The sequence below is a fragment of the Myotis daubentonii genome, chromosome X (genome assembly GCF_963259705.1).
Source record: "Myotis daubentonii chromosome X, mMyoDau2.1, whole genome shotgun sequence".
Classification (NCBI taxonomy): Eukaryota; Metazoa; Chordata; class Mammalia; order Chiroptera; family Vespertilionidae; genus Myotis; species Myotis daubentonii.
The window spans coordinates 118,747,669-118,819,312 of record NC_081861.1 but is presented as its reverse complement, the minus strand read 5'-3'; the positions used below and the strand labels follow the sequence as shown (position 1 = coordinate 118,819,312).

General features: G+C 46.6%; 5 protein-coding genes across 5 annotated transcripts; all 5 read left to right on the top strand.

Moving 5' to 3' along the window:
- Positions 1 to 14,558: 14,558 nt before the first annotated feature.
- Positions 14,559 to 15,587, top strand: LOC132223688 (melanoma-associated antigen B2-like). Its single transcript, XM_059678745.1, has one exon. The coding sequence runs from the start codon at positions 14,559 to 14,561 to the stop codon at positions 15,585 to 15,587; it is 1,029 nt and encodes a 342-aa protein (XP_059534728.1).
- A 26,371-nt stretch (positions 15,588 to 41,958) lies between these two features.
- On the top strand, positions 41,959 to 42,960 carry LOC132223687 (melanoma-associated antigen B4-like). The gene has a single exon (XM_059678744.1). It carries the CDS (start codon positions 41,959 to 41,961, stop codon positions 42,958 to 42,960), a length of 1,002 nt encoding a protein of 333 aa, XP_059534727.1.
- Positions 42,961 to 50,747: 7,787 nt separating this feature from the next.
- On the top strand, positions 50,748 to 51,776 carry LOC132223686 (melanoma-associated antigen B2-like). The gene has a single exon (XM_059678743.1). It carries the CDS (start codon positions 50,748 to 50,750, stop codon positions 51,774 to 51,776), a length of 1,029 nt encoding a protein of 342 aa, XP_059534726.1.
- Positions 51,777 to 60,792: 9,016 nt separating this feature from the next.
- LOC132223685 (melanoma-associated antigen B4-like) lies at positions 60,793 to 61,794 on the top strand. Its single transcript, XM_059678742.1, has one exon. The coding sequence runs from the start codon at positions 60,793 to 60,795 to the stop codon at positions 61,792 to 61,794; it is 1,002 nt and encodes a 333-aa protein (XP_059534725.1).
- Positions 61,795 to 69,584: 7,790 nt separating this feature from the next.
- Positions 69,585 to 70,613, top strand: LOC132223683 (melanoma-associated antigen B2-like). Its single transcript, XM_059678741.1, has one exon. It carries the CDS (start codon positions 69,585 to 69,587, stop codon positions 70,611 to 70,613), a length of 1,029 nt encoding a protein of 342 aa, XP_059534724.1.
- The last annotated feature ends 1,031 nt before the right edge of the window (positions 70,614 to 71,644 follow it).

Sequence of the window (71,644 nt, the reverse complement as noted above, 5' to 3'; positions counted from 1 at the left end):
AACAAAAACCAAAAACAATAAGCTGGTGGAGAAACCAAGAGGGCAGCATAGGTAAACACCTGAAATTGCTGCCTCGCACAACAACCTCAAAAATACAACTAAAAGACAAAACGGACATCATCCAGAAACACAGGAAGACGGGCTGAGTGGAATTTCTACAACTAGAAGGAAAGAGAAAAGCACACTGAGACTCAGAGGAGGTGCGGAAGTAAAGTGCAGAGGTATGGAGGTACAAGTGGAAAGGGCTGGCAACTGAGGACACGGTTGTCGTTCTTAATAAGGAGGGAGTCTCAAGCTCCCAACTGCTCAGAACTCCAGTTGTGGGCGAGTCTCTGGGGACCTAGAATCATATGGGGAGAAACTGGACTGTCTGTCATATCGGGCGGAACTCCAGGGCAGCTTTCTCTCAGAGGTGCTTGCAGCAATTACCAGGACACTGAGACATGGGGCCTCTTAGGGTAGGACTGAGGATCAGCCATAGCTGTTTGCTCTGCCCTGTTGATTCCCTGAGACCCCGCCCCACAGAAGCTGTGTGCAGAGGTTTTTGCATATGAAAGGCCTGGCCCTTTGCAATCTCACAATTACCTAACAAACTGCAGCTGGGTCAGAGAGACCCAGAACTTCCAAAAGAAGGCCCAAGGCCCCACAGCAGCTTGCATTGCTTCACAGCTGGGCCTCATCTGGGAACCTCCAAATCCCAAACAAAGAAGAGGAATCTGCAGATCTCTCCATAGCTTCTGCTGGGTAGCCTCAGGCAGAGGCTAAATTAGCACCTCCTTAGAGATCCAAGAGCCAGTGTACCCAGTGGTCAGAGTGGGACCATCCAAATTACAACTCCTCAGATCCATAAGGGACACACTCATGGGGCAGACTCAGTGAGCACCAAAGCCCCACTGAAGCAAGTCTTGCCCCAAAAGGTTATCTCCAGCACAGAAGGTCTCCCATTGCAGAGTCAGCCAATTCTCACAGCCAATTGGCCTGGATGTCAATTCCTCCCAGTGATACCTACAACAATCAAGGCTTAACTACTACAAGACTGTGCACAAAGCCCACAAAGGGGTGCACGAAGGGTGTCCACCTCAGGTAATTGGGAAGGCTGAGCCACTGGGCCCTATAGGACATCTAGCACGGAAAGCCACTCTATCAACACAGGGAAGCATAAAAAATGCGGAGATAAAGAAACAGATCACAAATGACAGAAATGGAGGAAAGGAAACTATTGGATATCGAGTTCAAAACCACGGTTATAAGGTTTTCCAAAAATTTTCTAGAAACCGCCGATAAATTTAGTAAGACCCTCAATAAGTCTAGAGAGACCACCGATAAATTTAGTGAGACCCTCAAGAAATCTATTGAGACCCTCAAGGATATGAAAAAGGACCAACTAGAAATTAAGCATGCACTGACTGAAAGAAAGAATATTATACAGAGTTCCAACAACAGACTAGATGATCTCAAGAATCGAGTCAAAGATTTGAAATACAAAGAAGCAAAAAACACCCAACTGGAAAAACAAACAGAAAAAAGAATCCAAAAATAGGAAGATAGTGTAAGGAACCTCTGGGATAACTTCAAGCTTCCCAACATCTGAATTATGGGGGTGCCAGAAGAAGAGAGAGAGCAAGATATTGAAAACCTATTTGAAGAAATGATGACAGAAAACTTCCCCTCCATGATGAACAAAATAGACTTACAAGTACCAGTAGCACAGAGAACCCCAAACAAAAGGAATCCAAAGAGGACCATACCAAGACACATCATAATTAAAATGCCAAGAGCAAAAGACAAAGAGAGAATCTTAAAAGCATCAAGAGAAAAACAGTTAGTTACCTACAAGGGAGTACCCATACGACTGTCAGCTGATTTATCAACAGACACTATGCAGGTCAGAAAAGAGTAGCAAGAAATATTCAAAGCAATGAATAGCAAGAACCTACAACCTATATTACTTTACCCAGCAAAGCTATCATTCAGAATTGAAGGTCAGATAAAGAGCTTCAAAGATAAGAAAAAGCTAAAGGAGTTCATCACCACCAAACCAGTATTATATGAAATGCTGAAAGGTATCGAAGAAGAAGAAGAAGAAGAAGAAGAAGAAGAAGAAGAAGAAGAAGAAGAAGAAGAAGAAGAAGAAGGAGGAGGAGGAGGAGGAGGAGGAGGAGGAGGAGAAGGAGAAGGAGAAGGAGAAGGAGAAGGAGAAGGAGAAGGAGAAGGAGAAGGAGAAGGAGAAGGAGAAGGAGAAGGAGAAGGAGAAGGAGAAGGAGAAGGAGAAGGAGGAGGAGGAGGAGGAGGAGGAGGAGGAGGAGGAGGAGGAGGAGAAGGAGAAGGAGTAGGAGAAGGAGAAGGAGAAGGAGAAGGAGAAGGAGGAGGAGGAGGAGGAGGAGGAGGAGGAGAAGGAGAAGGATGAGGAGGAGGAGGAGGAGGAGGAGGAGGGGGAGGGGGAGGAGGAGGAGAAGAAGAAGAAGAAGAAGAAGAAGAAGAAGAAGAAGAAGAAGAAGAAGAAGAAGAAGAAGAAGAAGAAGGTAAAGATACAAATTATGAACAACAAATACACACATATTAACAAGTGAATCTAAAAATCAAGTGGATAAATAATCTGATGAACAGAATAAACTGATGAATTTAATAGAATCAGGGGCATAGAAAGGGAATGGACTGACTATTCTCAGGGGGGAAAGGGGTGTGGGGTGCAGGAAGAGACTGAACAAAAATCATACACTTATGGATGAGGACAGTGGGGGTTGGGGGTAAGGGCAGAGGGTGGGGTGGGAACCGGGTGGAGGGGAGCTATGGGGGGAAAATGAGGAACAACGGTAATAATCTGAATAATAAAGATTTAATTTTAAAAAATAAGCTATTTAACCCAACAACTTAAAGAGCTAGAAAGAGAATAACAAGAAAATACCAGAGTAAGTAGAAGGAAGGAAATAATAAAGATTAGAGTAGAAATAATAAATACAAAGGTTAAAAAAAATTAATGAACCAAGAGCTGGTTCTTTTGAAAGAATAAACAAAATTGATGAACCATTAGCCAGATTCATCAAGAAACAAAGAGAACCCTAACTGGTTTGGCTCAGTGGATAGAGCGTCTCCCTGAGGACTCAAGGATCCCAGGTTTGATTCCAGTCAGGGGCATGTACCTTGGTCATGGGCACATCCCCAGTAGGGAGTGTGCAGGAGGCAGGTGATTGATGTTTCTCTCTCATCGATGTTTCTAACTCTCTATCCCTCTCCCTACCTCCCTGTAAAAAATCAATAAAATATATTTTTTAAGAAACAAAGAGAGAGGATGCAAGTAAATAAAATCAGAAATGAAAGTGGAGAAGTAACCACTGACACCACAGAAATAGAAAGGATTCCAAGAAAAATGCTCTGATCAACTATATGTCAACAAGCCAGACAATTTAGATGAAGTGGACAAATTCCTAGAAAAATACAGTTTTCCAAAACTGACTCAGGAGGATTCAGAAAGCATGAATAGGCCAATAACAACTGTTGAAATAGAAGCAGTAATAATAATAATAATAATAATAATAATAATAACTCCTAGCAAACAAAAGCCCGGGTCTGGACAGTTTCAGAGGAAAGTTGCACCAAACATACAAAGTAGAACTAACACCTATACTCCTCAAACTATTTTTAAAAATCCAAGAGGAAGGAACACTTCCAAACTTTTTCTATGAGGCCAGCATTATCCTAATTCCAAAACCAGATAAAGACACTACAGAGAAAGAGAATTGTAATCCAATATTCCTGATGAACATAGATGTTAAAATCCTCAACAAAATATTATCAAATTGGATCCAGCAATATATTAAAAAGATCAGACACCACAACCAAGTGGAATTTTTTCCACGGATGTAAGACTGGTACAATACTCACAAATCAATAAACATGATCACATAAACAAATTGAAAGACAAAAATCACAGGACCATATCAGCAGACATAGAAAAATCAACAAATTCTGACACCCATTTTTGATTAAAAAAAAAAAACAACTCTCAGCAAAGTGAGAATAGAGGGAGCATATCTCAATATGATAAAGACCATGTATGACAAACCTACAGCAAACATCATACTGAATGGGCAAAAACTAAAAATATTTCCCCTTGCCAAAACCGGTTTGGCTCAGTGGATAGAGCGTCAGCCTGCAGACTGAAAGGTCACAGGTTCGATTCTGGTCAAGGGCATGTACCCTGGTTGCGGGCACATCCCCAGTGGGAGATGTGCAAGGGGCAGCTGATCGACGTTTCTCCCTCATCGACGTGTCTAACTCTCTATCTCTCTCCCTTCCTCTCTGTGAAAAATCAATAAAACATATTTTAAAAAAATAAAAATGAAAATATTTCCCCTAAGAACAACACCAAGACAGGGATGTCCACTTTCACCACTCTTATTCAACATAGTACTGGGAGTCCTAGCCACAGCGATCAGACAAGAAGAAGAAATAAAAGGCATGCAAACTGGAAAGGAGAACATAAAACTCTCATTATTTGCAGATGACATTATATTCTACCTAGAAAACTCTAAAGGCTCTAAAAAAAAAAAACCCTACTAGAACTAATATTTGAATTTGGCAATGTAGCAGGATACAAAATCAACACCCAAAAATCAATGGCTTTTTTTAAAAATATATTTTATTGATTTTTTACAGAGAGGAAGGGAGAGAGATAGAGTGCTAGAAACATCGATGAGAGAGAAACATCGATCAGCTGCCTCCTGCACATCTCCCACTGGGGATATGCCCGCAACCCAGGTACATGCCCTTGACCGGAATCGAACCCGGGACCTTTCAGTCCGCAGGCCGACGCTCTATCCACTGAGCCAAACCCGCCTCGGCATCAATGGCTTTTTTATACACCAATAATAAATTCTCAGAGAGAGAAACTAAGTAAACAATCCCATTTATCATTGCAACAAAAAATTAAGATACTTAGTAATAGCCTTAACCAAGGAGGCAAAATATCTGTATTCCAAAAACTATAGCATGTTGAAAAAAGAGAAAGAGGAAGATAAGAACAAGTAGAAGAATATACTCTGCTCAGTGATTGGTAGAATCAACATCATTAAAATATCTACCAGGTTTTACCAGTTAATGATGCGGATTGTTTCAATAGATGGATTTTCACATATGTTGCTATGTCTGTGATTCGATATGTATGCTATTTTGTTCTATTGACAACAAGTTTCAAAACTTCATGTGTCAAATTTGCTGAAGGTGTTAACATCATAGATATTTTTACATTTAAAAATGTTGAATTTCGTGCCACAAAAAGAGAGCATTTGCTGGAAGTTTTCATTCATTACTTTATTTTGAAGAAAAGTGCTGCTGAATACTTTGGGAAGCTTATGGTGAACATGTTCCCTCTCAAGATATTTGTGAGCACCGGTTTAAATGCTTTAAAAGTGATGATTTTGATGTGAAGGACAAAGAACGTCCACATCAACTGAAAAAGTTTGAAGACCAACAATTACAAGCATTATTGCATGAAGTTGCATGCCAAACTCAAAAACAACTTGCAGAAAGATTAAATGTTGCTCACCGAACAATTTCCGATCATTTACAAGAAATGGGAAAGATTTTAAAGGAAGGAAAATGGGTGCCACATCAACTGAACGAAAGACAAATGGAAAACCGAAAAGTCATCAGTAAAATGTTGCTTCAATGGCATGAAAGAAAGTCTTTTTTGCATCGAATTGTGACTGGCGATGAAAAGTGGATTTATTTTGAGAATCCCAAATGCACAGTATCATGGGTTGATCCAGGTCAACCTTCAATATCAGCTGCAAGGCCAAATCACTTCAGAAAGAAGACAATGCTCTGCACTTGGTGGGATCAGGAAGGTGTGGTGTATTATGAGCTTCTAAAGACAGGTGAAACCATTAATACTGATCGCTACTGACAACAAATAATCAATTTGAACCATGCTTTGAACATGAAACGACCAGAATGTTCCAAAAAACACAGCAAAGTGATTTTGCTTCATGCTGTCGCACCATCACACACGTCAAAACCCGTTAAAGACACGTTAAAAGACCTTGTATGGGAAGTATTAACCCACCTGCTGTATTCAACAGACCTTGTTCCTTCAGATTACCACTTGTTCCAATCGATGGCACATGCACTTTCTGAGCAGCACTTCAAAACATATCAAGAAGTGGAAAATTGGGTCTCTGAATGATTTGCCTGAAAACAAGAAAAGTTCTTTTGGGATGGTATCCACAAGTTACCTGAAAGATGGGGAAATGTGTAGCTAGCGATGGGCATTACTTTGAATAAAGCGCTTTTGATGTTTCTCTTGAAATTATCATGTTTTCTTTAATTATAACACCCAAATTATTAAGCAGTACACCGGTACACTACCCAAGGCAATCTCTCAGATTCAGTGCAATCCCTATTAAAAGCAAGGGCATATTTCACGGAGCTGGAACAAATACTCCAAAAATTTAGATGGGATCAAAAAGACCCTGAATAGCCGCAGCAATCTTGAGAAAGAAAAGCAAAGTTGGAGGAATCACATCCCAGATTTCAAGTTATACCACAAAGGCACTGTAATCAAAACAGCCTCTTACTAGCACAAAAGCAGGCATATAGACCAATGGAACAGAACAGAAAACCCAGAAATCAACCCAAGCCATTGTGCTCAATTAATATTTGACAAAGGAGGAAAGAGCATACAATGGAGTCAAGACAGTCTCTTCAATAAATGGTGTTGGGAAAATTGGACGGAAACATGCAAAAGAATGAAACTAGACCACCAACTTACACCATACACAAGAATACACTCAAAATAGATAAAAAGACTTACATGTAAGTTGTGAAACCATGAAAATCCCAGAAGAAGCCATTAGCAGCAGAATCTCAGACATCTCTGATAGTAATATGTGTACAGATACATCTGATAAAGGGTTAATATCCAAAATATATAAGGAAAACATACAAGTTAACAAAAGGAAGACAAATAATCCACTTTAAAAATGGGCAAATGACCTAAATAGACACTTCTCCAAAGTAGACCAAGAGACATATGAGAAAATGCTCAAAGTCACTAATTTTCAGGGAGATGCAAATTCAAATGACAGTGAGCTATCACCTCACACCTGTCAGAATGGCTACCATCAACAAATCAACAAATGACAAGTGCTGGTGAGGATGTGGAGAAAAGGGAACTCTTGAGCACTGCTGGTGGGAATGCAGACTGGTGCAGCCACTGTGGAGAACACTATGGAGGTTCCTCAAAAAATCAATTATGAAACTGCCCTTTGACGCAGTGATCCCACTTCTAGGAATATATCCCAAGAAACCAGAAACACCAATCAGAAAGAATGTATGCACCCCTATTTTCATAGCAGCACAATTTACCATGGCTAAGATCTGGAAACAGCCCAAGCGCCCATCAGTAGATGAGTGGATAAAAATAACTGTGGTGCATTTATACCATGTAGCAGTAAAAAAGAATACTATGCAGCAGCAAAAACGAAGAATCCTTACCCTTTGAGACAGCCTGGAGGGACCTGGAGAGTATTATGCTAAGTGAAACAAGTCAGTCAGAGAAAGACAAGTATCACATGATCTCATTTATATGTGGAATCTAAGTAACAAAATTAGCTAGTGAATGGATTGGATCCAGAGACATGGAAGCATGGAACAGTGTTCAATCTCAGAGGGAAGGCAGGGGAGGGTGAGTGGGTGGGAGGTAATCAAGCAAAGACCTTGTATGCATATATGCACAACCCATGGACACAGATTTTAGGGTGCTGAAGGCCTGGGGTGGGGTGGGGCCAGCCGGAGGGGGTTAATGGAGAGAAAGGGGAACATATGTACAGTAATACTGTCAACGATAAAGAATACTATAAATAAATAAATAAAACCAATAAAAACATTCTTGAAAATAATAATAAAATAAACTCTAAAGAAAATACTCTGGAGGCTGAGGTTGTATATACGTGACACAGGATTGGCCATGTGTTAGCTGTAGCTCGGAAATGAGTAACTGGAGCATGGGTTACATTACTCTCTATAGTCTTGCAAAATGTACAAATTTCATCACACAAGTCATTCCAGAGTATGGAAAATTGAGCAAAACTTCCAAAAGTTATTTAGGAAGCAAGTATAACTTCTTTATTTAGACCAGGTAAAGGTATCTCAAAATTCTTTCTTTCTTATTATATTACTTGAGAATATTATTTAATGGCAATATTATTTAGAACGGGGATGCAAAAATTCTCCAAACGTTACCATACAGAATTTGACAATATATACCAAAACTAAATGTGCATTTACCTGTGACCTAGTATTCCACATTTTAAGGCTTACCCTGAAGACACACCCACAGCGATAGGAAGACACATAAATGCTAATCAATGTATCGATTGAAAAAACATGGGATAACCACACTGTATTATGTAGCTATAAGAAAGAATGAGTATGACCTTTGTACATGGATAGAGGGTGCTTTCCTATGAGTACATATGATGTGAGGGGGTTTGGCTAAGGCAGTGGTTCTCAACCTGTGGGTCGCGACCCCTTTGGTGGTCAAAAAAACCTTTCACAGGGGTCGCCTAAGACCATACTGCATAGCAGATATTTACATTACAATTCATAACAGTCGTAACATTACAGTTATGAAGTAGCAACGAAAATAATATTATGGTTGGGTCACAACATGAGGAACTGTATTTAAAGGGCCAGAGGTTGAGAACCACTGGGCTAAGGTCTATGATACCATGGCCAGTGCCTTCCCATTTCATCATCAGGAGGCTTTTCGGGGTAAGAAAGAGAGGGCCTGAGGCAGAGCAGCAGCAGGGCTCCCCTATTGCTGCCCTGGCCAATTTGCAGTCCAAGGCATGTCCTGAAACTCCTCGCATCCTAGTGAGGTCTGAGGCAGAGTCTTCACTTTCTGCTTGAAGAAAGCAGCCAACCTTGTAACTAGTCAGGAGCCAAGGTGGGGCTCCTGAGAGCACAGTGCATATTAGTAACATGTTTGTGTGCCTGTACAACATAGGGAAATTGGAGATTTAACCTTTTCCTTTTTCTATTTTCAAGATTGTTCCGTTCACGTAGACTTTTATTTTGCTCCAGAACCCAAGTGTATGAGTGACATGGATCACACATTTACTGGAGTTTATCGGGTAGAAAAAATTGGGAATTTTGCCTTAATGGAACAAATTGAAAATCCTTGGGCCATTCCTTGTCATTTGGAACAAGATAGATAGCATGATATGGAAATATGGATTTTTGTGTAAAAGGAAATTACCCCAGAGTAAAGTCTGTGTGATCATGAGATGTGAAGAACAATGGAAAATATGGCCAATTGCTAGTTTCAGTTTCTTTGTAAAATTGCACATATGTACCTGGATTGACTTAGCTTCTTCAAGAATGTAGGAGAAATGAAATCCTAATAAGTTTGCCTTCCTGTACACTGGCTCTTTCCACGTCCAAATATGAACTTGGCATCTGCTCTTTGGAATGAATGCTCTTGGTATGTACTGGGGATGCTAAGAAAACTAGACCCTACCTGCGCTGCCCATAGAATTTTAGAGTCTAAGTGCAGCTTTCTTAGAATGTAAGTGGTGAGATACTCCTAATGTACACAGACCAGTGAAATTAAGGGGTCCGAATGGGGCGGGAGGCTCCAGATGAGGAGTCTAGTGTAGAATCTGTGAGGTGAGGTTAGGGAGGCAGTTAGAGACTTGGGAAAGTGAAAGTCATGTGGTGGGCGGGAACCTTAAGGTCACAGCATGTATGGCACATCGAGGCTGGGATAATGGTGGGCAGGGACCACACCCTCAGACTGTGGGTCTCAGAGCTGAGAGACTTGCACCTGGACTGGAAGATTACTGTTACAGTTACTTTGGAATGATGAGTAACCCAGAGAGAATGTCCACCTGGGACAGCGTTGGGATGCATCCCGTGCTCCTGTCCCAGTGCAGGTGAGCAAAGTGCACAGGGTGGGTGTTTGATGCACATCATCTTCAGGGCATTTCTCAGGGGGAAAAAACACACATGATAATCCCTGACTGGAAACCTGGCAGCCATTGGGCTGTTGCTCTTTGTGTGGGTTAGGGAATCAGAGCCCATTCTATTGAAATGGCATTTAACATCTTTAGGTGCAGACTTGCAGTGATGGTGCAATGAATGAAGATAGGGGAGGTTTTCATTAATGGTCAGCTAGGTCAGAAGAAAGTGTTAGTCTTTGAACCACTTCTAGAAAACTTGTGGTGTATTCAGCTGGGAAAATACACACAGACTTGAAATATAATTTAATGGGGGGAAATGTACTTTAAGTTTCTTTTTACATAGCTTTTTGTACAGAGTTTTGGTTACATGTCCTAGAGTGACACGTGTTCTCTAAATATAGACTTCAGAGAGAAAGGGAGGGATAGAAACATCAATGATGACAGAGTACGATTGATTGCCTGCCTCCTGAACCCCCCCATTCTGGGGATCAAGCCCACAACCCAGGCATGTGCCCTGACCAAGAATCGCATTGTGACCTCCTTGTTCATGGGTTTTGATGCTCAACCACTGAGACACACTGACTGGGAGAAATATATATATATATATTTAAATGCTTTAAGGTGAGTGGTATTTTCTGGCGGTGAAATCATCCTAATCAGAAACATATCAGACATTTTGAAAAATCTCAATGCATTCCAGGCACTGTGCAGGCGCTATACATACATTCCCCCCAATCCACCAGCCCTACAAGACAGGGCTTAGCAAAGCCCCTTCATAAATGCAGAACCGGAGGCTCACGGAGTTCGCTAATGTACCTGAGTTCACACAGCTAGTAGGTGACAGAGCTGGGACCAGAACCCCTGGCCTGGATTTGTCCAAAGGTCACAGGGGCCCGATCCTTGCAGCTGGCCATGAGTCAGCTAATCCACTTTTGTCTACTGCTCCAAAATGTATGTCAAGTGACCAAAAGAAGGACCCGGGGACCAAAAGAGTTGATTGAGTGACATAACCAGAAAAATGAAAATCAGAACTGAGTAAGACTTGAGTAAAAGCGATGAGATCATAGCGAGTGACAATATGATCATTGACCTATGTGAAGCCAGATGCCCTCAGAAGCCCAGTCAGGACTCACAAACATCTGGCTCTATCCCCCGACATAGAACGTGAATCCTTTGCAAATTCCCTAAGTCTGGCTGCTGAAGAGAAAGAATGTATCAGCTCTCTTGCCCCTGACAACCATGGCCTAGTCTTACATCAGCCACAAAACGGGAGCCATTTTCTGCAAGATGTGCAACAGGGAAATAGCTCACGGGTTTGCAGGGAGGTGACATTTCCCAGGAGGCCTCTAACCAAGAGACAGAAGCCAAGACCAGGACTCCCGTGAAAGAGGGCTGAGGAACCAATGACGCCACAGTGTAGGGGCCAAGCAAAAACCCAGGAGGGTGACCTCCGTGCAGTAGGAGTCCGAGGCTCTGACAGACATGGTGCAGGCTGCCAGTGAGGAGCAGCAGCAGGATTCAGCCAGGACAGTAAGGTCCTGGAGACGCGTCCCTGTTGGCTCTTGCTGGAGGCCCGAAGGGCCATGATCACGTGGTAAACGCTGAGTCCAATGGGGAATTCTCGGCGAGAGGCACTGTGGTGTAAGACAAGCAGTGTCAGGAAGCGGAGGGCGGAGTGACCGGACCGGCCAACTCTCAAAGTGAGGGCCCTGGTGTGGACTGACGGTAGCCCCACAGCGTAGAGGAGGTCTCACAAAATCTCCTCTGCTGTCCTCCCAGCGGAGCCCCTGGCGCGCATGTCAGGCTGATTAGAGGCTGGGAGGCCTCAGGGACGTCAGGGCCTCTGACTAACAGGGACGTTTTCCACTTGGCAGAGGGAGGGAATGTGGCTTTTAGAAGAATGCAACTATGAGAAGGTCCTGAGTGGTGTGGGGGCACCCCCAAACTAGAAGGGGCCAGAGAGTCGAGCACTGAGCTTAGCCCTGGAAAACACAGAAGAGCAGGAATCCACGCATTCCACCCGAGTATTCTAGGGGGGGACCCAAGGCCAGGTGTGCAGAGACAGGAAGCTTGTTCGTCACACAACATCCCCACGCGAGAACACGCAGTGCTAAGCGAGAGCATGTCTCTCTCAACGGGAGGCTCCCGCAGCACCGCCCCCTTCCTGCCTGGGAGACCCAGACCCCGCTTCAGAAGGAGGGCGTCCTCACTGCCCGCCTCACTGGGTCTCAGGGGAGGGCAGACTTTGTGGACGCCAGACCCACTTGTGTCAGTAGAGGGAGGCGTCCAAGCTCTGCAGACATAAAAGTGGGGATTCTGAGTGACGACCTGGGGCCCACGGACCCTAATCCTTCAGGCATCCGGCATCAGGCGCGCCCTGGACAGCCCCGCGGCAAAGGACCCACCAACTTCTCCTTGGGTTGGGGACCTTCCAGCCATTACTCCTGCCTAGAGGTTGGCTGAGGACGGCTTTGAAGGACTGGCCTGGCGTCAAGGTGGGAACCGCGGACGCCACACAACCCCAAAACAAAGGCAGGCCCCCCAACCCTCCCCTGCCGTGATCCCGACAGGCCCCAGCACAGCCCTGAGACTGCGGCCTGGAAAGTTTTGGGGGGAAGGCCTTGCGAGGGAGTAGGCCCGACCCTACTGACCGAGGACCCCTGGGCCCCAAAGGGATTCAAGATGGAGGCCGGGCGCTTCCAAGCAGCCCTCTCGGGGTGAAAGGGCCGCGCAGGGCAGCAGCCCCCGTACTCAGCTCTAGGGACCGCCCCGCCAAGGAAATAGATAAAGAGCCACCCAGCCTGCTCTCTGGCGGTCACCCCGCCAAACTCAGCAAAGGCTGCCGGGAGCAGAGTGGGCAGGCTGCGTGCGGTGACCCTTACTGCTCAGGTGGTGTCTCAGAGAGGCCAGGGCCTTGGGGTAATGGAGGAGGGTACAAAGAGAGCCCCGGTCTCTACCAGGGTCCAGGGCTATTACACTGAGGGAGGCTGTGGGACTCCTCCCAAAAAGGAGGGGGCCAAATAAAGTCCCAGCCCAGTGTTCCCCCTGGGAGGCTAGGGCTCTTCGCCATGATGAGTTGCACTAGCTTCCTCCAAGGTCATCTCGGGGAGGTGACAGATCCGGTCAAAGGGGGCAACCGCAGGTCAGCGGAGGGAGGATTTCCTGTTAAATTCGTGTTGTGCAGGTTTCAGGGACAGACCGTTGAGGACTGTGGGCATGTGCCACCCTGTGCCAGTGGGGCCACAAGGAATCCTCCCTGCCTTAGCCAGTGTGCCTCCGGGTTGGATGGTCGGCCTACACCAAAGGCTCCTGGAGTTGGTCATCTGTCAATGGGCAGGTACCTAGGTGGAAGGTGGATCCCTTGCCCGGTTTGGTTCATGAGGGAGCAACCAATCGATGTGTTGCTCCCACATCAATATTTCCTCCCTCCCCCTCTCCCTCCCCCTCCCCCTCCCCCTCCCGTTTCCCCTCTCTAAAAAAATCCACAGAAAAAATGTCCTCCTGTGAGGATTAACAACACCAATGAACAAAACAAGAATCCTGTCCATTTTCAGCAATACATTATCACACCTCAAGGATAGATGTCAGGCAGGGGTGCCCATCAGCCCTCACTCAGGGTTACCGGGGAAGTTAGTGCCTTGGTCTGAGGGGAGTGGTACCAGGCCAGCAGAAGGAGAAATAATGACCTCAGCATGCGTCCATTTGAGACCTCAGAATTGGATCCTGTGTGGAACCACCTACCACAGGACCTCAAGCTGCTTGCCACAGCCTCCATACTTGAGAGACCATGTTCAGTCACATAAGATCCACTTCATTTCCTTTTTTTAGAGCTCAGGTAGTTTGGCTCTTACTATGAGGTGAAATCTAGCAATGGAGAAGCCAACCAAACATAAACAAAGGGGCCATCATAGTATTCTTTGAAACCCTTTGCTATCAGCTCAGGGAATCTCAGGGAAAGGCTGTCAGCTTGAGCATCCCTCCTCACTTCTTTATATCAAGTTTAAGGGAGGTGAGATGCTCAGTCTGAAGTTCCATTCAGGAGTCAACCAAAGGGGAGCAGTGTCAAGCCTTACAAGGAGCCAGGGTGAGGAGCTTGAGTGACAACTGTGGATCCAAAGGACCCCCTTAAACTCTCAGCACTGGGTGGCTCCTGATAGGGAGGAGGACTCCCCTCCAGTTCCTTTTCATGGGTCCCAGGGAGTTGCAGGAGGGAAGATTACCAGGCTCTTCCCAGAGTGGACATGATAATACTGAAAATTAACCAAGAGGACCCACACATTCCAGATCCAAGGGTGTCACACTGGTATTACCTACTGTCACCTGAGTAATTTCCATGTAGGGCTGGTATGATGTAGCACGCCACTCTCTCTAAAGTCTCTCTGGTTGTTCTGTAGGATTCTTACGGCACAGGGGAACAGGAGCCTAGTTGGATCCTAGAGTAGTGCCTTCAAGGAAGCCTGCAGAGGCAGCCTTCAATAAAGCCAAGGGGGAAGCTACCTGTTGAAGGTGCTCACATAACTCTGTCTCCATCCCTCAGGTACCCTAAGCCGCTGTCCATTGGCTCACTACTGTCTGCTGTCCTGAACAACAGCCATCATGCCTCGTGGTCATAAGAGAAAGCTCTGTGCTAAGGAGAAACGCCGCCAAAACAAAGCTGAGAACCAAGATGTTAAGGATGCTCAGGCCCCTGCAGGAGAGGAAGGAGAGGCTGCTTGCTCCTCTTCCATTTTGGGGGAAGGTCCCTCAACCTCCACTGGTGCTGGCACTCTCCAGGCACCTCAGGGTGCCCCAGCCACCACCAGTGCCGCTGCAGGTGCTTCCTGTGAAAGATCTGCTGTAAAAGCTAAATGCCATGTTAGGAAAAGTAAAAATTCCTCCCAGATCTCAACTTCCACTGAGATCTGTGGCCTAGATCTTATAAGTAAGAAGGTGAAACTGTTGGTAAAGTACCTGCTGTATCAATATACAGCGAATGAGCCCATTAAAAAGGGAGACATGCTGAAGATCATCCACAAATGGAACAGAAAGGACTTCCCTGAGATCCTCAAGAAACTCTCTGAGCACATGGATATGGTCCATGGCCTAGAATTGAAAGAAGTCAAGCCCAACGGTAACTACTACACTCTTGTGGATAGTCAAGATGACACCAGCAACGGGAACCTGGGCAGCGGCTTCAGATTTCCTAAGAAAGGGATCCTGATGCCTATCCTGGCTGTGATCTTCTTTAATGGCAACCGCACCTCTGAGGAGGAGATCTGGGAATTCCTGAATATGATGAGCGTCTATGATGGAAAGAGTCACTTCATTTTTGGGGAGCCCAGGAAGCTTATCACCCAAGATTTGGTGCAGGAAGGATACCTGCTGTACCAGCCATTGCCCAACAGTGATCCTCCACGCTATGAGTTTCTATGGGGTCCAAGAGCCTATGCTGAAACCACCAAGATGAAAGTCCTCGAGTTTTTGGCCAAGTTTAATGATACCGTGCCCAGTGCCTTCATAACCCAATATGAAGAAGCTGTGAAAGATGAGGAAGAGAGGGCCCGTGCTGCACTCAAGGCTGCCGCTCCTTCCAAAGACAGTAGGTGCTCCAGGGACATGTCCAAGCGCTACCCACAGCCTGAGTGAACTCTAAGTGGGGTCTTCAGTTTTTGGATGGAAAAGCCTGTGAAGCAGTTTCCTAATGTGCAAAATATATTGTTGGCTTACCTTTGTGTTTGTTGCTTTTATTTTTGCATTTTCAATTGGTGTTCTTTTAGACAGAATCTTTATTTAGATCCAGAATATTAGTATATAAGTCTATGAATAACATAGATTGCAAATTTATTACCATTTTACAGGTTGGTAGTAAGAGTTCTGTTTTTGAAATAGAAATTGAAAATCCTTCAAACCTTGTTGTGATCCAGAACAGGTTAACATGGCTTTAGGATAGGAATATCTTTTGATATATGCAGGGACTTTACATCACAGTAGGTGGGAACAATAGATAGATAGATAGATAGATAGATAGATAGATTGATAGATAGATAGATAGATTGATAGATAGATATATGATTGATAGAAGTATAAAATGAAAATTGGGCACTTCTGTTTTAATTTTTTGTTCAATTACGCTTGACAACAATATTCTATTAGTGTCAGATGTTACAACATAGTGATCAGACATTTATATAACTTACCATGTGCCCACTCCCATAAGTTGAATACCCATCTGAACCATAAGAAGTTATTACAATGTTATTGACTATGTCCCCTATCCTGTATTCAGCATTACCTGTTTCAGCCAAGACATAGAAGCAAACTAAGTGTCCATCTGTCAACCAAGGAATAAAGAAAATGTGGTTTATCTATGGAACAAGTCACTTCTTATTTTCCTTACTACATTTCGTGCTGTGTTTTGTAAATGTCTAAGATATATAACCTGGATTTGCTTGTGCTTTTCAAGAATGTTTGAGAATATAAATCTTAGTGAAGTGAATCAGACCTCTTCATTCATGGCTTTTATTTTACACAACCATTGAGCTTCAGCTCTTTGGAAGTCTTCGTGCTCACATGGGGGAATGTTTACGCAAAGAAGACCCTGCCCCTGCCCATGGAAATTTGGAGTGTACGAGAAGGTATCACTATAAAAGAGGGTGAGGTACGCGCCAGTTCATAAGGAACAACTTAATAAGAGGGTAAAGAACAGGTGGAGGTAGCACATTACATAAATTTCAGTGCTAAGCAGAATTTAGTCCTGCGGCCCCACCCCCAGCCGGCCCTGCCCCCGGGCGCCCCCCTCCACTCCTATCAGGGGCAGGGCTGGCCAACCTCCCACATCCCCTCACCTTTCCCACCCGGCCTGATGGGCTCCCATTGGGGCAGGCTGACGGAACCCCACCCATGCATGAATTGGTGCACAAGGTCTCGAGTATTAGGTAAATTTAATTGCTAAGCAGAATTTAGTCCCATTGGACAGTTAGTGGGTGATCCAAGGCCACATCTGGTTTCTTCTCTCAACCCAAGTGAGGTCTGAGATGGATAATTCACATTGTGGTAGGAAAAGCCTATTGACCAGTATTCCTGGTATATACAAATAACTTGACCTACTTTGTGAGGTAATTTTCAAGTGGTGGTATTTCAACATAAAGCTTATTTAGATTCAGAATATACGTGTATGAATGGCATGGATCACACACTTAATTGTTGTTTCTCAGGTTCAGGAATAAGTATTTTGTTTCTTGAAATACACATTGAAAATTCTTAAATCACTTTTGTGATGCTCAATAAGATTGCATGTCATTAGAATGGGGATACATTTGGTAATGGGAAAAGAAAACCCATACTAAAATAGGTGGGATCAGAACATAGAGAGGAGGAAAAAGTTCTGGGTTTGCCTTATTCCATTCAGTCTCTCTTTTCCTAAATTTAAAAGTTATATACCTGATTGTCCTTAGACTTTTTCAACAGTGGATGAGTTTCGGAGAGTATAAATTAGTGCAACCACTATGGAGGACAGTATAATATTTCAAAATATTAAAAATAAAATGACAGTATTATTAGCAATTCCACTACTGGGTAATTATCTAAAGAAAATAAAACCACTAACCTGAAGAAGGGCATTAGGCTAAATTAAGTAAGTGGCCATTTTCAAGCACTGGTCTTGCCGCAAAGTTTTCAACACATGGAGAAAGATAAATGCTGCATAGCATCACATGTGGAAGCTTTAAAAGAAAAAAATACATACAAAAATGAATGCATACCAAGAATAGACAGCTGTGTACCAGAGGCAAGTTCTGCAAAATTTTTGAAGGTGGCCAAAAGGTACAAACTTTCAGTTATAAAATAAGTAAACCCTGGAAATGTAATGTACAAAATGAACATGAATAGTTGATAATACTGTATTAGATAAATGAAAGTAGCCAAGAGAGTAGGTTTTAAATGACTAATTACAGGAACAAAACAACGAAAAGGCAGAATCTGCAGATAAAAACTTTTCAGTGTGTATATTCGTTTAATATATATATATATATATATATATATATATATATATATATATATATATATATATGTATATCTCCACAAATTGAACAACTTCAAACTACAAACAGTATCTCAAAGTTCTGTAGGTCAGAAGTCTGAGCAGGGAGTAGCTGGACTCCTGGGTCAGAAATCTCAAAGCTGCAAACAATGTATCAGGTAGCTGTATTCTCACATGGAGCTCAGGAGGTCCTTCCACGGCCATGCAGAATGCAGTTAACAGAATGCAGTTACCAGAAACTGAAAGACTGAGGTGCCTATTTTCTTGCTAGCTGTTGGCTAGGGGTCATTCTCAAATTGCTATTAACTCCTTGGTATGCTATGTGGCTCCCTCCATCTTCAAAGCCAGCAAAGGAGAACCTCCCTCTCACTCTTTGAATTTCTCTCAGTAGGAAATGCCCATCCCATTTAAGGATTCACCTGATTAGGCTTGACCTACGGGGGATAATCTCTCTATTTGCAGAACAACTGATTTGTGACCTGAATTACATTTGCAAAATTCCTCAAAGCAGCACCTAAATAAATATTTGATTTATTAACAGGTGGAAGATGTGTGTATACAGGGAGTCCGAAACCTGGTAGGTCATCTTGGAATTCTGCCAACCAGTGTCCCTGGGGTAGGGTGATTATGTCTGTAATTAAGACCTTCACCCTTTAAAATTACACGATAAGGTAACTACTGTTATAGATGATTATCTCAAAAGACTCCTGGGGGGGGGGATTTAAAATGGCGGTAGAGTAAGTGGATCCTGCATGGACATGCTCCCAGGGACAAACTTGGATTACAACTAAAATACAGGAAAACTTCCTGAATAATCAATGGAAGACTCATTTGAGAGAATCTTGATATCCAAGGACTGAAAGTGGAAGCCACACAGAAACTGGTAGAAGGGTTGGAAGCAGGAAAGGGCTGTCTAGGCACACACAGACAGCAACTTAAGTTCCAGAGAGATATCTCAGCTGTGGGGGTGTTGCCACTGAGAACTCTGGTCTAATCCCCAAGATGCCCCTCCCCCCCCCACCCACCCTCTGTCCGCCAAGCAGAGACCACCAAACTGAGAAGGGTACCCACATAATATCTGGTGCAAAAAGCAGTGGGGTTGCTGCCTGCCAGAGAATGATGGCTGGAAATTCAGGCACCCTCTTAAAGGGCCAATGCACAAAATTCCCCGTGGAGCCACCCACCTTGTGCTTTGGCAGAGGGAGGGCAGAGTGGACTGAAGCTGTGTGAGCAGAAGCCAGGATTGGGGACTCAGGGGCTAGAGCTCAAAAGGTAGACACCTTGGTTGCCTGTGCTGAGTCATTCCCTCATGAAGAGTAGGACATCTCTCCCACACAGATATTTGCCTTCCCCTGGGGGAAGACAGTTGACCCACCCTAATGGAAAACCCTGAGGCCACTTAAACGACTATAAATAACAGCCTCCAGGCAGAAGAAACTGCTCCACCCTGCTGAAAAAACTCTAGCCACACCTGAGGGTTATGACCTAGGGGCAATTCAAGAGGAATCCTATCAGTCTGTAGGCAGAGGCCATCTCTGGAGGCTTTGAGTCCTTCTCTGAAACAGCATTTGACATGGTCCTGCGCTACAGATTGAGAGGCATAGAGGATCTACCTAATATATAGTAACAAACCCAAACCGGCAGCCAAAATGAGAAGACAAAGAAACAACTTCCAAATGAAAGAATAAGGGAATTCTCCAGGAGAAGAGATAAATGAAGCTAAGATAAGAAATTTATCTGGAACAGAGGTCAGATATGAGAAAAAATATATATATACCTATGAAAACAGAAATTTAAAATGACATAGCACAAATAAAGCACACATTGGAAGGAATACACAGCAGGGTAGGGGAAGCTGAGGATTGAATCAGTGAATTAGAAGACAGGGTTGAAAAAATCACTCAATCAGAGAACCAAAAAGAAAAAAAAATAATTAAAAAACAGGAGGGCCGAAACCGGTTTGGCTCAGTGGATAGAGCGTCAGCTTGCGGACTGAAAGGTCCTGGGTTCGATTCCGGTCAAGGGCATGTACCTGGGTTGCAGGCACATCCCCAGTAGGAGATGTGCTGGAGGCAGCTGATCGATGTTTCTCTCTCATCGATATTTCTAACTCTCTATCTCCCTCCCTTCCTCTCTGTAAAAAAAGTCAATAAAATATATTTAAAAAACAAAACGAAACAAAACAAAAACAGGAGGACAGCTTAAGGGAGCTGTGGGACAACAAGAAACATAATATTAGAACAGTAGGCATGCCAGAAGAGGCAGAAAGGGAGAAGGGAATAGAGAACATATTTGAAGAAATAATAGCAGAAAACTTCCCTAACCCGGTAAAGGAAAAAGTCACACAAGTTCAGGAGGTACAGAGAACCCCAATCAAGAAGAACCCAAATAGGTCCACACCAAGACACATCATAATTAAAATGCCAAAAAATTAAAGACAAAAAGAGAATCTTAAAGGCAGCAAGAGAAAAGAAAACTGTTACCTACAAAGGAGCTCCGCCAAGGCTAACACCTGATTTTCTCATCACAAGCTCTACAGGCCAGAAGGGAATGGCATGAAGTGTTCAAGGTAATGGAAAGCAAGGATCTGAGACCGGGATTACTATATCCAGCAAGGCTATCTATTCAAAATAGATGGTCAAATAAAGAGCTTCCAGACCAAAAAAAAAAAAAATGTCTAAAAGAGTACATCACCACCAAGCTAGCATTACAAGAAATCCTAAAAGGACTGCTATAATGAGAAGACGACACACAGAGAGAAAACTAGGCATACAAAATCAAAATGGCAATAAATTAATACCTATCAATAATAACCCTAAATGTAAATGGATTAAATGCGCCAATCAAAACGCATAGGGTAGCTGAATGAATACAAAAACATGACCCAACTATATGCTGTCTACCAGAGACCCAGCTCAGAACAAAAGAGATACACAGGATGAGAGTGAAGGGATGGGAGAAAATTTTCCGTTCAAATGGAAAAAAATGCTAGAGTAGCAATACTCATATTTCACAAAATAGACTTCCAAATGAAGGCCATCACAAGACACAATCGAGGTCACTACATAATACTAAAAGGACTAGTCTAACAAGAGGATATAACCCCATAAACATATATGCACCCAATACAGGAATATATATATATATATATATATATATATATATATATATATATATATATACACATACATACATACATACATAAATATATATACATAAATATATACAAATAAATGTATATATAAATATATAAATATATAAATATATAAATATATAGAGAGAATAATCTATATTATTGAAATATTTTTTTCAGGCCTGGTGCACAAAAATTTGTGCACTTGGGGTGGGGGGGGTCTCCCTCAGCATGGCCTAAGCCCATTTGTAATCCAGGACCCCTTGGGAGATGTTGACCTGTGGACTTAGGCCCACTCCCCGGGGTATCAGGCCTAAGCTTGCAGTCAGACATCCTTCTGGCACCCAAGGATCCCTCAGCGGATGTCCAACTAAAGGCTTTGGCCCCCAAGGGATTGGGTCTAAACTGTTAGTTGGACATTCTTAGTGCTACCACGGAGGTGGGAGAGGCTCCTGCCACCACCTCTGCTCTGACCAGCCATGAGCCACCTTCTGCCTGAGTGGCACTCCCCATATGGAAGTGCACTGACCAAAAGGGAGCAGCTCCTGCATTGAGCATCTGCCCCCTGGTGGCCAGTGCACATCATAAAAACCGGTCACTCTGCAGTTCAGTCAATTTGCATATTAGCCTTTTATCATCCTATCTAATAAAAGAGAAACACGGTAATTAACCGTACATCCGCTACCCTTCTCATTGGCTACTCAGGGTGATATGCAAATTAACTACCAGCCAAAATGGCGGCCGGCAGCCAGGCAGCTTGAAACTAACATGAGGCTTGCTTGCTTCAGTGATGGAGGACTCCAACGTTCCTTGCCTGCCTTGCCGGCATCTGAGCGTTCAGTTTGAAACAGTGTTACAAATATAGAAGCTAAACAAAACCCGGAAACCTGCTTTTAGCCCACCGGGATCTCAGAGCTGGAGTTATACATTGTTTCAATTATAGAACCGATACAAAACAGATGCCTGCTTTCAGCAGCCAAGGCCTAAGAGCTGGAGCCAAACCTCAGAGCTAAAGCTGGCCCAGAATAAAAAAGAAGTAAAGGAGCAGTTGGGAGCTTCAGTCACCCACCAGCCTGAAAAGAGACCTCAGCCCCTCACCCAGACTGGCCAGGCACTCCAGTGGGGACCCCCACCGTAATCCAGGACACGCTTCAGTGCAAACCAGCCAGCCCCCACCCATGCACCAGGCCTCTATCCAATATAGTAAAAGAGCAATATGCCTCCCAGCACTGGATCAGTGGAGCCGCGAGGCCTCCCGGCACCGGGATCAGCGTGGCATGGGGCAGTGCCCAACCCCCCTGATCGCCCTGCGGCTCTCTGTGTGACAGGGGGCGGGGCCACAACCTCCCTATCTACCCTGCTCCGTTCGTGAAAGGGGAAGGCGCACCAATCCTCTGATCAGACCTGCTCTGTGCCTGATAGTGGGGAGCTCCCCAATCCCCTGATCCACCCTGCCCTGTGTGTGACAGGGGGCGGTGCCCCAACTCCCCTATCAGCCCTGCTCTGTGCGTGACAGGGGGGAGCTCCCCAACCACGTGATTGGCCCTGCTGTTGCGTGACACGGGGTGGTGCCACAACCCCACCATCGACCCTGGTTTGAGTGTGACAGGGGTTGGTTCCCCAACCCCCCAATGAGCCCTACCCTGAGCGTGACTGAGGGTGGCATCACAACCTCTCTATCCGCCCTGCTCTGTGCATGACATGGGGCGGTGCCCCAACTCCCCAATTGGCCCTGCTCTGAGCCCGACCAGGGGCTGCACGTAGGGATTGGGCCTGCCCTCTGCCACCCGGGAGCAGGCCTAAGCCAGCAGGTCGTTATCTCCCAAGGGGTCCCAGACTGCGAGAGGGCACAGTCCCACCTGAGGGACCCCGCCCTTCCCCCCGAGTTCACAGATTTTTGTGCACCGGGCCTCTAGTTATTATATAGGATGTCCCTATTTCCCCCCTTTTGCCCCCTCTACCCAGCTCTTGCCCCCCACATCTCTCTGGCGATCACCATACTGTTTTCTGTGTCCATGGGTTGTGCATATATTTTCTTTGGCTAATCCCTTCTTTAAATTCACTTCTTTAAAATTTTATTTTCAGATAAATGCTTATAACTGCACTATTATATATTTTCTATTATATCGCTGAGAATTAAGATATTTTTTAATTGAACCCTTGTAAATTTTTGCTCGATTTAATAAATTATGCTAGAAAAAATTATGATATTTTTCATGTAATGCAGATACATTTCAATTAATATTTTATTAATTTTTAATTTTTTAATATTTTAATTTGAATTAATCTCATACATGTAGAAAAAACTATAAAATACTGCAGCATAATATATGTATCCTTCACCCAATTTCTTAGGTGTTAATAATTTAAACATAACCATTATACAACTAACAAAATTTGGAATATATTTTTCTTATAATCTCTTTAATGTTACTTAATCCATTAACTTTGTTTTGTTAATCCGATCACGGGCAGCAGGCAGGCAGTTTCTGGGGTTGCACATGGGGGCCTGGATGGTGGCTCGCACTGGCGGCTCACGCTGTCCTGCCCTGCCTGCAGTATGCAAATTAGCCGCCATCTTTGTTGGTGCTTAATTTGCATATCATGCTGATTAGCCAATGGGAGGCATAGCAAAGTATGGTCAATTACCACGTTTGTCTTTCAATTGATAGGATAACTTCTAGAGGACAATAACAGAGAAATAAAAAACAATAGAGTCATGGTAGGGGACATTAATACTCCACGGACTTCACTGCATAGACATTCCCAACAAAAACCAGCAAGAAAACAGTGACTCTAAGTGACACACTGTATCAGATGGATTTAGCTGACATGCAGATAACATTTTACCAGAAGCAGCAGACTAGACATTCTTCTCAAGTGCATATGGGTCATTCTCAAAGATAGGCCACATGTTAGGACACAAAACAAGTCTCTACATGTTCAAGAAGATTGAAAACATCTTCTCAGATCACAGTGGGATGAAATTAGAAATCAACTACAGTAAAAACACCCCAAAACATTCAAACACATGGAGCCTAAATAGCATGTTATTACACAACGAATGTGTTACCAACAACATCAAGAAAGAAATCAAAAACTTCCTGGAAACAAATGAAAATGAACACACAGCACCCAAAATCACTCGGACACAGCAAAAGCAGTCCTGAGAGGGAAACTCATAGGACTACAAAAAATAAAACAAAACAAAAACAAAAACCAAAAACAATAAGCTGGTGGAGAAACCAAGAGGGCAGCATAGGTAAACACCTGAAATTGCTGCCTCGCACAACAACCTCAAAAATACAACTAAAAGACAAAACGGACATCATCCAGAAACACAGGAAGACGGGCTGAGTGGAATTTCTACAACTAGAAGGAAAGAGAAAAGCACACTGAGACTCAGAGGAGGTGCGGAAGTAAAGTGCAGAGGTATGGAGGTACAAGTGGAAAGGGCTGGCAACTGAGGACACGGTTGTCGTTCTTAATAAGGAGGGAGTCTCAAGCTCCCAACTGCTCAGAACTCCAGTTGTGGGCGAGTCTCTGGGGACCTAGAATCATATGGGGAGAAACTGGACTGTCTGTCATATCGGGCGGAACTCCAGGGCAGCTTTCTCTCAGAGGTGCTTGCAGCAATTACCAGGACACTGAGACATGGGGCCTCTTAGGGTAGGACTGAGGATCAGCCATAGCTGTTTGCTCTGCCCTGTTGATTCCCTGAGACCCCGCCCCACAGAAGCTGTGTGCAGAGGTTTTTGCATATGAAAGGCCTGGCCCTTTGCAATCTCACAATTACCTAACAAACTGCAGCTGGGTCAGAGAGACCCAGAACTTCCAAAAGAAGGCCCAAGGCCCCACAGCAGCTTGCATTGCTTCACAGCTGGGCCTCATCTGGGAACCTCCAAATCCCAAACAAAGAAGAGGAATCTGCAGATCTCTCCATAGCTTCTGCTGGGTAGCCTCAGGCAGAGGCTAAATTAGCACCTCCTTAGAGATCCAAGAGCCAGTGTACCCAGTGGTCAGAGTGGGACCATCCAAATTACAACTCCTCAGATCCATAAGGGACACACTCATGGGGCAGACTCAGTGAGCACCAAAGCCCCACTGAAGCAAGTCTTGCCCCAAAAGGTTATCTCCAGCACAGAAGGTCTCCCATTGCAGAGTCAGCCAATTCTCACAGCCAATTGGCCTGGATGTCAATTCCTCCCAGTGATACCTACAACAATCAAGGCTTAACTACTACAAGACTGTGCACAAAGCCCACAAAGGGGTGCACGAAGGGTGTCCACCTCAGGTAATTGGGAAGGCTGAGCCACTGGGCCCTATAGGACATCTAGCACGGAAAGCCACTCTATCAACACAGGGAAGCATAAAAAATGCGGAGATAAAGAAACAGATCACAAATGACAGAAATGGAGGAAAGGAAACTATTGGATATCGAGTTCAAAACCACGGTTATAAGGTTTTCCAAAAATTTTCTAGAAACCGCCGATAAATTTAGTAAGACCCTCAATAAGTCTAGTGAGACCACCGATATATTTAGTGAGACCCTCAAGAAATCTATTGAGACCCTCAAGGATATGAAAAAGGACCAAGTAGAAATTAAGCATGCACTGACTGAAAGAAAGAATATTATACAGAGTTCCAACAACAGACTAGAGGATCTCAAGAATCGAGTCAAAGATTTGAAATACAAAGAAGCAAAAAACACCCAACTGGAAAAACAAACAGAAAAAAGAATCCAAAAATAGGAAGATAGTGTAAGGAACCTCTGGGATAACTTCAAGCTTCCCAACATCTGAATTATGGGGGTGCCAGAAGAAGAGAGAGAGCAAGATATTGAAAAAATATTTGAAGAAATAATGACAGAAAACTTCCCCTCCATGATGAACAAAATAGACTTACAAGTACCAGTAGCACAGAGAACCCCAAACAAAAGGAATCCAAAGAGGACCATACCAAGACACATCATAATTAAAATGCCAAGAGCAAAAGACAAAGAGAGAATCTTAAAAGCATCAAGAGAAAAACAGTGACTTACCTACAAGGGAGTACCCATACGACTGTCAGCTGATTTATCAACAGACACTATGCAGGTCAGAAAAGAGTAGCAAGAAATATTCAAAGCAATGAATAGCAAGAACCTACAACCTATATTACTTTACCCAGCAAAGCTATCATTCAGAATTGAAGGTCAGATAAAGAGCTTCAAAGATAAGAAAAAGCTAAAGGAGTTCATCACCACCAAACCAGTATTATATGAAATGCTGAAAGGTATCCTTGAAGAAGAAGGAGAAGAAGAAGAAGAAGAAGAAGAAGAAGAAGAAGAAGAAGAAGAAGAAGAAGAAGAAGGAGAAGGAGAAGGAGAAGGAGAAGGAGAAGGAGAAGGAGAAGGAGAAGGAGAAGGAGAAGGAGAAGGAGAAGGAGAAGGAGAAGGAGAAGGAGAAGGAGAAGGAGAAGGAGAAGGAGAAGGAGAAGGAGAAGGAGAAGGAGAAGGAGAAGGAGAAGGAGAAGGAGAAGGAGAAGGAGAAGGAGAAGGAGAAGGAGAAGGAGAAGGAGAAGGAGAAGGAGGAGGAGAAGGAGAATGAGCAGGAGAAGGAGAAGAAGGAGGAGGAGAAGGATGAGTAGGAGGAGGAGGAGGAGGAGAAGGAGAAGGAGAAGGAGAAGGAGGAGGAGGAGGAGGAGGAGGAGGAGGAGGAGAAGGAGAAGGAGAAGGAGAAGGAGAAGGAGAAGGAAGAGGAGGAGGAGAAGGAGAAGGATGAGGAGGAGGAGGAGGAGGAGGAGAAGAAGAAGAAGAAGAAGAAGAAGAAGAAGAAGAAGAAGAAGAAGAAGAAGAAGAAGAAGAAGAAGAAGAAGAAGAAGAAGAAGAAGGTAAAGATACAAATTATGAACAACAAATACACACATATTAACAAGTGAATATAAAAATCAAGTGGATAAATAATCTGATGAACAGAATAAACTGATGAATTTAATAGAATCAGGGGCATAGAAAGGGAATGGACTGACTATTCTCAGGGGGGAAAGGGGTGTGGGGTGCAGGAAGAGACTGAACAAAAATCATACACTTATGGATGAGGACAGTGGGGGTTGGGGGTAAGGGCAGAGGGTGGGGTGGGAGCCGGGTGGAGGGGAGCTATGGGGGGAAAATGAGGAACAAAGGTAATAATCTGAATAATAAAGATTTAATTTTAAAAAATAAGCTATTTAACCCAACAACTTAAAGAGCTAGAAAGAGAATAACAAGAAAATACCAGAGTAAGTAGAAGGAAAGAAATAATAAAGATTAGAGTAGAAATAATAAATACAAAGGTTAAAAAAATTAATGAACCAAGAGCTGGTTCTTTTGAAAGAATAAACAAAATTGATGAACCATTAGCCAGATTCATCAAGAAACAAAGAGAGCCCTAACTGGTTTGGATCAGTGGATAGAGCGTCTCCCTGAGGACTCAAGGATCCCAGGTTTAATTCCAGTCAGGGGCATGTACCTTGGTCATGGGCACATCCCCAGTAGGGAGTGTGCAGGAGGCAGGTGATTGATGTTTCTCTCTCATCGATGTTTCTAACTCTCTATCCCTCTCCCTACCTCCCTGTAAAAAATCAATAAAATATATTTTTTAAGAAACAAAGAGAGAGGATGCAAGTAAATAAAATCAGAAATGAAAGTGGAGAAGTAACCACTGACACCACAGAAATAGAAAGGATTCCAAGAAAAATGCTCTGATCAACTATATGTCAACAAGCCAGACAATTTAGATGAAGTGGACAAATTCCTAGAAAAATACAGTTTTCCAAAACTGACTCAGGAGGATTCAGAAAGCATGAATAGGCCAATAACAACTGTTGAAATAGAAGCAGTAATAATCATCATCATCATCATCATCATAATAATAATAATAATAATAACTCCTAGCAAACAAAAGCCCGGGTCTGGACAGTTTCAGAGGAAAGTTGCGCCAAACATACAAAGTAGAACTAACACCTATACTCCTCAAACTATTTTTAAAAATCCAAGAGGAAGGAACACTTCCAAACTTTTTCTATGAGGCCAGCATTATCCTAATTCCAAAACCAGATAAAGACACTACAGAGAAAGAGAATTGTAATCCAATATTCCTGATGAACATAGATGTTAAAATCCTCAACAAAATATTATCAAATTGGATCCAGCAATATATTAAAAAGATCAGACACCACAACCAAGTGGAATTTTTTCCACGGATGTAAGACTGGTACAATACTCACAAATCAATAAACATGATCACATAAACAAATTGAAAGACAAAAATCACAGGACCATATCAGCAGACATAGAAAAATCAACAAATTCTGACACCCATTTTTGATTAAAAAAAAAACAACTCTCAGCAAAGTGAGAATAGAGGGAGCATATCTCAATATGATAAAGACCATGTATGACAAACCTACAGCAAACATCATACTGAATGGGCAAAAACTAAAAATATTTCCCCTTGCCAAAACCGGTTTGGCTCAGTGGATAGAGCGTCAGCCTGCAGACTGAAAGGTCACAGGTTCGATTCCGGTCAAGGGCATGTACCCTGGTTGCGGGCACATCCCCAGTGGGAGATGTGCAAGGGGCAGCTGATCGACGTTTCTCCCTCATCGACGTGTCTAACTCTCTATCTCTCTCCCTTCCTCTCTGTGAAAAATCAATAAAACATATTTTAAAAAAATAAAAATGAAAATATTTCCCCTAAGAACAACACCAAGACAGGGATGTCCACTTTCACCACTCTTATTCAACATAGTACTGGGAGTCCTAGCCACAGCGATCAGACAAGAAGAAGAAATAAAAGGCATGCAAACTGGAAAGGAGAACATAAAACTCTCATTATTTGCAGATGACATTATATTCTACCTAGAAAACTCTAAAGGCTCTAAAAAAAAAAACCCTACTAGAACTAATATTTGAATTTGGCAATGTAGCAGGATACAAAATCAACACCCAAAAATCAATGGCTTTTTTTTTTAATATATTTTATTGATTTTTTACAGAGAGGAAGGGAGAGAGATAGAGAGCTAGAAACATCGATGAGAGAGAAACATCGATCAGCTGCCTCCTGCACATCTCCCACTGGGGATATGCCCGCAACCCAGGTACATGCCCTTGACCGGAATCGAACCCGGGACCTTTCAGTCCGCAGGCCGACGCTCTATCCACTGAGCCAAACCCGCCTCGGCATCAATGGCTTTTTTTATACACCAATAATAAATTCTCAGAGAGAGAAACTAAGTAAACAATCCCATTTATCATTGCAACAAAAAATTAAGATACTTAGTAATAACCTTAACCAAGGAGGCAAAATATCTGTATTCCAAAAACTATAGCATGTTGAAAAAAGAGAAAGAGGAAGATAAGAACAAGTAGAAGAATGTACTCTGCTCAGTGATTGGTAGAATCAACATCATTAAAATATCTACCAGGTTTTACCAGTTAATGATGCGGATTGTTTCAATAGATGGAGTTTCACATATGTTGCTATGTCTGTGATTCGATATGTATGCTATTTTGTTCTATTGACAACAAGTTTCAAAACTTCATGTGTCAAATTTGCTGAAGGTGTTAACATCATAGATATTTTTACATTTAAAAATGTTGAATTTCGTGCCACAAAAAGAGAGCATTTGCTGGAAGTTTTCATTCATTACTTTATTTTGAAGAAAAGTGCTGCTGAATACTTTGGGAAGCTTATGGTGAACATGTTCCCTCTCAAGATATTTGTGAGCACCGGTTTAAATGCTTTAAAAGTGATGATTTTGATGTGAAGGACAAAGAACGTCCACATCAACTGAAAAAGTTTGAAGACCAACAATTACAAGCATTATTGCATGAAGTTGCATGCCAAACTCAAAAACAACTTGCAGAAAGATTAAATGTTGCTCACCGAACAATTTCCGATCATTTACAAGAAATGGGAAAGATTTTAAAGGAAGGAAAATGGGTGCCACATCAACTGAACGAAAGACAAATGGAAAACCGAAAAGTCATCAGTAAAATGTTGCTTCAATGGCATGAAAGAAAGTCTTTTTTGCATCGAATTGTGACTGGCGATGAAAAGTGGATTTATTTTGAGAATCCCAAATGCACAGTATCATGGGTTGATCCAGGTCAACCTTCAATATCGGCTGCAAGGCCAAATCACTTCAGAAAGAAGACAATGCTCTGCACTTGGTGGGATCAGGAAGGTGTGATGTATTATGAGCTTCTAAAGACAGGTGAAACCATTAATACTGATCGCTACTGACAACAAATAATCAATTTGAACCATGCTTTGAACATGAAACGACCAGAATGTTCCAAAAAACACAGCAAAGTGATTTTGCTTCATGTTGACGCACCATCACACACGTCAAAACCCGTTAAAGACACGTTAAAAGACCTTGCATGGGAAGTATTAACCCACCTGCTGTATTCAACAGACCTTGTTCCTTCAGATTACCACTTGTTCCAATCGATGGCACATGCACTTTCTGAGCAGCACTTCAAAACATATCAAGAAGTGGAAAATTGGGTCTCTGAATGATTTGCCTGGAAACAAGAAAAGTTCTTTTGGGATGGTATCCACAAGTTACCTGAAAGATGGGGAAATGTGTAGCTAGCGATGGGCATTACTTTGAATAAAGCGCTTTTGATGTTTCTCTTGAAATTATCATGTTTTCTTTGATTATAACACCCAAATTATTAAGCAGTACACCGGTACACTACCCAAGGCAATCTCTCAGATTCAGTGCAATCCCTATTAAAAGCAAGGGCATATTTCACGGAGCTGGAACAAATACTCCAAAAATTTAGATGGGATCAAAAAGACCCTGAATAGCCGCAGCAATCTTGAGAAAGAAAAGCAAAGTTGGAGGAATCACATCCCAGATTTCAAGTTATACCACAAAGGCACTGTAATCAAAACAGCCTCTTACTAGCACAAAAGCAGGCATATAGACCAATGGAACAGAACAGAAAACCCAGAAATCAACCCAAGCCATTGTGCTCAATTAATATTTGACAAAGGAGGAAAGAGCATACAATGGAGTCAAGACAGTCTCTTCAATAAATGGTGTTGGGAAAATTGGACGGAAACATGCAAAAGAATGAAACTAGACCACCAACTTACACCATACACAAGAATACACTCAAAATAGATAAAAAGACTTACATGTAAGTTGTGAAACCATGAAAATCCCAGAAGAAGCCATTAGCAGCAGAATCTCAGACATCTCTGATAGTAATATGTGTACAGATACATCTGATAAAGGGTTAATATCCAAAATATATAAGGAAAACATACAAGTTAACAAAAGGAAGACAAATAATCCACTTTAAAAATGGGCAAATGACCTAAATAGACACTTCTCCAAAGTAGACCAAGAGACATATGAGAAAATGCTCAAAGTCACTAATTTTCAGGGAGATGCAAATTCAAATGACAGTGAGCTATCACCTCACACCTGTCAGAATGGCTACCATCAACAAATCAACAAATGACAAGTGCTGGTGAGGATGTGGAGAAAAGGGAACTCTCGAGCACTGCTGGTGGGAATGCAGACTGGTGCAGCCACTGTGGAGAACACTATGGAGGTTCCTCAAAAAATCAATTATGAAACTGCCCTTTGACGCAGTGATCCCACTTCTAGGAATATATCCCAAGAAACCAGAAACACCAATCAGAAAGAATGTATGCACCCCTATTTTCATAGCAGCACAATTTACCATGGCTAAGATCTGGAAACAGCCCAAGCGCCCATCAGTAGATGAGTGGATAAAAATAACTGTGGTGCATTTATACCATGTAGCAGTAAAAAAGAATACTATGCAGCAGCAAAAACGAAGAATCCTTACCCTTTGAGACAGCCTGGAGGGACCTGGAGAGTATTATGCTAAGTGAAACAAGTCAGTCAGAGAAAGACAAGTATCACATGATCTCATTTATATGTGGAATCTAAGTAACAAAATTAGCTAGTGAATGGATTGGATCCAGAGACATGGAAGCATGGACAGAGTGTTCAATCTCAGAGGGAAGGCAGGGGAGGGTGAGTGGGTGGGAGGTAATCAAGCAAAGACCTTGTATGCATATATGCACAACCCATGGACACAGATTTTAGGGTGCTGAAGGCCTGGGGTGGGGTGGGGCCAGCCGGAGGGGGTTAATGGAGAGAAAGGGGAACATATGTAAGGTGATACTTTCAACGATAAAGAATACTATAAATAAATAAATAAAACCAATAAAAACATTCTTAAACATGAAAATAAAATAAACTCTAAAGAAAATACTCTGGAGGCTGAGGTTGTATATACGTGACACAGGATTGGCCATGTGTTAGCTGTAGCTCGGAAATGAGTAACTGGAGCATGGGTTACATTACTCTCTATAGTCTTGCAAAATGTACAAATTTCATCACACAAGTCATTCCAGAGTATGGAAAATTGAGCAAAACTTCCAAAAGTTATTTAGGAAGCAAGTATAACTTCTTTATTTAGACCAGGTAAAGGTATCTCAAAATTCTTTCTTTCTTATTATATTACTTGAGAATATTATTTAATGGCAATATTATTTAGAACGGGGATGCAAAAATTCTCCAAACGTTACCATACAGAATTTGACAATATATACCAAAACTAAATGTGCATTTACCTGTGACCTAGTATTCCACATTTTAAGGCTTACCCTGAAGACACACCCACAGCGATAGGAAGACACATAAATGCTAATCAATGTATCGATTGAAAAAACATGGGATAACCACACTGTATTATGTAGCTATAAGAAAGAATGAGTATGACCTTTGTACATGGATAGAGGGTGCTTTCCTATGAGTACATATGATGTGAGGGGGTTTGGCTAAGGCAGTGGTTCTCAACCTGTGGGTCGCGACCCCTTTGGTGGTCAAAAAAACCTTTCACAGGGGTCGCCTAAGACCATACTGCATAGCAGATATTTACATTACAATTCATAACAGTCGTAACATTACAGTTATGAAGTAGCAACGAAAATAATATTATGGTTGGGTCACAACATGAGGAACTGTATTTAAAGGGCCAGAGGTTGAGAACCACTGGGCTAAGGTCTATGATACCATGGCCAGTGCCTTCCCATTTCATCATCAGGAGGCTTTTCGGGGTAAGAAAGAGAGGGCCTGAGGCAGAGCAGCAGCAGGGCTCCCCTATTGCTGCCCTGGCCAATTTGCAGTCCAAGGCATGTCCTGAAACTCCTCGCATCCTAGTGAGGTCTGAGGCAGAGTCTTCACTTTCTGCTTGAAGAAAGCAGCCAACCTTGTAACTAGTCAGGAGCCAAGGTGGGGCTCCTGAGAGCACAGTGCATATTAGTAACATGTTTGTGTGCCTGTACAACATAGGGAAATTGGAGATTTAACCTTTTCCTTTTTCTATTTTCAAGATTGTTCCGTTCACGTAGACTTTTATTTTGCTCCAGAACCCAAGTGTATGAGTGACATGGATCACACATTTACTGGAGTTTATCGGGTAGAAAAAATTGGGAATTTTGCCTTAATGGAACAAATTGAAAATCCTTGGGCCATTCCTTGTCATTTGGAACAAGATAGATAGCATGATATGGAAATATGGATTTTTGTGTAAAAGGAAATTACCCCAGAGTAAAGTCTGTGTGATCATGAGATGTGAAGAACAATGGAAAATATGGCCAATTGCTAGTTTCAGTTTCTTTGTAAAATTGCACATATGTACCTGGATTGACTTAGCTTCTTCAAGAATGTAGGAGAAATGAAATCCTAATAAGTTTGCCTTCCTGTACACTGGCTCTTTCCACGTCCAAATATGAACTTGGCATCTGCTCTTTGGAATGAATGCTTTTGGTAAGTACTGGGGATGCTAAGAAAACTAGACCCTACCTGCGCTGCCCATAGAATTTTAGAGTCTAAGTGCAGCTTTCTTAGAATGTAGGTGGTGAGATACTCCTAATGTACACAGACCAGTGAAATTAAGGGGTCCGAATGGGGCAGGAGGCTCCAGATGAGGAGTCTAGTGTAGAATCTGTGAGGTGAGGTTAGGAAGGCCGTTAGAGACTTGGGAAAGTGAAAGTCATGTGGTGGGTGGGAACCTTAAGGTCACAGCATGGTGGGCACATCGAGGCTGGGATAAAGGTGGGCAGGGACCACACCCTCAGACTGTGGGTCTCAGAGCTGAGAGACTTGCACCTGGACTGGAAGATTACTGTTACAGTTACTTTGGAATGATGAGTAACCCAGAGAGAATGTCCACCTGGGACAGCGTTGGGATGCATCCCGCGCTCCTGTCCCAGTGCAGGTGAGCAAAGTGCACAGGGTGGGTGTTTGATGCACATCATCTTCAGGGCATTTCTCAGGGGGAAAAAACACACATGATAATCCCTGACTGGAAACCTGGCAGCCATTGGGCTGTTGCTCTTTGTGTGGGTTAGGGAATCAGAGCCCATTCTATTGAAATGGCGTTTAACATCTTTAGGTGCAGACTTGCAGTGATGGTGCAATGAATGAAGATAGGGGAGGTTTTCATTAATGGTCAGCTAGGTCAGAAGAAAGTGTTAGTCTTTGAACCATTTCTAGAAAACTTGTGGTGTATTCAGCTGGGAAAATACACACAGACTTGAAATATAATTTAATGGGGGGAAATGTACTTTAAGTTTCTTTTTACATAGCTTTTTGTACAGAGTTTTGGTTACATGTCCTAGAGTGACACGTGTTCTCTAAATATAGATTTCAGAGAGAAAGGGAGGGATAGAAACATCAATGATGACAGAGTACGATTGATTGCCTGCCTCCTGAACCCCCCCATTCTGGGGATCAAGCCCACAACCCAGGCATGTGCCCTGACCAAGAATCGCATTGTGACCTCCTTGTTCATGGGTTTTGATGCTCAACCACTGAGCCACACTGACTGGGAGAAATATATATATATATATTTAAATGCTTTAAGGTGAGTGGTATTTTCTGGCGGTGAAATCATCCTAATCAGAAACATATCAGACATTTTGAAAAATCTCAATGCATTCCAGGCACTGTGCAGGCGCTATACATACATTCCCCCCAATCCACCAGCCCTACAAGACAGGGCTTAGCAAAGCCCCTTCATAAATGCAGAACCGGAGGCTCACGGAGTTCGCTAGTGTACCTGAGTTCACACAGCTAGTAGGTGACAGAGCTGGGACCAGAACCCCTGGCCTGGATTTGTCCAAAGGTCACAGGGGCCCGATCCTTGCAGCTGGCCATGAGTCAGCTAATCCACTTTTGTCTACTGCTCCAAAATGTATGTCAAGTGATCAAAAGGAGGACCCGGGGACCAAAAGAGTTGATTGAGTGACATAACCAGAAAAATGAAAATCAGAACTGAGTAAGACTTGAGTAAAAGCGATGAGATCATAGCGAGTGACAATATGATCATTGACCTATGTGAAGCCAGATGCCCTCAGAAGCCCAGTCAGGACTCACAAACATCTGGCTCTATCCCCCGACATAGAACGTGAATCCTTTGCAAATTCCCTAAGTCTGGCTGCTGAAGAGAAAGAATGTATCAGCTCTCTTGCCCCTGACAACCATGGCCTAGTCTTACATCAGCCACAAAACGGGAGCCATTTTCTGCAAGATGTGCAACAGGGAAATAGCTCACGGGTTTGCAGGGAGGTGACATTTCCCAGGAGGCCTCTAACCAAGAGACAGAAGCCAAGACGAGGACTCCCGTGAAAGAGGGCTGAGGAACCAATGACGCCACAGTGTAGGGGCCAAGCAAAAACCCAGGAGGGTGACCTCCGTGCAGTAGGAGTCCGAGGCTCTGACAGACATGGTGCAGGCTGCCAGTGAGGAGCAGCAGCAGGATTCAGCCAGGACAGTAAGGTCCTGGAGACGCGTCCCTGTTGGCTCTTGCTGGAGGCCCGAAGGGCCATGATCACGTGGTAAACGCTGAGTCCAATGGGGAATTCTCGGCGAGAGGCACTGTGGTGTAAGACAAGCAGTGTCAGGAAGCGGAGGGCGGAGTGACCGGACCGGCCAACTCTCAAAGTGAGGGCCCTGGTGTGGACTGACGGTAGCCCCACAGCGTAGAGGAGGTCTCACAAAATCTCCTCTGCTGTCCTCCCAGCGGAGCCCCTGGCGCGCATGTCAGGCTGATTAGAGGCTGGGAGGCCTCAGGGACGTCAGGGCCTCTGACTAACAGGGACGTTTTCCACTTGGCAGAGGGAGGGAATGTGGCTTTTAGAAGAATGCAACTATGAGAAGGTCCTGAGTGGTGTGGGGGCACCCCCAAACTAGAAGGGGCCAGAGAGTCGAGCACTGAGCTTAGCCCTGGAAAACACAGAAGAGCAGGAATCCACGCATTCCACCCGAGTATTCTAGGGGGGGACCCAAGGCCAGGTGTGCAGAGACAGGAAGCTTGTTCGTCACACAACATCCCCACGCGAGAACACGCAGTGCTAAGCGAGAGCATGTCTCTCTCAACGGGAGGCTCCCGCAGCACCGCCCCCTTCCTGCCTGGGAGACCCAGACCCCGCTTCAGAAGGAGGGCGTCCTCACTGCCTGCCTCACTGGGTCTCAGGGGAGGGCAGACTTTGTGGACTTCAGACCCACTTGTGTCAGTAGAGGGAGGCGTCCAAGCTCTGCAGACATAAAAGTGGGGATTCTGAGTGACGACCTGGGGCCCACGGACCCTAATCCTTCAGGCATCCGGCATCAGGCGCGCCCTGGACAGCCCCGCGGCAAAGGACCCACCAACTTCTCCTTGGGTTGGGGACCTTCCAGCCATTACTCCTGCCTAGAGGTTGGCTGAGGACGGTTTTGAAGGACTGGCCTGGCGTCAAGGTGGGAACCGCGGACGCCACACAACCCCATAACAAAGGCAGGCCCCCCAACCCTCCCCTGCCGTGATCCCGACAGGCCCCAGCACAGCCCTGAGACTGCGGCCTGGAAAGTTTTGGGGGGAAGGCCTTGCGAGGGAGTAGGCCCGACCCTACTGACCGAGGACCCCTGGGCCCCAAAGGGATTCAAGATGGAGGCCGAGCGCTTCAGAGCAGCCCTCTCGGGGTGAAAGGGCCGCGCAGGGCAGCAGCCCCCGTACTCAGCTCTAGGGACCGCCCCACCAAGGAAATAGATAAAGAGCCACCCAGCCTGCTCTCTGGTGGTCACCCGCCGAACTCGGCAAAGGCTGCCGGGAGCAGAGCGGGCAGGCCGCGTGCGGTGACCCTTACTGCTCAGGTGGTGTCTCAGAGAGGCCAGGGCCTTGGGGTAATGGAGGAGGGTACAGAGAGGGCCCAGGTGTCTACCAGGGTCCAGGGCTGTTACACTGAGGGAGGCTGTGGGACTCCTCCCACAAAGGAGGGGGCCAAATAAAGTCCCAGCCCGGTGTTCCCCCTGGGAGGCTAGGGCTCGTTGCCATGATGAGTTGCACTCACTTCCTCCCAGGCCATCTCGGGGAGGTGACAGATCCGGTCAAAGGGGGCAACCGCAGGTCAGCGGAGGGAGGATTTCGTGTTAAATTCGTGTTGTGCCAGGTTTCCGTGACATACCGTTGAGGACTGTGGGCATGTGCCACCCTGTGCCAGTGGGGCCACAAGGAATCCCCCCTGCCTTAGCCAGTGTGCCTCCAGGTTAGATGGTCGGCCAACCCACGCAAGGCCTGGAATCAATCTCAGGTGGATCCCTTGCCCAGTTTGGTTCATGCAGGAAGCAACCAAACAGTTTCGCTCTTCTCTCTCTCTCTCTCTCTCTCTCTCTCTCTCTCTCTCAATCTATCTCTCTCTTTGTCTATCTCTACTTCCCTACCTTCTTCCACTCTCTAAAAAATCAATGGAAAAACTATCCCCCAATGAAGATTCACAAAACAACAGCAAAAAAGGGTCCTCTTTATCGCACCTCAAGTATAGATGTCAGGCAGGAGTGTCATCAGTCCTCACTCAGGGGTAGCAGGTAAGTGAGGGCCTTGCTAAGACCGAAGCTGTCCCAGGTAAACAGATGGAGACATGATGACCTCAGCATGAGTGCAATTTCCACCTCAGATGGGGATCCTGTGTAGAACCACGTATCCTAGAAGCTCAAATTGTTTTCCACAGCCCCCACTCTTGGCAGAACACTTTTGGTCAGACAAGGTGATCTTTATTTCCTCTTATTGAGACTCACATAGGTTGGCTGCTACTGGGAGGAGTTCTCTACTTGTAGTCCATTGGAGGAACCTGAGAGGGCTTTTCAGGAACTATGCAAGCCTGAATGAAGAGGACATCAATGCAACCATCCCATCCCTTTGCTATCATCCCAAGACATCACGGGGATAGACTGTCAGTATGCATCCCCCCTCACTTCTTTTTTAAAATATATATTTACTAGAGGCCCGGTTCACAAAAATTTGTGCACTTGGCGGGGAGAAGGGGGTACCTCAGCCCGGCCTGTGCCCTCTTGCAGTCTGGGAACCCTCAGGAGATAATGCCCTGCTGTCTTAGGCCTGCTACTGGGTGGCAGAGGACAGGCCCAATCCCTAGGTGCAGCCCCTGGTCGGGCTCAGAGCAGGGCTGATTGGGGAGTTGGGGCGCCGCCCCCTGTCATGCACAGAGCAGGGCAGATCGGGAGGTTGCGATGCCACCCTCAGTCATGCTAAGGGTAGGGCCGGTTTGGGGGTTGGGGCACCGCCCCCTGTCACACTCAAGGAAGGGTGCATGGGGAGATGGCACACCACCTGGGTCACGCACAGAGCAGGGCCAATCAGGGGGTTGGGGCACTGCCCCCTGTCAAGCATGGAGCAGGGCCCATCAGGTGGGTTGGGGCTCTGTACACAGTCACGCACAGAGCAGGGCTGATCAGGGGGTTGAGGAGCTCCCCCTGTCACTCACAGAGAAGTGCTGATAGGGGAGTTGAGACACCGCCCTCTATCATCCACAGAGCAGGGCCCACCAGGGCGTTTAGCTCCGTACCCTGTCACGCTCAGAGCAGGTCCGTCAGGGGGTTGAGGAGCTCCCCCCTGTCATGCACAGAGCAGGGCTGATCAGGGGGTTGAGGAGATCCCCCCTGTCACTCAGAGAGTAAGGCTGATAGGCGAGTTGGGGCACCGCCCCCTTTCACACACAGAGAGGGGCAGATCAGGTGGTTGGGGAGCTCCCCCCTATCAGGCACAGAAAACGGCTGATCAGGGGGTTGGGGTGACTTCCCCTGTCAGGACCAGAGCAGGGTGGATAGAGAGGTTGTGGCCCCGCCCCTGTCACACAGAGAGCTGCAGGGCGTTCAGGGAGTTTGGTTGCTGCCCCCTGTCATACTGATCCCGGTGCCGGGAGGCCTCTGGGCTCCACTGATTCTGGTGCTGGGAGGCATATTACCCTTTTACTATATAGCATAGAGGCCTGGTGCACGGGTGGGGGCTGGCTGTTTTGCCCTGAAGGGTGTCCTGGATCAGGGATGGGTCCCCACAGAGGTTCCTGGCCAGCCTGGGTGAGGGGATGATGGCTGTTTGCAGCTGGTCACACCTCCTTCAGGGTGGGGGTCCCCACTGGCGTGCCTGGCCAGTCTGGGTGAGGGACTGAGGGCTGTTTTCGGGCTGGCGGGTGACTGTAGCTCCCAACAGCTCCTTTTTTTCTTTTTCTTTTTTATTCTGGGCCAGCTTTAGCTTTGAGGCTTGGCTCCAGCTGTTAGGCCTCCCCTACTGAAAGCAGGTTTCTGGCCATTGTTTACCTTCTGTATTTGAAAACATGTTGCGATCCTGCTGGCTGAAGCCCGAAGGACTAAAGCAGGTTTCTGGGGTTTTGTTTAGCTTCTATATTTTTTACATAGTTCCTTAGAGTTGCAGCTCAGAGGCCTGCAGCGGCAGGCGGGGAACGTTGGAGTCACTGAAGCAAGCAAGCCTCATGTTAGTTTTAAGCTGCCTGGCTGCCGGCCGCCATCTTGACCGGCAATTCATTTGCATATCGCCCTGATTATCCAATGGGAAGGGTAGCGGTTGTACGCTAATTACCATGTTTCTCTTTTATTAGATAGGATTGATTTCAGACAGGAAGGAGAGAGAGAGAGAGAGAGAGAGAGAGAGAGAGAGAGAGAGAGAGAGAGATCAAGGATGAGATAGAATCACTGACTGGCTGCCTCCTGCATGCCCCACACTGCAGATTGAGCCCCCTTTCCAGGCCTGTGCCCTGACGAGGATTCGAACAGCATCCTCCTGGTTCATAGGTCGATGTTCAACCACTGAGCCACGCTGGGTGGGCCCCCCTCACTTCTTTACATCAGGTCTAAGAAAGGTGTGATCCTTAATCTGAAGGTCCACCACAAGTCAGCCAATGGGGAGTGGTGTGAAGCCTTACAAGGAGCTTGACTGAAAGCTGGGGATCCAAATGAACTGAGGACACAAAGGACCCCACTAAGCTCTCAGCTCTGGGTGTCCCCTGATAGGGGGTGGACTGAGGCTCCCCTCCAGTACCTTTTCTCCTGAATCCCAGGGAGCATTGAGATGTCCACATCAGAGTAGCAGAGGGGAGGGCACCCAGGCTCTGCCCAGAGTTGGCATGATAAGACTGAAGGTGAACCCAGAGGATCCCGCATCCCAGAAGAAAGGAATCCACTGTTCATCGCCTATTGTCACCTGGGTAAAGGCAAGGCAAGGCTGGGAGCATGTAACGTGAGACTCACTCTCAAGCAGTAGTTCCCAGTGTGGGCCATATGCCCCACATGGGAGGTAATTTGAATTTTAAGGGGGAAATTGAAGAATGAGTTAACAGTGATTTTTCATTTCTTATGGTTATAGGGGCCTCATATACAGCATTTAAATATATATTGTGACATCTTTATGCATTTCAGTTCTCAATTATAGGTTTTGAAGATTTGTTTGCTATTTTGTCATATCTCTTCATATTATTATTATTTTTTAACAATTTCTTAGTGATTTATTCCTTGGTACTTCACCTGTCCTTTTGTTCTCTCATTTTTCTCTTCCATGGATGCCATGTTCTTTGGAAGCTTCTGTAGACCAAGTTAACAGACTTTTAGGCTTCCTCCATGTGAATAGGAGTCAATTTTTGAATAATAAGAATTATATGTAACAGTGGGGGGGGGCATCAGGATTTTAGAGATGCGTAGGTGGGGCATGGCCAAAATAAGGTTGAGAACCACTGCTCTAAAGGTTCTGTGATTCCACTGTGGTATTCTTTTTAAAATGCATATATTTTTATTGTTGAAACTGTTACAGATGTCCCATTTAATTTCCCCCATTGACCCTCTCCACCCTGCTCCAACCCATCCCCAAGGCCTTCACCTCACTATTGTCTGTGTCCATATGAGTTCTTTACTTAATCTCTCCCCACCCTCACTGCCTGCATCCTTCCCTCTGGGATTCCTCAAAATGTCCCATGCTTATATGTGTCTATGTCTATTTTGTTCATCAGTTTATTTTGTTCATTAGATTCCACATATCAGTGAGATCATGTGATAGTCTTTCTCTGACTGGCTTACTTCACTTGGCATAATAGTCTCCATGTCCTTTCATGCTGTCCCAAAGGGTGAGACATCCTTCTCTCTTCCAGCTGCGTAGCATTCCATTATGGAAATGTACCAGAGCTTTGTTATCCACATATCTACTGATGGGCACTTGGGTCATTTCCAGAACTTACCTATTGTAACGAGAGCTGCTGTGAACATAGGGGTGCATATATTCCTTCTGATTGGTCTTTCAGGATTTAAACAGCTGAACCAAGAATGCAGGAACCTTGTGGGATCCTACATAGCACCCGGCAGGCTTTCAAAAAACCAAGGGGGAAGCTACCTGTTGAAGGTGCTCACATCATCTCTTTCTCCATCCCTCAGGTGCCCAAACCAGCTGTCCATTGGCGCACTACTGTCTGCTGAACTGAGCAACAGCCATCATGCCTCGTGGTCATAAGAGCAAGCTCCGTGCTCAGAGGAAACATCACCAAAACAGAGCTGAGAAACAAGGTGATAAGAGTGCTCAGGCCGCTGCAGGAGAGGAAGGAGAGGGCATTTGCTCCTCCTCTTCTGTTTTAGGGGATGCTGGTGCTGGCCCTCTCCAGGCACCTCCGAGTGCCCCAGCCACCACCAGTGCCACTGCAGGTGCCTCCTGTGAAAGATCTGCTGTAAAAGCCAAAGGCCAGGTTCAGAAAAGTAAAAAATCCTCCCAGGCCTCCACTGCCACTGAGAGTTCTGGCCAAGATCTTCTAACTCAGAAGGCAAATATGTTGGTACGGTACCTGCTGTATCAACATAAAAAGAACCAGCCCATTAGAAAGGGAGACATGCTGAAGATCATCCGCAAGTGGTTCAGGAAGGACTTCCCTGAGATCCTCAGGAGAGCCTCTGAGCGCATGGATCGGTGGTTTGGCCTGCAAGTGAAAGAAGTGAAGCCCAGCGGTAATTCCTACACCCTTATCGACAGTGAAGATGAGAGTGTGAGCAGCGGCTTCAGATTTCCTAACAAAGGGATCCTGATGCCTGTCCTGGGTGTCATCTCCTTGAATGGCAACAGCGCCACTGAGGAGATGATCTGGGGATTCCTGAATAAGATGAGTGTCTATGATGGAAAGATTCACTTCATTTTTGGGGAGCCCAGGAAGCTTATCACCCAAGATTTGGTGCAGGAAAAATACCTGCTGTACAAGCTTGTGCCCAACAGTGACCCTCCACGCTATGAGTTCCTGTGGGGTCCAAGAGCCCACGCTGAGACCAGCAAGATGAAAGTCCTGGAGTTTTTCTCCCTGCTCAATAGTAACATCCACACAGTCTTTGCACCCCATTTTGAAGAGGCTTTGAAAGAAGAGGATGAGAGAGCCCAAGCCAGAGCCCAAGCTGCACCTAGGGCTGCCCCTCCTCCCAAGGCCAGTGGGCGCTCCAGGGCCAAATCCAGCCTCTAACTTCACCTGAGTGAACTCGGGGTGGAGTCTTTCCAACTTTTTGGTTGGAAAGGACTGTGAAGCAGTTTCTTAATGTGCAAAATATCTTGTTGGCTTATCTTTGTGTGGCTTTCCTATGTTTGTGTTTTCAAATGGTATTCTTTTAGGCAGAATGTTTATTTAGAACCAGAATATAAGCCAATAAGTTTATGTATGACATGCATCACCCATTTATTGTTGCTAATTAAGTTAGGAGTGAGAATTTTGTTTTCGAATTACAAATTGGGAATTCTTTGATTTCTTTTGTGATCCAGAACAGGATAACATGGCTTTAGAATAGGAATTTCTTTTGAGATATGAAAGAACTTTGCACCAAAATAGTGGGGAACAGTAGATAGATAGAAGATAGATAGATGACAGATAGAGTAAAACGTGTCTCCTTCTGTTTTAAAATATTTTCAGTTACAGTTAGCATACAATATTATATTAGTTTCAGGTGTACAACATAGTGATTAGACATTTATATAACATACCATATACTCATCCACAGAAGTCTAGTACTCATCTGACCCATATGTAATTACTACATTGTTCTTGACTACATTACTTATGCTGTACCCAGCATTTCCTGTCACAGCCAAGACATGGAAGTATAGGTGAATGGATGAAAAAGATGTGGGAGATATATAAACTGGTCACTTCCTGCTTGCCTTACCACATTTAGTCTTTTGTTTTGTAAATTTTAAAAACATATATGGATTTGCTTATGTTTTCTAATAAGGTTTGAGAATATAAATCCTAGTGCATCAGACCTCTTGTTTCATGGCTTTTATTTTTTTTAATATATTTTATTGATTTTTTACAGGGAGGAAGGGAGAGAGTTAGGAACATCGATGAGAGAAGAACATCGATCAGCTGCCTCCTGCACATCTCCTACTGGGGATATGCCCGCAACCCAGGTACATGCCCTTGACCGGAATCGAACCCGGGACCCTTCAGTCAGCAGGCCGACGCTCTATCCACTGAGCCAAACCGGTTTCGGCTCATGGCTTTTATTTGACCCGATACGATCATTAATTGAGCATCAGCGCCTTGGAAGTCTTCATGTTTGCATTGGGAATGTTTAGGCAAAAAGGCCCTGGCCCCGCCCCTGCCCATGCCAATGCAATTATAGATTGTTGGGGAAGCTATCATTACCAAAGAGGGTAAGGTACTCTCCACTTCATAAGGAATAAATGAAAAGGAGAGTAAAGAGGGGGCGGACATAGCATAGTAGGTAGTTTTCATTGATAAACAAAATCTAGTCCCATTGGAAGTCAGTGGGCCATCCAGGGTCACATCCAGTCACTTCTCTCAACCCCAGTGAGGTCTGAAGTGGGATCTTCACATTGTGGTAGGAAATGCCTGTTGACCAATATTCCTGATGAACACAAATACCATGTTAACTTATTTTTTTAATTGTTTTATTGCTTATAGTATTACAAAGAATATTACATATGTCTCCTTTTTTCCCCGCCCATGGCAATCCCCTGGCCTCCCCTACCCCCTAGTGTCTTATGTCCATTGGTTATGCTTATATGCATGCATACAAGTCCTTCGGTTGATCTCTTACCCACCTCCCTCCTGCCCCCCCAACCCACCCAGGCCTTCCTGCTGTACTTTGACAGTCTGTTCGTGGCTGCTCTGCCTCTGTGTCTATTTTTGTTCATCCTATCTAATCAAAGAGAAACATGGTAATTAGTGTACGACCGCTACACTTCCCAGTGGCTACCCAGGGTGATATGCAAATTAACTGCCAGCCAAGATGGTGTCCCGCAGCCAGGCAGGTTGAAACTAACATGAGGCTTGCTTACTTCAGTGACAGAGGACTCCAACGTTCCCTGCCTGCCGCCGCCGACCTCTGAGCTTGCAGTTTGAAACAGTGTTACAAATATAGAAGCTAAACAAAACCCCAGAAACCTGCTTTCAGCCGGCAGGGATCTTAGAGCTGGAGTTGATACAGAGTTTTGATTATAGAACCCAAATAAACCAGGTACCTGCTTTCAGCCGCAGAGGCCTCAGACCTGTAGCCAGAGCTAAAGCTGGCCTAGAATAAAAAAAAAAAAAAAGAAAAAAAAAAGTAGTGGTTGGGAGTTTCAGTCACCTGCCAGCCTGAAAACTGCCCTCAGCCTGTCACCCAGACTGGCCAGGCACCCCAGTGGGGACCCAACTCTGATCCAGGACACCCTTCAGGGCAAACCAGCCAGTCCCCACCCATGCACCATGCCTCTATCCTATATATTAAAATGGTAAGGAGGTAGGGGGGTAAGAGATCAACTAAAGGACTTGTATGCATGCATATAAGCATAAGCAATGGACATAAGACACTGGGTGATAGGGGAGGCTAGGGGACTGTCTAGGGCGGGGGGATAAAATGGATACATATGTAATACCCTTTGTAATACTTTAAGCAATAAAAATAAAAAAAAAGAAAAAAAAATGGTAAGATGCCTCCCAGCACCGGGATCAGCAGAGCCGAGAGCCCTCCCAGCACCATGATCAGCGTGACAGGGGGCAGTGTCCAAAACCATTGATCGCCCTGCAGCTCTGTGTGTGACAGGGGGCAGGGCCACAACCTCCCCATCCGCCCTACTCTGTTCGTGACAGGGGAAGGTGCCCCAACCCCCTGATCCGCCCTGCTCTGTGCCTGATAAGGGGGGAGATCCCCAACCCCCTGATCACCCTGCGGCTCTGTGTGAAACAGGGTGCAGCGCCCCAACCCCTTGATTGGCCCTGCTCTGTTTTGACGGGGTAGAGCCATAACCTCCCCATTTGCCCTGCCCTGAGTGTGAGAGTGGCAGCGCTGAACCCCCAGATCGGCCCTGCTCTGTGAGTGATAGAGGGTGGCGCCACAACCCCCTGATCGGCCCTGCTCTGTGTGTGACAGGGTGCAGTGTCCCAACTCCCCTATCAGCCCTACTCTGTGAGTGACAGGAGGGAGCTCCTCAACCCCCTGATTGGCCCTGCTCGGTGCGTGACAGGGGGGAGCTCCCCAAACCCCTGATCGGCCCTGCTCTGTGGGTGATAGAGGGCGGTGTGCCAACTTTCATCTCAGCCCTACTCTGTGAGTGACAGGGAGGAGCTCCTCAACCCCCTGGTCAGCCCTGCTCTGTGCGTGACCGGGAATGGAGCCCCTACCCCCCTGATCGGCCATGCTCTGTGCGTGACAGGGGGCAACACCCCAATCCCCTGATTGGCCCTTCTCTGTGCATGACAAGGTACAGAACCCCAACGCCCCTGATGGGCCCTGTTCTGTGCATGATATGGGGGAGCTCCCCAACCCCCTAATCGACCCTGCTCTGTGTGTGATAGAGGGGAGCGCCCCAACTGCCTCCGTCTGGCCCTGCTCTGTGTGTGACATGGTAGAGTCATAACCTCCCCATCAGACCTGGCTGAGTGTTACAGGGTGCGGCGCCCCAAACCCCTGATCGGCCCTGCTCTGTGCATGAGAGGGGGTGGCGCCTCAACTCCCCAGTCTGCCCTGCTCTGAGCTCTACCAAGGGCTGCACCTAGGCATTGGGCCTTTCCTCTGCCATCCGGGAGCAGGCCTAAGCCACCAAGGCATTATCTCCCGAGGGGTCCCAGACTGCTAGAGGGCACAGGCCTTGCTGAGAGACTTCCCCTCCCCCCCAAATGCACAACTTTTTGTTCACCGGGCCTCTCGTAAGTTTATAATGGTCTTTATTACCCAGAAATGAGTGAGATCATGTGGTATTTTTCTTTCATTGACTGGCTTATTTCACTTAGCACAATGCTCTCCAGTTCCATCCATGCTATTGCAAATGGTAAAAATTCCTTCTTTTTTACAGCAGCATACTATTCCATCGTGTAGATGTACCACTGTTTTCTAATCCATTCATCTACTGATGGGCACTTAGGCTGTTTCCAGATCTTAGCCATGGTAAATTGTGCTGCTATGAACATAGGGGTGCATATATCCTTTCTGATTGGTGTTTCTGGTTTCTTGGATATATTCCTAGAAGTAGGATCACGGGGTCAAATGGGACTTCCATTTGTAGTTTTTTGAGGAAACTCCATACTGTCTTTCATAGTGGCTGCATCAGTCTGCATTCCCTCCAGCCGTGCACGAGTGTTCCTTTTTCTCCACATCCTCTCTGTTAACTTATTTTTTGAGGTAATTTTTAATTAGTGGTGTTTCAAAAGAACGTTTATTTAGATTCAGAATATCAGTGTATGAATGACATGGATCACACATTGCTGTGTGCCAGGTTCAGGAATGAGAGCTTTGTTTCAAGAAATAATGTACACCTTGAAAATCTTTAGATCACTTTTGTGATCCTGAACATGACCACATGGCATTAGAAGGAGGATATCCTTGCTAATGGGAAAAGAAAGAGCCATGCTAAAATAGATGTTATCGCAACATAGGGAGAAAAAAGTAAAAGTTCTTAAATTATGGTTTCGCCTTACTCGATTCTGACATTCTTATCCTAAATTTATAAGTTATGTAACTGGATGTGCTTAAATTATTCCAGAATGGGTGAGTTTAGGGGAATGGGAATTTGTGTGGTCAATGTGAAGACCTTACAGAGATACCTAAAAATCAAATTAAAATAACATCAACATATTATCCAGCAATCCCACTACCGGCTATTTATCTAAAGAAAATGAGGCCACTAGCGTGAAGGGATAACTGTGTCCCCATGTTCACTGTAACATTACTTACAGCAGTGAGGACATGGGAAAAAAAACCCTAGGTGTCCTTTGATGAATGAGTTGAAAGAGAAATGAAATACAAACACACACACACACACACACACACACACACACACACACACACACACGTGCGCGCGCGCGGATATATCATTCAGCCATAAAATAGAAAGACATCCTGCCATTGGTAGCAGCATGTGAAGAACTGTATGGCGTTACGCTAAATGAAATAAATGGCCATTTAGCGGTGTTCTTTTAAAGAAAGTTTGTAACCCCTGGAAAACCCCTGGCACAGATGTCAGACTGATTAGAACCTGGGAAGTCTCAGGGAGGTCAGGGCCTCAGTCTAATGTGGGTGATCTCCATTTTGCACAGAGAGGGACTAGGTCTTTAACAAGAATCAATCCAAAGTGAAGACGTGACGATCCTGAGTTTCACCAGGAAAACCTAGGGGGCCAGGTAGAGTCCAGTGCTATATTTCGCCCTGGGAAACCCAGAAGAGCTACCACTGAGGAGCCCAGGCATCGCACCCGTGTGGTCTCAGGGAAGGGTCCAAGGCCAGGTGGCTTGCACATCACAAACCGCCTCACCCGAGGACACTCAGCACGCCTCACACAAAGGGGGCTCCCGCAGCACCGCCCCCTTCCGGCCTGAGAGGCCCAGGGCCCGCTTCAGAGGCAGGGCATCCTCACTGCCTGCTTCCCTGGGTCTCAGGGGAGGGCAGACTTTGTGGGGGCAAGCCTACACGCTTCTCTAGAGGGAGGCGCCCAAGCTCTGCAGACACAAAAGTGGGGACCCTGAGTGAGGACTCGGGTCCAAGGACACCATAAAGGCTCCGGCTCCCGGCATCAGGCGCGCCCCGGACAGCCCCGCGGGAAAGGACCCACCAATATCCCATTATGAGGCAAGGACCTTTCCAACAGTGTACATGTGTGGCGGTTGTCTGACGGAGGGTGGCTTCGCAGTCCTGGCTTTGAGTCAAGGTGAGGACCTACCTGCTACCCGCGGAAGCCGCACCCCCCCCATAACGAAAATGAGCCCTCCCACGCCTGCCCTGCCGTGAGCCCCGACAGGCCCCAGCACAGCCCTGAGACTGCGGCCTGGAGAGTGTTGGGGGGAAGGCCTTGCGAGGGAGTAGGCCCGACCCTACTGACCGAGGACCCCTGGGCCCCAAAGGGATTCAAGATGGAGGCCGGGCGCTTCAGAGCAGCCCTCTCGGGGTGAAAGGGCCGCGCAGGGCAGCAGCCCCCGTACTCAGCTCTAGGGACCGCCCCGCCAAGGAAATAGATAAAGAGCCACCCAGCCTGCTCTCTGGCGGTCACCCCGCCAAACTCGGCAAAGGCTGCCGGGAGCAGAGCGGGCAGGCCGCGTGCGGTGACCCTTACTGCTCAGGTGGTGTCTCAGAGAGGCCAGGGCCTTGGGGTAATGGAGGAGGGTACAGAGAGGGCCCAGGTGTCTACCAGTGTCCAGGGCTGTTACACTGAGGGAGGCTGTGGGACTCCTCCCACAAAGGAGGGGGCCAAATAAAGTCCCAGCCCGGTGTTCCCCCTGGGAGGCTAGGGCTCGTCGCCATGATGAGTTGCACTGGCTTCCTCCCAGGCCATCTCGGGGAGGTGACAGATCCGGTCAAAGGGGGCAACCGCAGGTCAGCGGAGGGAGGATTTCCTGTTAAATTCGTGTTGTGCCAGGTTTCAGGGACAGACCGTTGAGGACTGTGGGCATGTGCCACCCTGTGCCAGTGGGGCCACAAGGAATCCTCCCTGCCTTAGCCAGTGTGCCTCCGGGTTCGATGGTCGGCCTGCACCAAAGGCTCCTGGAGTTGGTCATCGGTCAATGGGCAGGTACCTAGGTGGAAGGGTGGATCCCTTGCCCGGCTTGGTTCATGAGGGAGCAACCAATCGATGTGTTGCTCCCACATCAATATTTCCTCCCTCCCCCTCTCCCTCCCCCTCCCCCTCACCTTTCCCCTCTCTAAAAAAATCAACAGAAAAAATGTCCTCCTGTGAGGATTAACAACACCAATGAACAAAACAAGAATCCTGTCCATTTTCAGCAATACATTATCACACCTCAAGGATAGATGTCAGGCAGGGGTGCCCATCAGCCCTCACGCAGGGTTACCGGGGAAGTTAGTGCCTTGGTCTGAGGGGAGTGGTACCAGGCCAGCAGAAGGAGAAATAATGACCTCAGCATGCGTCCATTTGAGACCTCAGAATTGGATCCTGTGTGGAACCACCTGCCACAGGACCTCAAGCTGCTTGCCACAGCCTCCATACTTGAGAGACCATGGTCAGTCACATAAGATCCACTTCATTTCCTTTTTTTAGAGCTCAGGTAGTTTGGCTCTTACTATGAGGTGAAATCTAGCAATGGAGAAGCCAACCAAACATAAACAAAGGGGCCATCATAGTATTCTTTGAAACCCTTTGCTATCAGCTCAGGGAATCTCAGGGAAAGGCTGTCAGCTTGAGCATCCCTCCTCACTTCTTTATATCAAGTTTAAGGGAGGTGAGATGCTCAGTCTGAAGTTCCATTCAGGAGTCAACCAAAGGGGAGCAGTGTCAAGCCTTACAAGGAGCCAGGGTGAGGAGCTTGAGTGACAACTGGGGTTCCAAAGGACCCCACTCACCTCTCAGCACTGGGTGGCTCCTGATAGGGAGGAGGACTCCCCTCCAGTTCCTTTTCATGGGTCCCAGGGAGTTGCAGGAGGGAAGATTACCAGGCTCTTCCCAGAGTGGACATGATAATACTGAAAATTAACCAAGAGGACCCACACATTCCAGATCCAAGGGTGTCACAGTGGTATTACCTAATGTAACCTGAGTAATTTCTATGTAGGGCTGGTATGATGTAGCACGCGACTCACTCTAAAGTCTCTCTGGTTGTTCTGTAGGATTCTTAAGGCACAGGGGAACAGGAGCCTAGTTGGATCCTAGAGTAGTGCCTTCAAGGAAGCCTGCAGAGGCAGCCTTCAATAAAGCCAAGGGGGAAGCTACCTGTTGAAGGTGCTCACATAACTCTGTCTCCATCCCTCAGGTACCCTAAGCCGCTGTGCATTGGCTCACTACTGTCTGCTGTCCTGAACAACAGCCATCATGCCTCGTGGTCATAAGAGCAAGCTCCGTGCTAAGGAGAAACGCCGCCAAAACAAAGCTGAGAACCAAGATGTTAAGAATGCTGAGGCCCCTGCAGGAGAGGAAGGAGAGGCTGCTTGCTCCTCTTCCATTTTGGGGGAAGGTCCCTCAACCTCCACTGGTGCTGGCACTCTCCAGGCACCTCAGGGTGCCCCAGCCACCACCAGTGCCGCTGCAGGTGCTTCCTGTGAAAGATCTGCTGTAAAAGCTAAATGCCATGTTAGGAAAAGTAAAAATTCCTCCCAGATCTCAACTTCCACTGAGATCTGTGGCCTAGATCTTATAAGTAAGAAGGTGATTCTGTTGGTAGAGTACCTGCTGTATCAATATACAGTGAATGAGCCCATTAAAAAGGGAGACATGCTGAAGATCATCCACAAATGGAACAGAAAGGACTTCCCTGAGATCCTCAAGAAACTCTCTGAGCACATGGATATGGTCCATGGCCTAGAATTGAAAGAAGTCAAGCCCAACGGTAACTACTACACTCTTGTGGATAGTCAAGATGACACCAGCAACGGGAATCTGGGCAGCGGCTTCAGATTTCCTAAGAAAGGGATCCTGATGCCTATCCTGGCTGTGATCTTCTTGAATGGCAACCGCACCTCTGAGGAGGAGATCTGGGAATTCCTGAATATGATGAGCGTCTATGATGGAAAGAGTCACTTCATTTTTGGGGAGCCCAGGAAGCTTATCACCCAAGATTTGGTGCAGGAAGAATACCTGCTGTACCAGCCATTGCCCAACAGTGATCCTCCACGCTATGAGTTTCTATGGGGTCCAAGAGCCTATGCTGAAACCACCAAGATGAAAGTCCTCGAGTTTTTGGCCAAGTTAAATGATACCGTGCCCAGTGCCTTCATAACCCAATATGAAGAAGCTGTGAAAGATGAGGAAGAGAGGGCCTGTGCTGCACTCAAGGCTGCCGCTCCTTCCAAAGACAGTAGGTGCTCCAGGTACATGTCCAAGCGCTACCCACAGCCTGAGTGAACTCTAAGTGGGGTCTTCAGTTTTGGGATGGAAAATCCTGTTAAGCAGTTTCCTAATGTGCAAAATATAATGTTGGCTTACTTTGTGTTTGTTGCTTTTATTTTTGCATTTTCAAGTGGTGTTCTTTTAGAGAGAATCTTTATTTAGATCCAGAATATTAGTATATAAGTCTATGAATAACATAGATTGCAAATTTATTACCATTTTACAGGTTAGTAGTAAGAGTTCTCTTTTTGAAATAGAAATTGAAAATCCTTCAAACCTTATTGTGATCCAGAACAGGATAACATGACTTTAGGATAGGAATATATTTTGATATATGCAAGAACTTTACACCAAAGTAGGTGGGAACAATAGATAGATACATAGATAGATAGATAGATACATAGATACATAGATACATAGATAGATTGATAGATATATGATAGATAGAAGTATAAAATGAAAATTGGGCACTTCAGTTTTAATTTTTTGTTCAATTACACTTGACAACAATATTCTATTAGTGTCAGATGTTACAACATAGTGATTAGACATTTATATAACTTACCATGTGCCCACTCCCATAAGTTGAATACCCATCTGAACCATAAGTAGTTATTACAATGTTATTGACTATGTCCCCTATCCTGTATTCAGTATTACCTGTTTCAGCCAAGACATAGAAGCAAACTAAGTGTCCATCTGTCAACCAAGGAATAAAGAAAATGTGGTTTATCTATGGAACAAGTCACTTCTTATTTTCCTTAATACATTTCGTGCTGTGGATTTTTGTGTAAAAGGAAATTACCCCAGAGTAAAGTCTGTGTGATCATGAGATGTGAAGAACAATGGAAAATATGGCCAATTGCTAGTTTCAGTTTCTTTGTAAAATTGCACATATGTACCTGGATTGACTTAGCTTCTTCAAGAATGTAGGAGAAATGAAATCCTAATAAGTTTGCCTTCCTGTACACTGGCTCTTTCCACGTCCAAATATGAACTTGGCATCTGCTCTTTGGAATGAATGCTCTTGGTAAGTACTGGGGATGCTAAGAAAACTAGACCCTACCTGCGCTGCCCATAGAATTTTAGAGTCTAAGTGCAGCTTTCTTAGAATGTAGGTGGTGAGATACTCCTAATGTACACAGACCAGTGAAATTAAGGGGTCCGAATGGGGCGGGAGGCTCCAGATGAGGAGTCTAGTGTAGAATCTGTGAGGTGAGGTTAGGGAGGCCGTTAGAGACTTGGGAAAGTGAAAGTCATGTGGTGGGTGGGAACCTTAAGGTCACAGCATGGTGGGCACATCGAGGCTGGGATAATGGTGGGCAGGGACCACACCCTCAGACTGTGGGTCTCAGAGCTGAGAGACTTGCACCTGGACTGGAAGATTACTGTTACAGTTACTTTGGAATGATGAGTAACCCAGAGAGAATGTCCACCTGGGACAGCGTTGGGATGCATCCCGCGCTCCTGTCCCAGTGCAGGTGAGCAAAGTGCACAGGGTGGGTGTTTGATGCACATCATCTTCAGGGCATTTCTCAGGGGGAAAAAACACACATGATAATCCCTGACTGGAAACCTGGCAGCCATTGGGCTGTTGCTCTTTGTGTGGGTTAGGGAGTCAGAGCCCATTCTATTGAAATGGCGTTTAACATCTTTAGGTGCAGACTTGCAGTGATGGTGCAATGAATGAAGATAGGGGAGGTTTTCATTAATGGTCAGCTAGGTCAGAAGAAAGTGTTAGTCTTTGAACCACTTCTAGAAAACTTGTGGTGTATTCAGCTGGGAAAATACACACAGACTTGAAATATAATTTAATGGGGGGAAATGTACTTTAAGTTTCTTTTTACATAGCTTTTTGTACAGAGTTTTGGTTACATGTCCTAGAGTGACACGTGTTCTCTAAATATAGATTTCAGAGAGAAAGGGAGGGGAGGAAACATCAATGATGACAGAGTACGATTGATTGCCTGCCTCCTAAACCCCCCATACTGGGGATCAAGCCCACAAACCCGGCATGTGCCCTGACCAAGAATCGCATTGTGACCTCCTTGTTCATAGGTTTTGATGCTCAACCACTGAGCCACACTGACTGGGCGAAATATATATATTTTTAAATGCTTTAAGGTGAGTGGTATTTTCTGGCGGTGAAATCATCCTAATCAGAAACATATCAGACATTTTGAAAAATCTCAATGCATTCCAGGCACTGTGCAGGCGCTATACATACATTCCCCCCAATCCACCAGCCCTACAAGACAGGGCTTAGCAAAGCCCCTTCATAAATGCAGAACCGGAGGCTCACGGAGTTCGCTAGTGTACCTGAGTTCACACAGCTAGTAGGTGACACAGCTGGGACCAGAACCCCTGGCCTGGATTTGTCCAAAGGTCACAGGGGCCCGATCCTTGCAGCTGGCCATGAGTCAGCTAATCCACTTTTGTCTACTGCTCCAAAATGTATGTCAAGTGATCAAAAGGAGGACCCGGGGACCAAAAGAGTTGATTGAGTGACATAACCAGAAAAATGAAAATCAGAACTGAGTAAGACTTGAGTAAAAGCGATGAGATCATAGCGAGTGACAATATGATCATTGACCTATGTGAAGCCAGATGCCCTCAGAAGCCCAGTCAGGACTCACAAACATCTGGCTCTATCCCCCGACATAGAACGTGAATCCTTTGCAAATTCCCTAAGTCTGGCTGCTGAAGAGAAAGAATGTATCAGCTCTCTTGCCCCTGACAACCATGGCCTAGTCTTACATCAGCCACAAAACGGGAGCCATTTTCTGCAAGATGTGCAACAGGGAAATAGCTCACGGGTTTGCAGGGAGGTGACATTTCCCAGGAGGCCTCTAACCAAGAGACAGAAGCCAAGACGAGGACTCCCGTGAAAGAGGGCTGAGGAACCAATGACGCCACAGTGTAGGGGCCAAGCAAAAACCCAGGAGGGTGACCTCCGTGCAGTAGGAGTCCGAGGCTCTGACAGACATGGTGCAGGCTGCCAGTGAGGAGCAGCAGCAGGATTCAGCCAGGACAGTAAGGTCCTGGAGACGCGTCCCTGTTGGCTCTTGCTGGAGGCCCGAAGGGCCATGATCACGTGGTAAACGCTGAGTCCAATGGGGAATTCTCGGCGAGAGGCACTGTGGTGTAAGACAAGCAGTGTCAGGAAGCGGAGGGCGGAGTGACCGGACCGGCCAACTCTCAAAGTGAGGGCCCTGGTGTGGACTGACGGTAGCCCCACAGCGTAGAGGAGGTCTCACAAAATCTCCTCTGCTGTCCTCCCAGCGGAGCCCCTGGCGCGCATGTCAGGCTGATTAGAGGCTGGGAGGCCTCAGGGACGTCAGGGCCTCTGACTAACAGGGACGTTTTCCACTTGGCAGAGGGAGGGAATGTGGCTTTTAGAAGAATGCAACTATGAGAAGGTCCTGAGTGGTGTGGGGGCACCCCCAAACTAGAAGGGGCCAGAGAGTCGAGCACTGAGCTTAGCCCTGGAAAACACAGAAGAGCAGGAATCCACGCATTCCACCCGAGTATTCTAGGGGGGGACCCAAGGCCAGGTGTGCAGAGACAGGAAGCTTGTTCGTCACACAACATCCCCACGCGAGAACACGCAGTGCTAAGCGAGAGCATGTCTCTCTCAACGGGAGGCTCCCGCAGCACCGCCCCCTTCCTGCCTGGGAGACCCAGACCCCGCTTCAGAAGGAGGGCGTCCTCACTGCCTGCCTCACTGGGTCTCAGGGGAGGGCAGACTTTGTGGACTTCAGACCCACTTGTGTCAGTAGAGGGAGGCGTCCAAGCTCTGCAGACATAAAAGTGGGGATCCTGAGTGACGACCTGGGGCCCACGGACCCTAATCCTTCAGGCATCCGGCATCAGGCGCGCCCTGGACAGCCCCGCGGCAAAGGACCCACCAACTTCTCCTTGGGTTGGGGACCTTCCAGCCATTACTCCTGCCTAGAGGTTGGCTGAGGACGGCTTTGAAGGACTGGCCTGGCGTCAAGGTGGGAACCGCGGACGCCACACAACCCCATAACAAAGGCAGGCCCCCCAACCCTCCCCTGCCGTGATCCCGACAGGCCCCAGCACAGCCCTGAGACTGCGGCCTGGAAAGTTTTGGGGGGAAGGCCTTGCGAGGGAGTAGGCCCGACCCTACTGACCGAGGACCCCTGGGCCCCAAAGGGATTCAAGATGGAGGCCGGGCGCTTCAGAGCAGCCCTCTCGGGGTGAAAGGGCCGCGCAGGGCAGCAGCCCCCGTACTCAGCTCTAGGGACCGCCCCACCAAGGAAATAGATAAAGAGCAACCCAGCCTGCTCTCTGGTGGTCACCCGCCGAACTCGGCAAAGGCTGCCGGGAGCAGAGCGGGCAGGCCGCGTGCGGTGACCCTTACTGCTCAGGTGGTGTCTCAGAGAGGCCAGGGCCTTGGGGTAATGGAGGAGGGTACAGAGAGGGCCCAGGTGTCTACCAGTGTCCAGGGCTGTTACACTGAGGGAGGCTGTGGGACTCCTCCCACAAAGGAGGGGGCCAAATAAAGTCCCAGCCCAGTGTTCCCCCTGGGAGGCTAGGGCTCGTTGCCATGATGAGTTGCACTCACTTCCTCCCAGGCCATCTCGGGGAGGTGACAGATCCGGTCAAAGGGGGCAACCGCAGGTCAGCGGAGGGAGGATTTCGTGTTAAATTCGTGTTGTGCCAGGTTTCCGTGACATACCGTTGAGGACTGTGGGCATGTGCCACCCTGTGCCAGTGGGGCCACAAGGAATCCCCCCTGCCTTAGCCAGTGTGCCTCCAGGTTAGATGGTCGGCCAACCCACGCAAGGCCTGGAATCAACCTCAGGTGGATCCCTTGCCCAGTTTGGTTCATGCAGGAAGCAACCAAACAGTTTCGCTCTTCTCTCTCTCTCTCTCTCTCTCTCTCTCTCTCTCTCTCTCTCTCAATCTATCTCTCTCTTTGTCTATCTCTACTTCCCTACCTTCTTCCACTCTCTAAAAAATCAATGGAAAAACTATCCCCCAATGAAGATTCACAAAACAACAGCAAAAAAGGGTCCTCTTTATCGCACCTCAAGTATAGATGTCAGGCAGGAGTGTCATCAGTCCTCACTCAGGGGTAGCAGGTAAGTGAGGGCCTTGCTAAGACCGAAGCTGTCCCAGGTAAACAGATGGAGACATGATGACCTCAGCATGAGTGCAATTTCCACCTCAGATGGGGATCCTGTGTAGAACCACGTATCCTAGAAGCTCAAATTGTTTTCCACAGCCCCCACTCTTGGCAGAACACTTTTGGTCAGACAAGGTGATCTTTATTTCCTCTTATTGAGACTCACATAGGTTGGCTGCTACTGGGAGGAGTTCTCTACTTGTAGTCCATTGGAGGAACCTGAGAGGGCTTTTCAGGAACTATGCAAGCCTGAATGAAGAGGACATCAATGCAACCATCCCATCCCTTTGCTATCATCCCAAGACATCACGGGGATAGACTGTCAGTATGCATCCCCCCTCACTTCTTTTTTAAAATATATATTTACTAGAGGCCCGGTTCACAAAAATTTGTGCACTTGGCGGGGAGAAGGGGGTACCTCAGCCCGGCCTGTGCCCTCTTGCAGTCTGGGAACCCTCAGGAGATAATGCCCTGCTGTCTTAGGCCTGCTACTGGGTGGCAGAGGACAGGCCCAATCCCTAGGTGCAGCCCCTGGTCGGGCTCAGAGCAGGGCTGATTGGGGAGTTGGGGCGCCGCCCCCTGTCATGCACAGAGCAGGGCAGATCGGGAGGTTGCGATGCCACCCTCAGTCATGCTAAGGGTAGGGCCGGTTTGGGGGTTGGGGCACCGCCCCCTGTCACACTCAAGGAAGGGTCCATGGGGAGATGGCACACCACCTGGGTCACGCACAGAGCAGGGCCAATCAGGGGGTTGGGGCACTGCCCCCTGTCAAGCATGGAGCAGGGCCCATCAGGTGGGTTGGGGCTCTGTACACAGTCACGCACAGAGCAGGGCTGATCAGGGGGTTGAGGAGCTCCCCCTGTCACTCACAGAGAAGTGCTGATAGGGGAGTTGAGACACCGCCCTCTATCATCCACAGAGCAGGGCCCACCAGGGCGTTTAGCTCCGTACCCTGTCACGCTCAGAGCAGGTCCGTCAGGGGGTTGAGGAGCTCCCCCCTGTCATGCACAGAGCAGGGCTGATCAGGGGGTTGAGGAGATCCCCCCTGTCACTCAGAGAGTAAGGCTGATAGGCGAGTTGGGGCACCGCCCCCTTTCACACACAGAGAGGGGCAGATCAGGTGGTTGGGGAGCTCCCCCCTATCAGGCACAGAAAACGGCTGATCAGGGGGTTGGGGTGACTTCCCCTGTCAGGACCAGAGCAGGGTGGATAGAGAGGTTGTGGCCCCGCCCCTGTCACACAGAGAGCTGCAGGGCGTTCAGGGAGTTTGGTTGCTGCCCCCTGTCATACTGATCCCGGTGCCGGGAGGCCTCTGGGCTCCACTGATTCTGGTGCTGGGAGGCATATTACCCTTTTACTATATAGCATAGAGGCCTGGTGCACGGGTGGGGGCTGGCTGTTTTGCCCTGAAGGGTGTCCTGGATCAGGGATGGGTCCCCACAGAGGTTCCTGGCCAGCCTGGGTGAGGGGATGATGGCTGTTTGCAGCTGGTCACACCTCCTTCAGGGTGGGGGTCCCCACTGGCGTGCCTGGCCAGTCTGGGTGAGGGACTGAGGGCTGTTTTCGGGCTGGCGGGTGACTGTAGCTCCCAACAGCTCCTTTTTTTCTTTTTCTTTTTTATTCTGGGCCAGCTTTAGCTTTGAGGCTTGGCTCCAGCTGTTAGGCCTCCCCTACTGAAAGCAGGTTTCTGGCCATTGTTTACCTTCTGTATTTGAAAACATGTTGCGATCCTGCTGGCTGAAGCCCGAAGGACTAAAGCAGGTTTCTGGGGTTTTGTTTAGCTTCTATATTTTTTACATAGTTCCTTAGAGTTGCAGCTCAGAGGCCTGCAGCGGCAGGCGGGGAACGTTGGAGTCACTGAAGCAAGCAAGCCTCATGTTAGTTTTAAGCTGCCTGGCTGCCGGCCGCCATCTTGACCGGCAATTCATTTGCATATCGCCCTGATTATCCAATGGGAAGGGTAGCGGTTGTACGCTAATTACCATGTTTCTCTTTTATTAGATAGGATTGATTTCAGACAGGAAGGAGAGAGAGAGAGAGAGAGAGAGAGAGAGAGAGAGAGAGAGAGAGAGAGATCAAGGATGAGATAGAATCACTGACTGGCTGCCTCCTGCATGCCCCACACTGCAGATTGAGCCCCCTTTCCAGGCCTGTGCCCTGACGAGGATTCGAACAGCATCCTCCTGGTTCATAGGTCGATGTTCAACCACTGAGCCACGCTGGGTGGGCCCCCCTCACTTCTTTACATCAGGTCTAAGAAAGGTGTGATCCTTAATCTGAAGGTCCACCACAAGTCAGCCAATGGGGAGTGGTGTGAAGCCTTACAAGGAGCTTGACTGAAAGCTGGGGATCCAAATGAACTGAGGACACAAAGGACCCCACTAAGCTCTCAGCTCTGGGTGTCCCCTGATAGGGGGTGGACTGAGGCTCCCCTCCAGTACCTTATCTCCTGAATCCCAGGGAGCATTGAGATGTCCACATCAGAGTAGCAGAGGGGAGGGCACCCAGGCTCTGCCCAGAGTTGGCATGATAAGACTGAAGGTGAACCCAGAGGATCCCGCATCCCAGAAGAAAGGAATCCACTGTTCATCGCCTATTGTCACCTGGGTAAAGGCAAGGCAAGGCTGGGAGCATGTAACGTGAGACTCACTCTCAAGCAGTAGTTCCCAGTGTGGGCCATATGCCCCACATGGGAGGTAATTTGAATTTTAAGGGGGAAATTGAAGAATGAGTTAACAGTGATTTTTCATTTCTTATGGTTATAGGGGCCTCATATACAGCATTTAAATATATATTGTGACATCTTTATGCATTTCAGTTCTCAATTATAGGTTTTGAAGATTTGTTTGCTATTTTGTCATATCTCTTCATATTATTATTATTTTTTAACAATTTCTTAGTGATTTATTCCTTGGTACTTCACCTGTCCTTTTGTTCTCTCATTTTTCTCTTCCATGGATGCCATGTTCTTTGGAAGCTTCTGTAGACCAAGTTAACAGACTTTTAGGCTTCCTCCATGTGAATAGGAGTCAATTTTTGAATAATAAGAATTATATGTAACAGTGGGGGGGGGCATCAGGATTTTAGAGATGCGTAGGTGGGGCATGGCCAAAATAAGGTTGAGAACCACTGCTCTAAAGGTTCTGTGATTCCACTGTGGTATTCTTTTTAAAATGCATATATTTTTATTGTTGAAACTGTTACAGATGTCCCATTTAATTTCCCCCATTGACCCTCTCCACCCTGCTCCAACCCATCCCCAAGGCCTTCACCTCACTATTGTCTGTGTCCATATGAGTTCTTTACTTAATCTCTCCCCACCCTCACTGCCTGCATCCTTCCCTCTGGGATTCCTCAAAATGTCCCATGCTTATATGTGTCTATGTCTATTTTGTTCATCAGTTTATTTTGTTCATTAGATTCCACATATCAGTGAGATCATGTGATAGTCTTTCTCTGACTGGCTTACTTCACTTGGCATAATAGTCTCCATGTCCTTTCATGCTGTCCCAAAGGGTGAGACATCCTTCTCTCTTCCAGCTGCGTAGCATTCCATTATGGAAATGTACCAGAGCTTTGTTATCCACATATCTACTGATGGGCACTTGGGTCATTTCCAGAACTTACCTATTGTAACGAGAGCTGCTGTGAACATAGGGGTGCATATATTCCTTCTGATTGGTCTTTCAGGATTTAAACAGCTGGACCAAGAATGCAGGAACCTTGTGGGATCCTACATAGCACCCGGCAGGCTTTCAAAAAACCAAGGGGGAAGCTACCTGTTGAAGGTGCTCACATCATCTCTTTCTCCATCCCTCAGGTGCCCAAACCAGCTGTCCATTGGCGCACTACTGTCTGCTGAACTGAGCAACAGCCATCATGCCTCGTGGTCATAAGAGCAAGCTCCGTGCTCAGAGGAAACATCACCAAAACAGAGCTGAGAAACAAGGTGATAAGAGTGCTCAGGCCGCTGCAGGAGAGGAAGGAGAGGGCATTTGCTCCTCCTCTTCTGTTTTAGGGGATGCTGGTGCTGGCCCTCTCCAGGCACCTCCGAGTGCCCCAGCCACCACCAGTGCCACTGCAGGTGCCTCCTGTGAAAGATCTGCTGTAAAAGCCAAAGGCCAGGTTCAGAAAAGTAAAAAATCCTCCCAGGCCTCCACTGCCACTGAGAGTTCTGGCCAAGATCTTCTAACTCAGAAGGCAAATATGTTGGTACGGTACCTGCTGTATCAACATAAAAAGAACCAGCCCATTAGAAAGGGAGACATGCTGAAGATCATCCGCAAGTGGTTCAGGAAGGACTTCCCTGAGATCCTCAGGAGAGCCTCTGAGCGCATGGATCGGTGGTTTGGCCTGCAAGTGAAAGAAGTGAAGCCCAGCGGTAATTCCTACACCCTTATCGACAGTGAAGATGAGAGTGTGAGCAGCGGCTTCAGATTTCCTAACAAAGGGATCCTGATGCCTGTCCTGGGTGTCATCTCCTTGAATGGCAACAGCGCCACTGAGGAGATGATCTGGGGATTCCTGAATAAGATGAGTGTCTATGATGGAAAGATTCACTTCATTTTTGGGGAGCCCAGGAAGCTTATCACCCAAGATTTGGTGCAGGAAAAATACCTGCTGTACAAGCTTGTGCCCAACAGTGACCCTCCACGCTATGAGTTCCTGTGGGGTCCAAGAGCCCACGCTGAGACCAGCAAGATGAAAGTCCTGGAGTTTTTCTCCCTGCTCAATAGTAACATCCACACAGTCTTTGCACCCCATTTTGAAGAGGCTTTGAAAGAAGAGGATGAGAGAGCCCAAGCCAGAGCCCAAGCTGCACCTAGGGCTGCCCCTCCTCCCAAGGCCAGTGGGCGCTCCAGGGCCAAATCCAGCCTCTAACTTCACCTGAGTGAACTCGGGGTGGAGTCTTTCCAACTTTTTGGTTGGAAAGGACTGTGAAGCAGTTTCTTAATGTGCAAAATATCTTGTTGGCTTATCTTTGTGTGGCTTTCCTATGTTTGTGTTTTCAAATGGTATTCTTTTAGGCAGAATGTTTATTTAGAACCAGAATATAAGCCAATAAGTTTATGTATGACATGCATCACCCATTTATTGTTGCTAATTAAGTTAGGAGTGAGAATTTTGTTTTCGAATTACAAATTGGGAATTCTTTGATTTCTTTTGTGATCCAGAACAGGATAACATGGCTTTAGAATAGGAATTTCTTTTGAGATATGAAAGAACTTTGCACCAAAATAGTGGGGAACAGTAGATAGATAGAAGATAGATAGATGACAGATAGAGTAAAACGTGTCTCCTTCTGTTTTAAAATATTTTCAGTTACAGTTAGCATACAATATTATATTAGTTTCAGGTGTACAACATAGTGATTAGACATTTATATAACATACCATATACTCATCCACAGAAGTCTAGTACTCATCTGACCCATATGTAATTACTACATTGTTCTTGACTACATTACTTATGCTGTACCCAGCATTTCCTGTCACAGCCAAGACATGGAAGTATAGGTGAATGGATGAAAAAGATGTGGGAGATATATAAACTGGTCACTTCCTGCTTGCCTTACCACATTTAGTCTTTTGTTTTGTAAATTTTAAAAACATATATGGATTTGCTTATGTTTTCTAATAAGGTTTGAGAATATAAATCCTAGTGCATCAGACCTCTTGTTTCATGGCTTTTATTTTTTTTAATATATTTTATTGATTTTTTACAGGGAGGAAGGGAGAGAGTTAGGAACATCGATGAGAGAAGAACATCGATCAGCTGCCTCCTGCACATCTCCTACTGGGGATATGCCCGCAACCCAGGTACATGCCCTTGACCGGAATCGAACCCGGGACCCTTCAGTCAGCAGGCCGACGCTCTATCCACTGAGCCAAACCGGTTTCGGCTCATGGCTTTTATTTGACCCGATACGATCATTAATTGAGCATCAGCGCCTTGGAAGTCTTCATGTTTGCATTGGGAATGTTTAGGCAAAAAGGCCCTGGCCCCGCCCCTGCCCATGCCAATGCAATTATAGATTGTTGGGGAAGCTATCATTACCAAAGAGGGTAAGGTACTCTCCACTTCATAAGGAATAAATGAAAAGGAGAGTAAAGAGGGGGCGGACATAGCATAGTAGGTAGTTTTCATTGATAAACAAAATCTAGTCCCATTGGAAGTCAGTGGGCCATCCAGGGTCACATCCAGTCACTTCTCTCAACCCCAGTGAGGTCTGAAGTGGGATCTTCACATTGTGGTAGGAAATGCCTGTTGACCAATATTCCTGATGAACACAAATACCATGTTAACTTATTTTTTTAATTGTTTTATTGCTTATAGTATTACAAAGAATATTACATATGTCTCCTTTTTTCCCCGCCCATGGCAATCCCCTGGCCTCCCCTACCCCCTAGTGTCTTATGTCCATTGGTTATGCTTATATGCATGCATACAAGTCCTTCGGTTGATCTCTTACCCACCTCCCTCCTGCCCCCCCAACCCACCCAGGCCTTCCTGCTGTACTTTGACAGTCTGTTCGTGGCTGCTCTGCCTCTGTGTCTATTTTTGTTCATCCTATCTAATCAAAGAGAAACATGGTAATTAGTGTACGACCGCTACACTTCCCAGTGGCTACCCAGGGTGATATGCAAATTAACTGCCAGCCAAGATGGTGTCCCGCAGCCAGGCAGGTTGAAACTAACATGAGGCTTGCTTACTTCAGTGACAGAGGACTCCAACGTTCCCTGCCTGCCGCCGCCGACCTCTGAGCTTGCAGTTTGAAACAGTGTTACAAATATAGAAGCTAAACAAAACCCCAGAAACCTGCTTTCAGCCGGCAGGGATCTTAGAGCTGGAGTTGATACAGAGTTTTGATTATAGAACCCAAATAAACCAGGTACCTGCTTTCAGCCGCAGAGGCCTCAGACCTGTAGCCAGAGCTAAAGCTGGCCTAGAATAAAAAAAAAAAAAAAAAAAGAAAAAAAAAGTAGTGGTTGGGAGTTTCAGTCACCTGCCAGCCTGAAAACTGCCCTCAGCCTGTCACCCAGACTGGCCAGGCACCCCAGTGGGGACCCAACTCTGATCCAGGACACCCTTCAGGGCAAACCAGCCAGTCCCCACCCATGCACCATGCCTCTATCCTATATATTAAAATGGTAAGGAGGTAGGGGGGTAAGAGATCAACTAAAGGACTTGTATGCATGCATATAAGCATAAGCAATGGACATAAGACACTGGGTGATAGGGGAGGCTAGGGGACTGTCTAGGGCGGGGGGATAAAATGGATACATATGTAATACCCTTTGTAATACTTTAAGCAATAAAAATAAAAAAAAAGAAAAAAAAATGGTAAGATGCCTCCCAGCACCGGGATCAGCAGAGCCGAGAGCCCTCCCAGCACCATGATCAGCGTGACAGGGGGCAGTGTCCAAAACCATTGATCGCCCTGCAGCTCTGTGTGTGACAGGGGGCAGGGCCACAACCTCCCCATCCGCCCTACTCTGTTCGTGACAGGGGAAGGTGCCCCAACCCCCTGATCCGCCCTGCTCTGTGCCTGATAAGGGGGGAGATCCCCAACCCCCTGATCACCCTGCGGCTCTGTGTGAAACAGGGTGCAGCGCCCCAACCCCTTGATTGGCCCTGCTCTGTTTTGACGGGGTAGAGCCATAACCTCCCCATTTGCCCTGCCCTGAGTGTGAGAGTGGCAGCGCTGAACCCCCAGATCGGCCCTGCTCTGTGAGTGATAGAGGGTGGCGCCACAACCCCCTGATCGGCCCTGCTCTGTGTGTGACAGGGTGCAGTGTCCCAACTCCCCTATCAGCCCTACTCTGTGAGTGACAGGAGGGAGCTCCTCAACCCCCTGATTGGCCCTGCTCGGTGCGTGACAGGGGGGAGCTCCCCAAACCCCTGATCGGCCCTGCTCTGTGGGTGATAGAGGGCGGTGTGCCAACTTTCATCTCAGCCCTACTCTGTGAGTGACAGGGAGGAGCTCCTCAACCCCCTGGTCAGCCCTGCTCTGTGCGTGACCGGGAATGGAGCCCCTACCCCCCTGATCGGCCATGCTCTGTGCGTGACAGGGGGCAACACCCCAATCCCCTGATTGGCCCTTCTCTGTGCATGACAAGGTACAGAACCCCAACGCCCCTGATGGGCCCTGTTCTGTGCGTGATATGGGGGAGCTCCCCAACCCCCTAATCGACCCTGCTCTGTGTGTGATAGAGGGGAGCGCCCCAACTGCCTCCGTCTGGCCCTGCTCTGTGTGTGACATGGTAGAGTCATAACCTCCCCATCAGACCTGGCTGAGTGTTACAGGGTGCGGCGCCCCAAACCCCTGATCGGCCCTGCTCTGTGCATGAGAGGGGGTGGCGCCTCAACTCCCCAGTCTGCCCTGCTCTGAGCTCTACCAAGGGCTGCACCTAGGCATTGGGCCTTTCCTCTGCCATCCGGGAGCAGGCCTAAGCCACCAAGGCATTATCTCCCGAGGGGTCCCAGACTGCTAGAGGGCACAGGCCTTGCTGAGAGACTTCCCCTCCCCCCCAAATGCACAACTTTTTGTTCACCGGGCCTCTCGTAAGTTTATAATGGTCTTTATTACCCAGAAATGAGTGAGATCATGTGGTATTTTTCTTTCATTGACTGGCTTATTTCACTTAGCACAATGCTCTCCAGTTCCATCCATGCTATTGCAAATGGTAAAAATTCCTTCTTTTTTACAGCAGCATACTATTCCATCGTGTAGATGTACCACTGTTTTCTAATCCATTCATCTACTGATGGGCACTTAGGCTGTTTCCAGATCTTAGCCATGGTAAATTGTGCTGCTATGAACATAGGGGTGCATATATCCTTTCTGATTGGTGTTTCTGGTTTCTTGGATATATTCCTAGAAGTAGGATCACGGGGTCAAATGGGACTTCCATTTGTAGTTTTTTGAGGAAACTCCATACTGTCTTTCATAGTGGCTGCATCAGTCTGCATTCCCTCCAGCCGTGCACGAGTGTTCCTTTTTCTCCACATCCTCTCTGTTAACTTATTTTTTGAGGTAATTTTTAATTAGTGGTGTTTCAAAAGAACGTTTATTTAGATTCAGAATATCAGTGTATGAATGACATGGATCACACATTGCTGTGTGCCAGGTTCAGGAATGAGAGCTTTGTTTCAAGAAATAATGTACACCTTGAAAATCTTTAGATCACTTTTGTGATCCTGAACATGACCACATGGCATTAGAAGGAGGATATCCTTGCTAATGGGAAAAGAAAGAGCCATGCTAAAATAGATGTTATCGCAACATAGGGAGAAAAAAGTAAAAGTTCTTAAATTATGGTTTCGCCTTACTCGATTCTGACATTCTTATCCTAAATTTATAAGTTATGTAACTGGATGTGCTTAAATTATTCCAGAATGGGTGAGTTTAGGGGAATGGGAATTTGTGTGGTCAATGTGAAGACCTTACAGAGATACCTAAAAATCAAATTAAAATAACATCAACATATTATCCAGCAATCCCACTACCAGCTATTTATCTAAAGAAAATGAGGCCACTAGCGTGAAGGGATAACTGTGTCCCCATGTTCACTGTAACATTACTTACAGCAGTGAGGACATGGGAAAAAAAACCCTAGGTGTCCTTTGATGAATGAGTTGAAAGAGAAATGAAATACAAACACACACACACACACACACACACACACACACACACACACACACACGTGCGCGCGCGCGGATATATCATTCAGCCATAAAATAGAAAGACATCCTGCCATTGGTAGCAGCATGTGAAGAACTGTATGGCGTTACGCTAAATGAAATAAATGGCCATTTAGCGGTGTTCTTTTAAAGAAAGTTTGTAACCCCTGGAAAACCCCTGGCACAGATGTCAGACTGATTAGAACCTGGGAAGTCTCAGGGAGGTCAGGGCCTCAGTCTAATGTGGGTGATCTCCATTTTGCACAGAGAGGGACTAGGTCTTTAACAAGAATCAATCCAAAGTGAAGACGTGACGATCCTGAGTTTCACCAGGAAAACCTAGGGGGCCAGGTAGAGTCCAGTGCTATATTTCGCCCTGGGAAACCCAGAAGAGCTACCACTGAGGAGCCCAGGCATCGCACCCGTGTGGTCTCAGGGAAGGGTCCAAGGCCAGGTGGCTTGCACATCACAAACCGCCTCACCCGAGGACACTCAGCACGCCTCACACAAAGGGGGCTCCCGCAGCACCGCCCCCTTCCGGCCTGAGAGGCCCAGGGCCCGCTTCAGAGGCAGGGCATCCTCACTGCCTGCTTCCCTGGGTCTCAGGGGAGGGCAGACTTTGTGGGGGCAAGCCTACACGCTTCTCTAGAGGGAGGCGCCCAAGCTCTGCAGACACAAAAGTGGGGACCCTGAGTGAGGACTCGGGTCCAAGGACACCATAAAGGCTCCGGCTCCCGGCATCAGGCGCGCCCCGGACAGCCCCGCGGGAAAGGACCCACCAATATCCCATTATGAGGCAAGGACCTTTCCAACAGTGTACATGTGTGGCGGTTGTCTGACGGAGGGTGGCTTCGCAGTCCTGGCTTTGAGTCAAGGTGAGGACCTACCTGCTACCCGCGGAAGCCGCACCCCCCCCATAACGAAAATGAGCCCTCCCACGCCTGCCCTGCCGTGAGCCCCGACAGGCCCCAGCACAGCCCTGAGACTGCGGCCTGGAGAGTGTTGGGGGGAAGGCCTTGCGAGGGAGTAGGCCCGACCCTACTGACCGAGGACCCCTGGGCCCCAAAGGGATTCAAGATGGAGGCCGGGCGCTTCAGAGCAGCCCTCTCGGGGTGAAAGGGCCGCGCAGGGCAGCAGCCCCCGTACTCAGCTCTAGGGACCGCCCCGCCAAGGAAATAGATAAAGAGCCACCCAGCCTGCTCTCTGGCGGTCACCCCGCCAAACTCGGCAAAGGCTGCCGGGAGCAGAGCGGGCAGGCCGCGTGCGGTGACCCTTACTGCTCAGGTGGTGTCTCAGAGAGGCCAGGGCCTTGGGGTAATGGAGGAGGGTACAGAGAGGGCCCAGGTGTCTACCAGTGTCCAGGGCTGTTACACTGAGGGAGGCTGTGGGACTCCTCCCACAAAGGAGGGGGCCAAATAAAGTCCCAGCCCGGTGTTCCCCCTGGGAGGCTAGGGCTCGTCGCCATGATGAGTTGCACTGGCTTCCTCCCAGGCCATCTCGGGGAGGTGACAGATCCGGTCAAAGGGGGCAACCGCAGGTCAGCGGAGGGAGGATTTCCTGTTAAATTCGTGTTGTGCCAGGTTTCAGGGACAGACCGTTGAGGACTGTGGGCATGTGCCACCCTGTGCCAGTGGGGCCACAAGGAATCCTCCCTGCCTTAGCCAGTGTGCCTCCGGGTTCGATGGTCGGCCTGCACCAAAGGCTCCTGGAGTTGGTCATCGGTCAATGGGCAGGTACCTAGGTGGAAGGGTGGATCCCTTGCCCGGCTTGGTTCATGAGGGAGCAACCAATCGATGTGTTGCTCCCACATCAATATTTCCTCCCTCCCCCTCTCCCTCCCCCTCCCCCTCACCTTTCCCCTCTCTAAAAAAATCAACAGAAAAAATGTCCTCCTGTGAGGATTAACAACACCAATGAACAAAACAAGAATCCTGTCCATTTTCAGCAATACATTATCACACCTCAAGGATAGATGTCAGGCAGGGGTGCCCATCAGCCCTCACGCAGGGTTACCGGGGAAGTTAGTGCCTTGGTCTGAGGGGAGTGGTACCAGGCCAGCAGAAGGAGAAATAATGACCTCAGCATGCGTCCATTTGAGACCTCAGAATTGGATCCTGTGTGGAACCACCTGCCACAGGACCTCAAGCTGCTTGCCACAGCCTCCATACTTGAGAGACCATGGTCAGTCACATAAGATCCACTTCATTTCCTTTTTTTAGAGCTCAGGTAGTTTGGCTCTTACTATGAGGTGAAATCTAGCAATGGAGAAGCCAACCAAACATAAACAAAGGGGCCATCATAGTATTCTTTGAAACCCTTTGCTATCAGCTCAGGGAATCTCAGGGAAAGGCTGTCAGCTTGAGCATCCCTCCTCACTTCTTTATATCAAGTTTAAGGGAGGTGAGATGCTCAGTCTGAAGTTCCATTCAGGAGTCAACCAAAGGGGAGCAGTGTCAAGCCTTACAAGGAGCCAGGGTGAGGAGCTTGAGTGACAACTGGGGTTCCAAAGGACCCCACTCACCTCTCAGCACTGGGTGGCTCCTGATAGGGAGGAGGACTCCCCTCCAGTTCCTTTTCATGGGTCCCAGGGAGTTGCAGGAGGGAAGATTACCAGGCTCTTCCCAGAGTGGACATGATAATACTGAAAATTAACCAAGAGGACCCACACATTCCAGATCCAAGGGTGTCACAGTGGTATTACCTAATGTAACCTGAGTAATTTCTATGTAGGGCTGGTATGATGTAGCACGCGACTCACTCTAAAGTCTCTCTGGTTGTTCTGTAGGATTCTTAAGGCACAGGGGAACAGGAGCCTAGTTGGATCCTAGAGTAGTGCCTTCAAGGAAGCCTGCAGAGGCAGCCTTCAATAAAGCCAAGGGGGAAGCTACCTGTTGAAGGTGCTCACATAACTCTGTCTCCATCCCTCAGGTACCCTAAGCCGCTGTGCATTGGCTCACTACTGTCTGCTGTCCTGAACAACAGCCATCATGCCTCGTGGTCATAAGAGCAAGCTCCGTGCTAAGGAGAAACGCCGCCAAAACAAAGCTGAGAACCAAGATGTTAAGAATGCTGAGGCCCCTGCAGGAGAGGAAGGAGAGGCTGCTTGCTCCTCTTCCATTTTGGGGGAAGGTCCCTCAACCTCCACTGGTGCTGGCACTCTCCAGGCACCTCAGGGTGCCCCAGCCACCACCAGTGCCGCTGCAGGTGCTTCCTGTGAAAGATCTGCTGTAAAAGCTAAATGCCATGTTAGGAAAAGTAAAAATTCCTCCCAGATCTCAACTTCCACTGAGATCTGTGGCCTAGATCTTATAAGTAAGAAGGTGATTCTGTTGGTAGAGTACCTGCTGTATCAATATACAGTGAATGAGCCCATTAAAAAGGGAGACATGCTGAAGATCATCCACAAATGGAACAGAAAGGACTTCCCTGAGATCCTCAAGAAACTCTCTGAGCACATGGATATGGTCCATGGCCTAGAATTGAAAGAAGTCAAGCCCAACGGTAACTACTACACTCTTGTGGATAGTCAAGATGACACCAGCAACGGGAATCTGGGCAGCGGCTTCAGATTTCCTAAGAAAGGGATCCTGATGCCTATCCTGGCTGTGATCTTCTTTAATGGCAACCGCACCTCTGAGGAGGAGATCTGGGAATTCCTGAATATGATGAGCGTCTATGATGGAAAGAGTCACTTCATTTTTGGGGAGCCCAGGAAGCTTATCACCCAAGATTTGGTGCAGGAAGAATACCTGCTGTACCAGCCATTGCCCAACAGTGATCCTCCACGCTATGAGTTTCTATGGGGTCCAAGAGCCTATGCTGAAACCACCAAGATGAAAGTCCTCGAGTTTTGGGCCAAGTTTAATGATACCGTGCCCAGTGCCTTCATAACCCAATATGAAGAAGCTGTGAAAGATGAGGAAGAGAGGGCCCGTGCTGCACTCAAGGCTGCCGCTCCTTCCAAAGACAGTAGGTGCTCCAGGGACATGTCGAAGCACAACCCACAGCCTGAGTGAACTCTAAGTGGGGTCTTCAGTTTTGGGATGGAAAATCCTGTTAAGCAGTTTCCTAATGTGCAAAATATATTGTTGGCTTACTTTGTGTTTGTTGCTTTTATTTTTGCATTTTGAATTGGTGTTCTTTTAGACAGAATCTTTATTTAGATCCAGAATATTAGTATATAAGTCTATGAATAACATAGATTGCAAATTTATTACCATTTTACAGGTTAGTAGTAAGAGTTCTCTTTTTGAAATAGAAATTGAAAATCCTTCAAAACTTTTTTTGATCCAGAACAGGATAACATGGCTTTAGGATAGGAATATGTTTTGATATATGCAAGAACTTTACACCAAAGTAGGTGAGAACAATAGATAGATAGATAGATACATAGATACATAGATACATAGGTACATAGATACATAGATACATAGATGACAGATGATAGATAGATAGATGATAGATAGATAGAAGTATAAAATGAAAGTTGGGCACTTCTGTTTTAATTTTTTGTTCATTTACACTTGACAACAATATTCTATTAGTGTCAGATGTTACAACATAGTGATCAGACATTTATATAACTTACCATGTGCCCACTCCCATAAGTTGAATACCCATCTGAACCATAAGAAGTTATTACAATGTTATTGACTATGTCCCCTATCCTGTATTCAGCATTACCTGTTTCAGCCAAGACATAGACGCAAACTAAGTGTCCATCTGTCAACCAAGGAATAAAGAAACTGTGGTTTATCTATGGAACAAGTCACTTCTTATTTTCCTTACTACATTTCGTGCTGTGTTTTGTAAATGTCTAAGATATATAACCTGGATTTGCTTGTGCTTTTCAAGAATGTTTGAGAATATAAATCTTAGTGAAGTGAATCAGACCTCTTCATTCATGGCTTTTATTTTACACAACCATTGAGCTTCAGCTCTTTGGAAGTCTTCGTGCTCACATGGGGGAATGTTTACGCAAAGAAGACCCTGCCCCTGCCCATGGAAATTTGGAGTGTAGGAGAAGGTATCACTATAAAAGAGGGTG

Excerpts from the sequence above, each read along its gene's own strand:
- LOC132223687 (XM_059678744.1), top strand. The coding sequence starts at position 41,959 with ATGCCTCGTGGTCATAAGAGCAAGCTCCGTGCTCAGAGGAAACATCAC.
- LOC132223688 (XM_059678745.1), top strand. The coding sequence starts at position 14,559 with ATGCCTCGTGGTCATAAGAGAAAGCTCTGTGCTAAGGAGAAACGCCGC.
- LOC132223685 (XM_059678742.1), top strand. The coding sequence starts at position 60,793 with ATGCCTCGTGGTCATAAGAGCAAGCTCCGTGCTCAGAGGAAACATCAC.
- LOC132223686 (XM_059678743.1), top strand. The coding sequence starts at position 50,748 with ATGCCTCGTGGTCATAAGAGCAAGCTCCGTGCTAAGGAGAAACGCCGC.
- LOC132223683 (XM_059678741.1), top strand. The coding sequence starts at position 69,585 with ATGCCTCGTGGTCATAAGAGCAAGCTCCGTGCTAAGGAGAAACGCCGC.